The 72089-nt window shown below is 35.9% G+C and overlaps 1 protein-coding gene across 1 annotated transcript; it reads right to left on the minus strand.

Moving 5' to 3' along the window:
* Positions 1 to 3634: 3634 nt before the first annotated feature.
* LOC141685462 (PTI1-like tyrosine-protein kinase 3) lies at positions 3635 to 58940 on the minus strand. Its single transcript, XM_074490561.1, has 6 exons — positions 58655 to 58940; positions 58387 to 58513; positions 57982 to 58255; positions 4086 to 4218; positions 3911 to 3997; positions 3635 to 3823 (listed from the first exon to the last, which is right to left on the minus strand). The coding sequence occupies exons 1-6, from the start codon at positions 58871 to 58873 to the stop codon at positions 3704 to 3706; spliced, it is 960 nt and encodes a 319-aa protein (XP_074346662.1). The 5' UTR covers positions 58874 to 58940; the 3' UTR covers positions 3635 to 3703.
* Positions 58941 to 72089: the final 13149 nt, after the last annotated feature.

Genomic DNA, 72089 nt, shown 5'->3' on the forward strand with positions numbered 1-72089 from the left:
TATTTATTGCAACTTATTAAACAAAATTAATCATATTAGTAAAATAATATCAATAGTTTGTCATTATAATATATGAATAATGTTACTATCACTTTCAGGATTGATACTCGATTGAGTAAAAATTAGAAATAAATTGTTTGTCATTAAATATATAACAACCGGATCACGCGGCCGCGCAATCATGTATTTACAACGTAATGAATAATTATTGATATTTTAAATATTGTAACTTAACAAATAAAATTAAACATAAGAATTAAAAAATGTTCACAAAAACTCATAGAAGTCATAATACTTCTATATTTTATAATATGAAAGACATAAAAGAATTATGTTGACTACAATTTTTACTTCTCCTATGAATGTGCATAATAAAATTATACACTGATTGAAGTAAAAATATCCTAACAAAAGATATTATGAATGAAAAGAAGTGATAAAATCAAATAAATATTTTAAACATATTGATCCACAAGGATTTGATTAAAAATTTACTTTGTTAAAATAAAATTTAGGTGCCAACTGACTCTTATAGGTTACAAAGGAACTCTAATATGTTAAAAATTGACTTACATGGTTGATTAAAGCATAAATGTGGGCTAAAATTGACTCGTGTGATAGTGATACCATGAGGTGATAAAAAAATGTCAAATTGGATGTATGTGATGTTAAAATGTTAATTATACCAATGTACGATGGAAAGTGACTCTTATAAGCAAGGTTATAAAAATTGAAAATCGGACCTAATCGATTCACCTACCGATTTAAGATTAATAGGAAATCGGGTAATAATAGGAAGGATTAATCGGAGTGAAAATCAGATCTATTTTAATATTAAATATTATTTAATATGTTATTATGATTATATTGATTATTTACTAATAAATATATATTTATTATATCATAAATTTTATAATTATTCATATTTTAATGAATTTAATATTTTAATTTTAATAAATTAATATATATAGAGAGAGAGTCTTATGCCAATACAAACTAAATTAAAATACAAACTACAAACTACACCATCACACACACAACTCCACCTGATTCCCTCTATTTTTGATTGAATTTTTCCCGTTAATTGGTGAATTCTTTTTAAAATCTAAGTTCACTGTAATATTCTACATCCTCCAACAATCAATATGAATACCATTTTTGATATATTTCGGCGATAACTCGGTAACTATGCCTACGAGAATCACTAAAATCTACTAGTTCCTGAAATAGTATTGATTTCACCTTAGTGATTCAGTTAAGCTTAAATACTGATTTTTCGTCAAAATATAGCAAATATGCTATGCAAATCGATGAGTGGGAGATGGAGAAAAATATGATAATTTTTTTTTAAATAAAGTTAACCGATTAACGGGAAAAGTCAAATTAAAAACAAAGGGAAAATAATACGTAGTGCCCATGGAAGAGAGAGAAGGAGATTAAATATGTGGCTTTTATTGGTTTGTAGTTTGTATTCTAGTATTGATTTGTATTTGAGCACTTGCATATATGTATATATATATATATATATATCGATAAAGAAAATCGTAGAAGGATAGATTGGATTCCAAAAATCAAATCGGCCAGCCACCTTATAGAGGATTAATCAGTTAAATCGGGGATTTTAAGAACATTGCTTATAAGGCTCTAATATCGTGGAAAATGATTTAAATGGTTAATTGGAGCCAAAATATGGCCTAAAATTATCTTGTATAAAGTTTTTTGTGAAGTCTAACACTGATTATTTATTAAAGGTCCTTTTGTCAAAACCCTAAACCTGGGACCGTGAACATGTCGATGGCCTATTACAACTTTAGGTTGTAGAAAATATCAAGCACTTTGTCAGCTCTTAGTGGGTCTCAATTGCTTTTGAAGGTAAAAATAGTTGTGGGAATAAATATGTGGAATGTAGAACAATTTTCGTCGTAAACTAGTATACCAATACGATAAAACAAGCAAGTTAGATTAGACTGTGAAATAGCTCACACCTTCAGTAAAAATTGAAATTAAACTTCATTTCTGCAGCTTTTAAATTAGTGAGGAGCATCGTAAACTGAAACACATATACAGAAGAGAAAACTTAACATGCACGACCAATAACAGCATGAACCAAGCTCAGTTATTATGTCCTCTGCACTATGTACCAATGCACATTTCACACCAAAACCGGTATGTAAGGATAAAACTATGTTAGCCGGGTACATAAGGATTTTACTTGCATAAAGTTTAGTAGTCATTTATGTTATTGTACTCTCGAATTTAACTATTATACCTAATGAGTTATAAATGACAATTGAACAAAAACAAAATTAAGCCGGTTTACGCTTTTTATGAACATTGTACACAATCTCGTACAATAAGGTGCAACAAAACCAAAGTTAAATGAAAAATTGAATAAATCTTACACATGCCATATATTCAGTATTAAAGTTACATATTCCGTAATTCAAAATTAACTTAATTATGGATGATAACAAGGTAACAAGGTTACACACTGAACCGGTTTTCATCAATAACAAGGTAACCACATAGCTAAGGTACAACACTACCACCACATATTATGAATATTGAACATACTCCGACATCTCGGAACTTTAGAAGTTATACTAGAATATGACCCGTGCCTCGCACGGATTTTCATGCTAGTATTATACTCCTTCCGTTCCAAAATAAGTGTCGCTTTGACTTTTGACATGTATTTTGAGGTGTTAAAAAAAGGTATTTGTATACATATTTTTTTATAAATTTTCTTTTCTAAATAAAAATATAAATGTAAAATTTTAATTCAAGAAAAAAAAATTTTAAAAAAAATATATGCAAATATCTTTTTTTAGTACCTTAAAAAACGTGTCAAAAGTCAAAACAACACTTATTTTGGGACAGAGGTAGTATATACTTAACTAAAGGGATATTGTTGTAATTTTGATATTTATAATTATATTTTAGAGTTAAGTAAAATCAATCTTTCATGTTAATGGAAATGATATGAGTACAAGATTAGTTCCCAAAATAGTTAGAAATGACACACATCAAATATTTATTGACTAAATATAAATGAATCCCTGCATTCACAATAATAACATCAATTAAATTATTTCATATTGCCATCTCACCCATGCCATATTAATTTGTAAAAAAAATTTGTAACAATTTTTGTGGTTCTAGGACTGCGTTAATACATGTTTTTTCTCCGATGTCTCCTTGTTGAGCGCTTTCCGATTGCAGGATTGTCTATTGTACAAAAACTTGAATTCTTTTTTGGATGTGTTTGTAGCTTAAATTTGGCGGATCAAAGTACCAGGAAAATATTACTTTTTTTCAGTTTGATTTAAGCACCCAAGTGCACAGTTTTTTTTTTAGAAAGTAGTGCACGGAAAATTTCACCCCTTGGAAAGAATAAACATAAGTAATACATGACAAGTGCACAGAATATTCCACCCCTTTGATTTACAAGTTCAAACCAGGAAACAAACTATAGACACCAACTCTTCAGGTTTATAACGGACATTCAATATCTGAAACAAGACTTCATGAACAAATAACAAACAAGAGAGCTTACAATAGCATACAGAAACCACATACATATAGCTTAAAATCCTGAAACAAATGAATGTTATGTTATACATAGAAAGTGCATACTAAGAGATAAATGTACCATACTTTGCAAGTAGTTGTACTTCCAACACCCAAGTTGTATTTATTCTCTTTACATCTCTGGAGCTGGGGCAGCAGCCCTGAGAAGCGGTTGGAGAGCCTTCACTACAATGCTCATATTTGACCGAAACTCGGACTCATACTGCACACACAATGCTGCTACAGCTGCCAGCTGCAAAACAAAGACACAATGGGTCACTTGTAACAACTATTCCGAAATACATATAATTTAAGTTGGTGAAAAACATAGGCCACGGACCTTTGCAATAGCTTTTGGAGGATACTCTCCTTTGAGCTTTGGATCCACACATTGTTTAACTTTGTCTTCACTTAATCTTGGAGTTGCCTAAGTGATAAAAATGAAACAGTGGCGAGCTTTTAGCTTTTATCATGTGTGGTTTTGCCCTTAAATCAAGTTAAGAAGAAAGACTCACCCAAGTGACTAGACTCTGTTGGCCACGAGGCATTGTATGGTCGACAGGCTTTCTTCCGGTCAGAAGCTCCAACAGAACCACGCCGAAGCTATACACATCACTTTTTTGGGTCAACTGTCCGGTCATGGCATACCTGTAATTTGCATCATAAGTGTAAGCAAGAGAAGATGTCTACGGTATATATCTGCATCAACATGGCTCATAACTGTTAACCAGGAATCTGATAAACGTAAATTGCGGAAATTACTTGACAAAATGGGAGGATTACTTCAGGTGAAAAGGACAAGATATAACTACCACGTCTATGTAGAGACTAAACTGAAACATGTATGTGTATAAGCATATTACGTGTGTATAATATAGGCTAAACAACACTCATAATATCAAGTGTTAAAGCTCAACCTGAAGTACAGAAGCTGTTTGAGTGTTTTATATATGAAAAGAACTGCACTTCACATTAATAAAATTGATAAATTACATATGACTTAAATAAATAGAACAAAAATAGCAATTATCCTACTCACTCCTACCACGTTTCCATTACTACTGGTTTCATCCCATTACTTCCTGAAAATACTCTAACAACCTATTCTAGCTGCTATTTACAAGGAACAATTTTTTTATATTACCGTTAATATATAATTAAAAAATAAAAAATTGTAGGAAAAAACAACCCTGCTGCTAAACACATCTCATATGCATAGCTAACACCAAATAATCCAACTTTTATAGGTGTGTTATTTTCTCTCAAATTGTGCTAAAAGAACACTACCCTGATTCAATACAACACGAAATTCTTAAAAAATTCCTTGTGCTGATAACTCTGTCTTAACATTTCTTTGTTTGATGATAAAATGTGCCCAATGAAGGCCTAGAGGAAAACATAATGAACACTACTCCGAAAATAAATAACAAAGGGGATCTTAAAATTAGCAGCTATGTCAACTAAACATCTCCTTAAAATTTACTTGTTTGCCTTCTTTGTTGAGTGTCCAGTCTTTCGCTTGTGACGACTAAAATAGCAACTATCCTACTCACTCCTAGCACGTTTCGACTATTACTGGTTTCATCCCATAATTTTCTGAAAATACTCTAAGGCCTAAAGACCTATTATAGCTGCTATTTACAAGGAACAATTTACATCATTCAAGCTTTTATTAAAATTAAGTCCCAACACACATTAACTTTTATTTAACTAAATAAAACAAAACAATTTCAAAACATAAGTTTCAGATTATATTCCAACAATCACCACCTTAATCTGAAACTTGTCATCATGCAATCCTTCCTGCCGTATGGTTTATTCGACTGAGCCCGTATGGCTAATAATCTGAGCCCGTATGGCTATTCAACTGAGACAGTGTGGCTATGGTTTGCCCGTCTGGCACTTTGCTTCTTTGCCCGTACGACATTTCTTATTTTCCCGTCTGGCACGCTTCTTGTTTTCCCATCTGGTTGTTTGCCCATCTGGCTCGACTTATATATCTCGGCAGCCCCGTGCTACACATGTATCCCATGCTACACATGTAGATTTACCACCATCCTTTCAATTACAGTCTTTTTCCCTTTTGGACTCCCACAAGGCATCATATATATCAATTAATCCTGGAGGAACGCCATACCGAGGATTGGCACCATTAATTTGAACATACAACCCAAACAAAGAACCATCCACATTAACAGGTTCCTTCGTTGATAAAATCTCTGGGTAAACACGACAGCGTCCCATAACAGTGTCACCGCCAGGAGGACCGCCTCCACCCGCACTGGCTTCAGCACCTCCGATGGTGGATCAACCTCACCCGCTCTGATACCAAGTGTAGAGACTAAACTGAAACAGGAATGTGTATAAGCATATTACGTGTGTATAACATAGGCTAAACAACACTCATAATATCAAGTGTTAAAACTGAACCTAAAGTATATAAGCTATTTGAGTGTTTTATATATGAAAAGAACTGCACTTCTGTTAGATATATTTGATAATGTCTTGGCTAATATGTTTTATGTTTAGATTTCAGATATTATTTGAACAGAACAAATCAGTACTTAACTGATCAGTACTTATACTGGACGACAGAACTTAAGGGATATCAGTACTTATGTTATCAGGAGATAAGCATCAGGAGATAGATATCAGAACTTAAGTGCTGAAGGACGATCAGATAAGGACAGTAGCTGATTAAAGTTAAGAAGATCAAGATAAACATAAGAAGAGATATGCATGAAGAAGGAATTCCGTGAAGAATGGAATACTTGGAATAGAAGATATCTGATTGATATATATTAGGAAGCAGAATTATATTCCATATCAATTAGCGATTATCTTGTAACTGTGTAGTATATAAACACAGACATAGGGTTTACACTATAAGTGTTATCATAATCGAGAATATTATTTACTATAACCCTAGCAGCTCTCGTGATATTTTGTTCATCACTGAGAGATAACAGTTCCAGATTGTAACAGAGTTTATTGTTTCAATAAAGGTTGTTTTCTGTTACATAAGTTCTTGAAGTTTGATTTGATTGTAATAAACACTGTATTCACCCCCTCTACAGTGAAAGTGTGACCTAACAAGTGGTATCAGAGCCTTCTGTTAACACACATACAGTTAAAGATCCAAACACAATCATGTCTGACACAGAAACTCCAACTAAGCCTACCAAAACTGAGGAATCATCAAAGACATCAACTCAGAGTCGATATGAGACTATCAGAGTTCCCATATTGAGACCATCTGAATATCCCATATGGAAGGTAAGGATGACCATGTTTCTGGAAGCAACAGATCCAGAATACCTTGATAGAATCAAGGAAGGGCCTCACAAACCTACCAAGCTCGCTGTTGTAGTTGCAGGTGAAGCAGCAATGACCGTACCAAAGGAAAAGAGTGATTACACTGCTGAAGATATAGCATCTATTGCTAAGGATGCCAAGGTACGACACTTATTGCATAGTGCCATTGATAATGTAATGTCAAACAGGGTAATCAACTGCAAGACTGCTAAGGAGATATGGGATGCACTGGAGACAAGGTGTCAAGGAACTGAAACAGTTAAGAAGAACAGGAAGACAATACTCACTCAAGAGTATGAACACTTTGACTCTAGGACTAATGAGTCATTGACTGATGTATATGATAGATTTGTCAAACTCTTGAATGACTTGTCGTTGGTAAATAAGGAGTATGATCTTGAAGATACAAACCTTAAATTCCTGTTAGCTCTTCCTGAATGTTGGGATTTGAAGGCAACAACAATAAGAGACAACTACAATCTTGATGAAACAACTCTTGATGAAATCTATGGAATGCTCAAGACTCATGAACTTGAGATGGAACAAAGAAGCAAGAGGAAAGGAGGAAAGTCAAGGACAGTTGCTCTCAAGGCTGAAGAGGAATCCCTCAAACCACCTTCCTCAAAGAAAGACAAGGGTAAAGCTCTTATCATAAAGTCTGATACTGAGTCATCAAGTTCTGAGAGTGATGATGACTCAGATTCTGAAAGCTTGCCTGAAACTGATGCTGATGAGGAGATGATGAAGCTGTGTGCTCTTATGATGAAAGGAATCACAAAGATTGCATACAAGAAGTTCAGGAAGGGAAAGAAGTTTTCCAGAAAAGGCATAAGTTCTGATAAGAAGAATTTCAGAAGATCTGAAGGAAGAGGAGGAAAGTCTGACAGAGGAGATTACGCTAATGTTAAATGTTATAATTGTGGTGAAAAAGGCCACATATCTCCTGATTGCAAGAAGACCAAGAGTGACAAAGGCAAAGCTCTTGTCACAAAGCAGAAAAGCTGGACAGACACCTCAGACTCTGAAAGTGAGGAGAACTATGCATTGATGGCAAATGCTGATAAATCAAGTTCTGAGAGCAGTTCTGAAGCTGCTGAAACAAAGGTACCTCAGACTACTTATGCTTTTCATACTGATGATATTAATGAGTTGAGAAGATATCTTAAAACCATGTTTGTTAGTTATAGAGATCAAACTTTAACATGTGAAAGATTAACTTCTGAAAATCTTGCTTTTAGGAAAAGAAATGATTTCTTAGAAAAAGAGTTAGTCATGTTCCATCAAACTCAGCAGGATAGAGATGATGCTTTTTATGTTAGGGATGAAGTGCTAAAAATGAATGAATCTCTAAAAACTGAGTTAGAAAAGGAGAGAGAGATTATCAGAACTTGGACTAACTCTGGCAAAACAACTCAAAATTTGCTAAGCAGTGGAAACTGGAAAGAGGGCTTAGGTTATGGAGAAAATAAAAATGAAAAAGGAACTGTAGAAATTAAGCCTGTTGATAAGCAAAAGCCGAAGTTAAAATCTGTTAAGTTTGTAACTGAAAAATCTGAAAATGAGAAATCAGAAGTTAAAAAGGAATTAGCTTCTGACAAACTAAAACAGGAAAAGACAGCTGAAGTTAACATTGGCTTAATGACAAAGAAGCAGCTTAAGCATAAGCTGAAAGATGTTAAGAATGCAAACAAGGTAAAATCACCTAGGAAAAACAGGAATGGAAAGGAAGGTGTGAATAAAAGCAATAACTATAAATCTGTTCCTGATGCTCCTAGGAAAGCGTGTCATAACTGTGGAAGTTCTAACCATCTGGCTTCTTTTTGCAGGAAAAATAAGAATATTAACTCCTTATCTTCAAAATCAGGAGTTAAGAGTCAGTCTGTTAGATACAAACCACAAAATCCTTGTTTTCATTGTGGTAGTTTATGGCATTCCATTTATACTTGTAAGGAATATCATAGTTTGTACTATGATTATTATCAAATAAAACCTTTTTTAAAGAAAGTTTCTGTTGTTCCTTCTAGTGTAAGTTCTGATTCAAAGTCTGGTAGTATAAGTTCTGATAAGAAAACTGTTAACATAAAATCTGATGCTAAATCTGCTGCAAATGTTAACAAACCTAAAAAGGCCAAAGGATCCAAGCAAGTCTGGGTCCTTAAAACTAATAATTAGTGGTCTTTTTGATTGCAGGGCAACAGGAAAAATATTTTAGTTCTGGACAGTGGATGTTCAGGACATATGACTGGAAATAAGGCCCTGCTATCAGACTTTGTGGAGAAAGTTGGCCCAAGTGTTTCTTATGGAGATGGCAACATTGGAAAAACTTTGGGATATGGCAATATCAATCTTGGGAATGTCATCATTAAAGATGTAGCTCTGGTCTCTGGACTTAAACACAACTTACTGAGTATAAGTCAAATCTGTGACAGAGGTTATCATGTTGATTTCTTTGCAGAACATTGTGAAATAGTTAGTAAATCTAAAGAAAAAATTGTTCTGAAGGGATTCAGGCGTGGTAACATTTATGAAGCTAAGCTTTCAACAAGTTCTGATGGTTCTGCAATCTGTTTAGTAAGTAGAGCCTCAACTGAAGAAAGCTGGAATTGGCACAAGAAACTCTCTCATTTAAACTTCAACAAGATAAATGAACTGATCAAGAAAGATCTTGTGAGAGGACTGCCAAAATCAGTGTTTGTTCCTGATGGTCTTTGTGACTTATGTCAGAAGGCTAAACAAAGAAAATCTTCGTTCAAGAGCAAGACTGAATCATCAATTCTTGAGCCTTATTATCTACTTCATGTTGATCTATTTGGTCCAGTGAATGTCATGTCTATTGCAAAGAAGAAATATGCGTTGGTCATAGTAGATGAGTTCACCAGATACACATGGGTGTATTTCTTGCACACAAAAAGTGAAACTGCATCTATCCTGATTGATCATGTCAAACATCTGGATAAATTGATCAAAGATTCTGTGAAAATTTTGAGGAGTGATAATGGCACTGAATTCAAGAATCTGATAATGGAAGAGTTCTGCAAAAATCATGGAATAAAGCAGGAATTTTCTGCTCCTGGAACTCCACAGCAAAATGGAGTTGTTGAAAGGAAGAATAGAACTCTCATTGAAGCTGCACGAACAATGCTTGAAGAAGCAAAGCTTCCAACCTATTTCTGGGCTGAAGCTGTGCAGACTGCTTGTTTTACTCAAAATGCAACACTCATTAACAAGCATGGAAAAACACCATATGAGATGGTGAAGAACAAGAAGCCAAATCTCAAATACTTTCATGTATTTGGATGTAAGTGTTTTGTTCTCAAGACTCATCCTGAACAGCTATCCAAGTTTGATCTAAAAGCTGATGAGGGAATCTTTGTTGGATATCCACTTTCTACAAAAGCCTTCAGAGTCTATAATTTGAGAACAAAAGTGGTCATGGAATCTATCAATGTCTCTTTTGATGACAAGAAGATCACTGGACTTGAAGATTGCATTGATCATGATCAGCTGAGATTTGAAAATGAAGATTCATATTCTGATACCTCAAGTCCTGACAGTCTAAGTCCTGATACTGTAAATTCTGATGGATTAAACTCTGATGTTATTGAAACTGTGGTGACTACGTCAAAGGAAGATGCACCAATGCAGGGGGAGCATACTCAAGATATTATCACATCTCAAGAAGCATCAGAACATACATCTGGCTCTTCAAATTCTGATTCGTCAAGTTCTGATAAGCCAAGTACTGACAGTACTGAAAATCTAAATGCTGAAGGATCCAACTCAGAGAGCATAGTTTCAGGGGGAGCATCAGAAAATGAAACCGAAGACAGCATGAATCATGGGGGAGCATCCAGTTCTAGAGAAAATCTTCCATCTGCAAGGAAGTGGACAAAATCATATACACCTGATTTGATAATTGGAAATCCTGAGGCAGGTGTCAGAACTAGAACAGGTACTTCGAATGAATGTCTTTACAATTCTTTTCTCTCTCAGTCTGAGCCAAAGAAAGTGGAAGAAGCTCTTCAAGATGCTGATTGGGTGCAAGCAATGCAGGAAGAGTTGAATGAATTTGAAAGAAACAAAGTCTGGACCTTAGTGCCAAGACCCAAGAATAGATCGGTTGTTGGTACAAAGTGGGTATTCAGAAACAAAACTGACAGTGATGGCATAATTGTAAGGAACAAGGCAAGGCTGGTTGCAAAAGGATATTCTCAACAGGAGGGAATTGACTATGATGAAACATTTGCTCCAGTTGCTAGGTTAGAAGCCATAAGGATATTCATGGCTTATGCTGCTCACAAAAAGTTTACTGTCTTTCAAATGGATGTGAAAAGTGATTTTCTCAATGGAGAATTGGAAGAGGAAGTATATGTTGAACAACCTCCAGGCTTTGTAGATTCCAAACATCCAGATTATGTCTACAGGCTTGATAAAGCACTTTATGGACTTAAGCAAGCTCCTAGAGCATGGTATGAGACTTTAGCTCAGTTTCTTCTGGAAAATGGATTCAACAGAGGAACTATTGACAAAACACTGTTCTATCTCAACCATGGCAAGGACTTACTTTTGATCCAGATTTATGTTGATGATATTATTTTTGGGTCTCCAAATGACAAACTTTGCAAAAAGTTTGCCAACCTAATGCAGTCAAGATATCAGATGAGTATGATGGGAGAACTTAGTTATTTTCTGGGCCTTCAAGTCAAGCAGAGTGAAGAAAGAACTTTTATTTGTCAATCTAAGTACACCAGAAACTTGCTGAAGAAATTTGGAATGCAAGACTGTTCAAGTGCATCCACTCCCATGGCCACTGCAACAAAACTGGATAAGGATACTGGTAATTCAGTAGATATTACTGATTACAGAGGTATGATTGGCTCACTTCTCTATCTAACTGCTAGTAGACCAGATATCATGTTTGCTACCTGTCTTTGTGCAAGATTTCAAGCAGATCCAAGAGAACCTCACTTAACAGCTGTAAAAAGAATCTTTAAGTATCTTAAAGGAACAGCTGATCTAGGATTATGGTATCCTAGAGAATCAGATTTTAAATTAATAGGTTACTCAGATGCAGATTTTACAGGTTGCAAAATTGACAGGAAAAGCACAAGTGGAAGCTGCCAATTTCTTGGAGGCAGGTTGGTTTCTTGGTATAGCAAGAAACAAAAGTCAATTTCCATATCAACTGCAGAAGCAGAGTATATTGCTGCAGGAAGCTGCTGTGCACAGATTCTCTGGATGAAGAATCAGTTACTGGATTATGGGTTAACATATTTTAAAATCCCTATTTACTGTGATAATCAAAGTGCTATTGCTATGACAGGTAATCCAGTTCAACACTCTATGACAAAGCACATCAGCATCAGGTACCATTTCATCAGGGAACATGTGGATGAAGGTACAGTGGAATTGCATTTTGTTCCCACAGATCAACAAGTAGCAGATATGTAATAACCCCAAAAATTTTCAACTTTTTGTAACCCTTGTGAATAGTGTTTTAGCTGAATGAGAAAACTTTTCACGCCACACTATGTAGGGGTTCTGTTATGGATATTCTGGGATATTATTAGTACTCTATGAAGTATATAAGTGTATGTAAATATTGTCAGAATCCAATTCCGAACACTTTGGTTTTTCCCGGAAATCCACAAGATACGGAGAGAATTGAGTATAAGGTAACAGGATAAAAAGGATTTAAATTAAAGGATTATGATAGAGGATCATAAAAAGGAATATAATGTATTGAGAAAGGTTAATGGAACCTAAGTAATAAGATCCCGGGTATGATCCTTCAAACGATAAACGAGAACGAAAGTTAAGCGAACCGTATAACAGATCAGCGGTCATTAGGCAAACGATTAGGAAGTTAATCAAAGGGATTAATGGGAATGATGTCATCCAACCAATAGAAAGAAGACAAGGAAGGAAGGATGACATCATGAGGATGAGGTAAGCATGACATGGGAAGGAAGGAGGTGTGGTTGAATAAGGACCACACAAATTCAAGGGCAAGGTAGTAATTTGCTAAATCAAATACAAATCAAGCCAACCAAGCTAGCAAAATCATTTCATCAAAAATCAAAAACAACCAAGGCATTTGTTCTTCACTTTGCTCTCGGCTTTTACACATTTTCAAGGCATAGAATTTTCAAAATCAAGATCCAAGCATCCTAAATTGGTAAGAAAATTCCCTAATCATCTTTATGCTTAGTTATGGCTATATCATGAGTTTAAGCCATTAATTCTTTCTCTAACTTCTTCATTTAATCAAGGAAGAAGACAATGAATAGTGTTTTCAAGTTTTTAACTTGAACTTTTTCTTGTTTTTCTTGAAGATCCAAGCTTTCCTAAGGCTTCTCAAAGCTTCTTAAGGCTTCCTAGCTCCACCCACCACTTCAAGGAAGGTATACCATTTCCAAACCCTAGGTTCATATATATTATAAGGTGATTTTGAGTAGTGGGTTGATATTGTAGTTGTTGTTATGATTTAGAGTTTGAGATTTGGAATGGTAGTGTAATGGAATGGTAATTTTGTGGTTTTGATTTAAAGAAACTTAAGAATGATTAAAGTTAAGTTTAAGCATAAGTATGAAAGATTAAATTGAATTGGTTGGGGTGGTTATGATGTGATAAGGATGGAGGATGGTTGTATGTTGGATTTGAGGTTGATTTGGGTTGATTGTGGATGGTTTAAAAATTGGAAATCGCGTAAACATAGCCGTCGTAACGTCCGATTTTCTTTGGACTGTTTTTGTGCATAGCATTAGGACCCGAGAACCCCCTGCTAGATTGTGACCACTGCCATGTTTAGATAGCTCATGTTACGAGCTTCGTTTTGATATGTAGTTCGTCCGATTCCGATTTACGGTTTAGGAGAAACGACCGTTTCAAGTAACGGCGTTTCGCGGACGAAACTTTTTCCCTCGCCTTACTTTGGAATGTAGGTTAAAGACCAAAAAGGGTTATTTAATGTGTGAAACATTTATGGTAAGTGTGTTAGGCAGTTGGTAAGTCATTCGCGAAGGAATCGCTTTAAAACTCGTAAAGGTTAAATTATTAAAAATGGTGGAGCCGAGGGTACCCGAGTGACTTAAGCTAATCGGTGAGCGCAAAACTAGCATTAGAGTCTAAGTTAGTTAAAGCATAGATTTACAAGTGATTTTGGTTTAATTCCAACTTACTTGTTGTTTATAGGTTATCAGACTCGTCCCGAGCCTTTCTCACCCCCAAGTCGCTCAGGCAAGTTTTCTATCCGTTATACTGTTGTTGTGATGTATACACTTGTATATGCATTATCTTGCGATAGATGCATGTTGGTTATTTAGCAAATTCTTGCGATATATTGTAGCATGTGATATGGTATATATGCATGCCTGTTTCATATTCTTGAAATATATATCTGTTGGTTCAGTTGATAATACCTATGCTAGAGGATAGCGGTATCTTGCATATACCCTTAGTATAGGGACCCAAAGGTGAAAATATTTTCAAAAACCGGGAGTCGAGGATCCCGAGTAGATTTTATATATATGGATATGGATATTTATATATATATATATATATATTTATATATATATATGGTTATAGTTTTCCAAATTATTAATCGAATAAGGTTTATTCGATAACTTTAAACTTCATTTTATTATTGAATATTATTTCGAATATTATTCGAGGGCTTATGACTCTTTTATTTATTTATTTGAATATTATTTGAATATTCATTCGAGGGCTTATGACTCAGTTTATATTATTTATTGAATATTATTGAATATTCATTTGAGGATCTATGACTCCGATTATTTGCTGAGATATATTCTTTATTTTATTAAAGAATAATGTTCAATAATCAAACTTATTTTCGATTATTCAAATAAAGATAATACTTTCATATAAGTATATCTTTGGTTATTTAATGTTATTTCAAGTATAAGTTTTAATACTTCTACTTCAATTATTTTTATAAAGATTATTCTTTTTGGGAATATTATATTAAATAATAATATTCAGTCATTTTCTAAATATTCTGGGGACTGATTTACTTCATTAAATCAGCCTTACTCCAAACACTCTTTAAAGTGTTTTCGAGTCTTCAAAATGATTTTTAAAAGTCAGAGCGGATCCCAAAACTCATTTTTATATTTAAGATCTTCCTTTTTAAAGGGGATTTAAATACTCGCTCAAAACCTGGGGAATCCGGCTCTGTGGTGTATTTTATATTCGCAACGAGGTTGCAGATTTGGTAAATGAATTGATTACTTGCCCAACGTTCGGGAAGTAAGCCCATCTCATTGAGTCGGCATAAGCGACAGGCCGGGGTACGGTCTAATATTGTGTAAGTGGCTGGGTGGCAGTCCAATAACGCGTGAGGGGTCGGGGTACGGTCGAGCGCGAGGTCCTAATGCGGCCAGGGTGATGACCGGTGAGGAATTCATCCATCTACAGTAGAAAAGGTTACTTATTGGTATCTTTGCCTGATCAGCAAGATATCGGGTTTATGCCAAAATTCTTTTCCTTTCCAAAATTCATTGGATGTTTTGAACTCTGTTCATACTTTACATAACAGAGGTTCCAGGAAATGTTTAAAGGGGTATATATATGTGGATATATATATACCGGGACTAAATAAAGCATCTCATAACTTTTTCATTCAATAATCTTTCAAAGATTGAATCTATTCAAGTCTTAACTTGTGGTCTCATCTATGGGATGTTTTTTTCTTAAAACCTATAATACTTTGAACGGTGGCAGTTCAAGTAGCTTTATATATGATATAAGTGTGGTGAAGTATTGGTAACTTCATTCCTTGTTTTTACTTATATCTAGTAAGTAATTATCTTGCATATGATAGAGATGCTATCAAGTATCCATTTAGATACTTATATTATTGTTATCACTATACATATTATCTTGCGAGCTGTAAGGCTCACTCTTGCTTTATTTCTTCATCACACAACAACAGTTAGGAGAGATGGCCAGACTCCAGCAGACCCAGCGCAAGCGCGTGGGAAGCGCCCCGCGTCTTCCCGATGATGTTGTAGCTGCTATAGCTGCAGAGGTAGATCCATTGTAGTTCAGACCATCTACTTTTGAGAATCAAATTATGTATAATTATAACTTGTGGCAGATAATGGCAATTAACTGTAAATTATCAAGTAATCGTTTTGGGTTGTAATAATTTTAAATTGTGGATTCAAAGACTTGTACTTATTTCAATTTCATCTCTGAGACTATAACGGGTTGTGGTGTGTGTTAGTGTGGGGTCACAGTATGAGGTTATTTATTATTAATTAAGTAAAGTGATATTGTGGAAAGAAAGACCGTGACAACCCGGATCCCCGACCCCGGATCTGGGGGTGTTATAGAAATGGTATCAGAGCTAAGCGTTATAAACCTCAGAGATGATGCGACGATATAATAATAAACTCACAAAGATAATAAGAACTCTTGCCAAGTTCATGGTCGGACTACTTAAAGTAGTGCTGACAGTTAAAACCCTTACGGGAACCCTTATAAGTATCATGATAGTAACTTAGCTCGTTTAATGTGTAGGCGCCTGAGATAGAGGACCCAGAGATGTTCGAGCGTGAGCATGATGAGGCATTGCTAGATGTTGAGGATCAGGAGGAGCCTGAGATGGAGGAGGATGAGGAGGACCCCTCAGAGGAGCCTGAGACGGAGGTCATTGCTGTTTCAGATGAGGAGGACCCCTCAGAGGAGTCAGCGACAGAGGTTATTGCTATTCCAGATGAGGAGGACCCGGTGAGGTCCCAGTAGCTGAGTAGCGTGTTGGATCTATGGTAGTGTATGCTGGTATCCCTTTACCCACACTTCCGGTGGTCAGAGCCCCTACCCCTCCACCACTATCTTGGATTCCTGATGATGACAGCTCAGAGACCCATACTTCCGAGCCTAGGCAGACCGAGGAGGCACCCTCAGCGGCTCCGGATTCACCACCTCTTGACCCTGCCCAGAGGCAGTCTTCGTTAGCTCATGGATATGTTCAGGATGTTTTGAGGACCCGAGTGGCTGTTGCCGAGGCCCGACTGGATGAGGCCAGGAGGGAGTTGGATGCAGAGAGGGCGGGTAGGCGTACCCGAGCTTATGAGACCAGGGCTTCTATACCCCGATCCTTGAGGAGGGAGCTTACGGGGATAGAGCTCACGTCCCGAGCGAGACTCGGATCTCTCCAGGGGGACAGGCATGGTAGGATCTCCAGGCGGCAGGCCGACTATATCTTCCGTCATGCGATGGAAAGGGTTTGGGAGCTGACCCGTTCCGGTGTGTGATTCAGGATTGATGATGGAATAGTCTAGTTGTCTAGTTAGCCGAGGCCTTAGTAAGAGCCAATTTTCCGGGATAGTTAACTTGTATATAGCATCCCTTTTTCTGACTAGACAGATAGACTCTTGTGTATCACTTTTGGGACAGATGACTGTAGCACTGTTGTACTTTTGACCAGATCAAACTATGTATTCTCGCATTATGTATATATTTGTTTCCTTTCAGTTCAGTTCCATAGTGACGGGATCACTGTTTTATTATTATTATTACTGCACTTCGTATTAGAACTTTCTTAAAATAATAGAACTGCGTTATACGTTCTCCCCATTATAAGAGCTGTGCAAGGCACAATGTTGTATATGATTGTGACCTAACGTTGAATTTTCCCAATAATTGTTTTTATTATTATCAGAATCATGCCGCCAAGAAAGATTGGAACTAGGGCGAACCCTGGGTCTGAGGACCAGGGAAGCCATAATCAGGACAATAGAAACCAAGAACACAGTGAAGAGGAAGATGAGGATTATGTGGAACAGGATGACTCCCTGTATGAAGAAGAAGAGGAAACATATGATGTTGAGGGATTTGAGATAGAGGCTGAAGAAGGAGAAACCGAGGTTGAGCAACCAGTACCAAACCCAGGCATGGATCCCATGGGTCAGTTTATGCAACTCCTAAGGCAGAATTTAGAACGTCAACCCAACCCACCCCCTCAAGGAAGTAACAATGCAGTGGCAAACTCTTTCAGGGCTTTTAAGTCCCTTAAGCCCCCTGAGTTCCACGGATCAGCCGACCCAGTTGAGGCAAGGGCATGGTTAAAGGAAATGGAGAAATCTTTTGAGATTTTGAGTATCGATGAGGCACAGAAAACTGTATTTGCTACCTACCTTCTGAAAGGAGAAGCTAACTACTGGTGGGAGGCCAAGAAAAACATGGAGACAGATGCTATAATAACCTGGGAGAGATTTAGTCAGTTGTTTCTGGGAAAGTATTTCCCGAGGTTTATGGAAAACCAGATGGAGCTCAAGTTCTTGGAGCTAAAGCAGAATAACTTGTCTGTAGCAGAGTACGAAGCGAAATTTACTGAGTTATCAAGGTTTGTGCCTGAGTTTGTAAGCACTGAGGAAAAGAAAGCTAGGAGGTTTCAGCAGGGACTGAAACCATGGATTCAGAATAGGGTGGCAATCCTTGAGCTTACGGACTATGCCACTCTGGTGCAAAAGGCAACGATTGTAGAAGTTGGAAGTGAACAGATGCAGAAGGAAAGAGAGGAGAAAGGAATAAAGAGGAAAAGTATGAGCATGGGTGGAGGTTCCGCAGGAAGGAGCTTCCCAACTAGATTTAATCAAGGAGCAGTGTCCCTACCAGGAAGGAACACTGGGTTTAAGCGACCAATGAGTGTGAGTGTGAGCCAGGGCGGTCAGAAGTCAAGAACGTCCTATTCCAACCAATCTCGACCCCCATTGCCAGCCTGTAAGATATGTGGAAGGAATCACACTGGGGAGTGTAAAGGAAGGCCAGTAACCTGTTTTAAGTGCGGTCGGGAGGGCCACTATGCAAATAAGTGCCCATCATTAACCCCTGCCGTCGTTCCAACCACCAATTGTCATCAGTGTGGACGCTCGGGTCATTAGAAGAAGGAATGCCCAATGAACAAACCAGCAGCTTCGGGAGCAAGCAGGGCTGCTTCTAATAAGCCACCTACTGCGAGGACTTTCAACATGACAGTCCAGGATGCTATGAAAGATTCAGATGTGATAGCAGGTACCCTTTCTCTAAATTCAGCCAGTGCAAATGTTTTATTTGATTCGGGAGCAACTAAATCTTTTATATCAAAGGACTTTGCGCGTAAGTTAAGACTTAAGGCTAAACCCTTGTTAGAACCCTTACAAGTAGAAATAGCCAATCATGAAATTATTCCTGTTAACCAGATTCACCCCGCCTGTGAGATAGGCATAGGGGAGCAATCTTTCAGTGTTGATCTGATTCCTTTTAAATTAGGGGAGTTTGATGTAATTTTGGGAATGGACTGGCTATCTAGCAACGATGCTCAGATAGACTGTAAAGGGAAGAAAGTTAAGTTAAATATCCCCGGGAAGAAAGAGGTTATATTTAGAGGAAAGAGGCAGACGCAGAAATTTTTGACCATGGCTCAGGCCAAAAGGATGCTACGAAAAGGAAGTGAGGCCTACCTAGCCTATGTGGTGGACACACAGAAGGAGGTGCCCAACTTACAAGATATTCCAGTAGTCAACGAATTTGAAGATGTATTCCCCCAAGACCTTCCGGGATTACCACCCGATAGAGTGATTGAATTTGCTATTGAGTTGGCCCCAGGGACGGCGCCAGTTTCAAAAGCACCTTACCGGTTAGCCCCGTTAGAAATGAAGGAATTAGCTATCCAATTGCAGGAACTCTTGGATAAGGGTATGATAAGACCCAGTGTGTCTCCGTGGGGAGCACCAGTTTTATTTGTTAAAAAGAAAGATGGGAGCATGAGGTTGTGCATAGACTATCGAGAGTTGAACAAGCTAACCATAAAGAACAGGTACCCATTACCTAGAATAGACGATCTGTTCGACCAGCTAAAGGATGCTGTTTATTTTTCCAAGATCGATCTGAGAACTGGATATCACCAACTAAAGATTAAACCTGAAGATATTTCCAAGACAGCGTTCCGTACCAGGTATGGGCATTATGAGTTCTTGGTAATGTCCTTTGGACTAACCAACGCCCCAGCGGCTTTCATGGATTTAATGAATAGAGTATTTAAGAAGTACTTGGACAAGTGTGTGATAGTTTTTATCGATGATATTTTGATCTACTCAAGGACTGAGGCAGAACATGCAGAGCATTTGAGGATAGCTCTAGGGATACTCAGAGAGGAGCAGTTATATGCCAAATTCTCGAAGTGTGAATTCTGGCGGAATGAAGTACAGCTTTTAGGACATGTGATCAATAAAGAAGGAGTATTGGTCGACCCCTCCAAGATAGAGGCGGTCTCAAATTGGGAAAGGCCAACCACACCCACAGAGGTGAGGAGTTTCATAGGATTGGCCGGCTACTATCGTAGATTTGTACAGGACTTTGCGAAGATCGCAGCCCCTTTGACACGACTTACTCGTAAGACAGAGAAGTTTGAATGGACGGAGAAATGCGAGAACAGTTTTCAGGAATTAAAGAAAAGGTTGATAACGGCTCCGGTATTGGCATTGCCGGATGGAAAAGGAGATTTTGTGATATATAGTGACGCGTCGCACAAAGGATTAGGGTGTGTGCTTATGCAGCACGGTAAAGTTATTGCGTATGCGTCGAGACAATTGAAGGAATACGAGGTTAGATATCCTACTCATGACCTTGAGCTCGCAGCAATAGTATTTGCTTTAAAAATTTGGAGGCACTACTTATATGGAGAGAAGTGCGAGATTTTCACAGACCATAAGAGCCTCAAGTACATATTTACGCAGAAAGAGCTCAACATGCGCCAGAGGAGATGGTTAGAACTAATCAAGGACTACGATTGTGAGATTCTCTATCATCCAGGGAAAGCCAATGTGGTGGCTGATGCCCTTAGTAGAAAGGAAAGACTCAGAATGATAACGACTTCGGAAGAGTTGATAAGGGATTTTGAGAAAATGGAAATAGAAGTAAAGGTAACCGGAACCGGAACTGAAAAGCTTTTTGAGATCTCAATGCAGCCAGAGTTATTGGAAAAGATCAGATTGTGCCAGGAGAAAATAATGAATGAAGGCAGAGAGTCAATGACTGGAGAGGAGATCCATACTGAGAAAGATGATAAAGGGATAATGAGGTACTCCTACCGAATTTGGGTTCCGAATGTTCAAGAACTTAAAGATGAGATTTTGGATGAAAGCCATAGTTCAAGGTATTCCATTCACCCGGGAAGTACCAAGATGTATAGGGATTTGAAGGAATATTACTGGTGGCCCAACATGAAGAGGGACGTAGCAGAATGGGTAAACAAGTGTTTGACTTGCCAAAGAGTAAAGGCAGAGCACCAGAGACCCAGTGGGCTTTTGCGACCCCTGGAGATTCCCGAATGGAAATGGGAACAGATAGCGATGGATTTTGTTGTAGGCTTGCCAAGGACGAAAGCCAATCACGACGCCATTTGGGTAATTATAGACCGACTGACAAAGTCAGCTCATTTCATTCCTATCAACGAGAGATACACAGTCAATAGACTGGTGGACATTTACCTTAAGGAAATAGTAACGCGACATGGAGTCCCAGCGTCCATTGTCTCAGACCGAGACCCAAGGTTCAACTCCAGATTTTGGAGGAGCTTTCAGGAATGTGCGGGGACCAAGTTAAATATGAGTACCGCGTACCATCCCCAAACGGATGGACAGAGTGAAAGGACCATCCAGACACTAGAGGATATGTTGAGAGTCTGTGCAATAGACCTTAAAGGAAGTTGGGATGATCACCTGCCGTTGATCGAGTTTTCTTATAACAATAGCTTTCATGCTAGCATCGGAATGCCGCCTTATGAGGCCTTGTACGGAAGAAGGTGTCGATCTCCCTTATACTGGGATGAAGTAGGAGAGCGGAAGATGCTCGGACCCGAAGTGGTCCAAAGGACCAAAGATATAGTGGATCTTATCAGAGGGCGACTTGTAGCAGCCCAAGACAGACAGAAGAAATATGCAGACCTAGCCCGAAAGGACAAGGAATATGAAGTAGGGGACTTAGTACTGTTGAAAGTATCCCCTTGGAAGGGATTAATGAGGTTCGGAAAGAAAGGAAAACTAAGCCCAAGATACATTGGACCTTTCGAGATATTAAGACGGATTGGAAAGTTAGCTTACGAGCTAGCCCTACCCCCTAATTTGCAACAAGTTCATAATGTGTTCCATGTGTCAATGCTAAGGAGGTATCATCGGGATGCCAGGCACATAGTGGAGTACGAGCAGGTGGATATGCAGCCAGATCTAACTTACGTGGAGAAGCCAGTAAGGATTATGGATAAGAAGGAGCAGGTGCTTCGGAACAAAGTGATCAAGCTAGTCAGAGTACTATGGCAGAATTATAATGTGGAAGAATCAACTTGGGAACTAGAGAGCACAATGCTAGAAAAGTACCCCCATTTGTTTTCTGTTTGATTCCGGGACGGAATCCTTTTAAGGAGGGGAGACTGTAATAACCCCAAAATTTTTCAACTTTTTGTAACCCTTGTGAATAGTGTTTTAGCTGAATGAGAAAACTTTTCACGCCACACTATGTAGGGGTTCTGTTATGGATATTCTGGGATATTATTAGTACTCTATGAAGTATATAAGTGTATGTAAATATCGTCAGAATCCAATTCCGAACACTTTGGTTTTTCCCGGAAATCCACAAGATACGGAGAGAATTGAGTATAAGGTAACAGGATAAAAAGGATTTAAATTAAAGGATTATGATAGAGGATCATAAAAAGGAATATAATGTATTGAGAAAGGTTAAGGGAACCTAAGTAATAAGATCCCGGGTATGATCCTTCAAACGATAAACGAGAACGAAAGTTAAGCGAACCGTATAACAGATCAGCGGTCATTAGGCAAACGATTAGGAAGTTAATCAAAGGGATTAATGGGAATGATGTCATCCAACCAATAGAAAGAAGACAAGGAAGGAAGGATGACATCATGAGGATGAGGTAAGCATGACATGGGAAGGAAGGAGGTGTGGTTGAATAAGGACCACACAAATTCAAGGGCAAGGTAGTAATTTGCTAAATCAAATACAAATCAAGCCAACCAAGCTAGCAAAATCATTTCATCAAAAATCAAAAACAACCAAGGCATTTGTTCTTCACTTTGCTCTCGGCTTTTACACATTTTCAAGGCATAGAATTTTCAAAATCAAGATCCAAGCATCCTAAATTGGTAAGAAAATTCCCTAATCATCTTTATGCTTAGTTATGGCTATATCATGAGTTTAAGCCATTAATTATTTCTCTAACTTCTTCATTTAATCAAGGAAGAAGACAATGAATAGTGTTTTCAAGTTTTTAACTTGAACTTTTTCTTGTTTTTCTTGAAGATCCAAGCTTTCCTAAGGCTTCTCAAAGCTCCTTAAGGCTTCCTAGCTCCACCCACCACTTCAAGGAAGGTATACCATTTCCAAACCCTAGGTTCATATATATTATAAGGTGATTTTGAGTAGTGGGTTGATATTGTAGTTGTTGTTATGATTTAGAGTTTGAGATTTGGAATGGTAGTGTAATGGAATGGTAATTTTGTGGTTTTGATTTAAAGAAACTTAAGAATGATTAAAGTTAAGTTTAAGCATAAGTATGAAAGATTAAATTGAATTGGTTGGGGTGGTTATGATGTGATAAGGATGGAGGATGGTTGTATGTTGGATTTGAGGTTGATTTGGGTTGATTGTGGATGGTTTAAAAATTGGAAATCGCGTAAACATAGTCGTCGTAACGTCCGATTTTCTTTGGACTGTTTTTGTGCATAGCATTAGGACCCGAGAACCCCCTGCTAGATTGTGACCACTGCCATGTTTAGATAGCTCATGTTACGAGCTTCGTTTTGATATGTAGTTCGTCCGATTCCGATTTACGGTTTAGGAGAAACGACCGTTTCAAGTAACGGCGTTTCGCGGACGAAACTTTTTCCCTCGCCTTACTTTGGAATGTAGGTTAAAGACCAAAAAGGGTTATTTAATGTGTGAAACATTTATGGTAAGTGTGTTAGGAAGTTGGTAAGTCATTCGCGAAGGAATCGCTTTAAAACTCGTAAAGGTTAAATTATTAAAAATGGTGGAGCCGAGGGTACCCGAGTGACTTAAGCTAATCGGTGAGCGCAAAACTAGCATTAGAGTCTAAGTTAGTTAAAGCATAGATTTACAAGTGATTTTGGTTTAATTCCAACTTACTTGTTGTTTATAGGTTATCAGACTCGTCCCGAGCCTTTCTCACCCCCAAGTCGCTCAGGCAAGTTTTCTATCCGTTATAGTGTTGTTGTGATGTATACACTTGTATATGCATTATCTTGCGATAGATGCATGTTGGTTATTTAGCAAATTCTTGCGATATATTGTAGCATGTGATATGGTATATATGCATGCCTGTTTCATATTCTTGAAATATATATCTGTTGGTTCAGTTGATAATACCTATGCTAGAGGATAGCGGTATCTTGCATATACCCTTAGTATAGGGACCCAAAGGTGAAAATATTTTCAAAAACCGGGAGTCGAGGATCCCGAGTAGATTTTATATATATGGATATGGATATTTATATATATATATATATATTTATATATATGTATGGTTATAGTTTTCCAAATTATTAATCGAATAAGGTTTATTCGATAACTTTAAACTTCATTTTATTATTGAATATTATTTCGAATATTATTCGAGGGCTTATGACTCTTTTATTTATTTATTTGAATATTATTTGAATATTCATTCGAGGGCTTATGACTCAGTTTATATTATTTATTGAATATTATTGAATATTCATTTGAGGATCTATGACTCCGATTATTTGCTGAGATATATTCTTTATTTTATTAAAGAATAATGTTCAATAATCAAACTTATTTTCGATTATTCAAATAAAGATAATACTTTCATATAAGTATATCTTTGGTTATTTAATGTTATTTCAAGTATAAGTTTTAATACTTCTACTTCAATTATTTTTATAAAGATTATTCTTTATGGGAATATTATATTAAATAATAATATTCAGTCATTTTCTAAATATTCTGGGGACTGATTTACTTCATTAAATCAGCCTTACTCCAAACACTCTTTAAAGTGTTTTCGAGTCTTCAAAATGATTTTTAAAAGTCAGAGCGGATCCCAAAACTCATTTTTATATTTAAGATCTTCCTTTTTAAAGGGGATTTAAATACTCGCTCAAAACCTAGGGAATCCGGCTCTGTGGTGTATTTTATATTCGCAACGAGGTTGCAGATTTGGTAAATGAATTGATTACTTGCCCAACGTTCGGGAAGTAAGCCCATCTCATTGAGTCGGCATAAGCGACAGGCCGGGGTACGGTCTAATATTGTGTAAGTGGCTGGGTGGCAGTCCATCAACGCGTGAGGGGCCGGGGTACGGTCGAGCGCGAGGTCCTAATGCGGCCAGGGTGATGACCGATGAGGAATTCATCCATCTACAGTAGAAAAGGTTACTTATTGGTATCTTTGCCTGATCAGCAAGATATCGGGTTTATGCCAAAATTCTTTTCCTTTCCAAAATTCATTGGATGTTTCGAACTCTGTTCATACTTTACATAACAGAGGTTCCAGGAAATGTTTAAAGGGGTATATATATGTGGATATATATATACCGGGACTAAATAAAGCATCTCATAACTTTTTCATTCAATAATCTTTCAAAGATTGAATCTATTCAAGTCTTAACTTATGGTCTCATCTATGGGATGTTTTTTTCTTAAAACCTATAATACTTTGAACGGTGGCAGTTCAAGTAGCTTTATATATGATATAAGTGTGGTGAAGTATTGGTAACTTCATTCCTTGTTTTTACTTATATCTAGTAAGTAATTATCTTGCATATGATAGAGATGCTATCAAGTATCCATTTAGATACTTATATTATTGTTATCACTATACATGTTATCTTGCGAGCTGTAAGGCTCACTCTTGCTTTATTTCTTCATCACACAACAACAGTTAGGAGAGATGGCCAGACTCCAGCAGACCCAGCGCAAGCGCGTGGGAAGCGCCCCGCGTCTTCCCGATGATGTTGTAGCTGCTATAGCTGCAGAGGTAGATCCATTGTAGTTCAGACCATCTACTTTTGAGAATCAAATTATGTATAATTATAACTTGTGGCAGATAATGGCAATTAACTGTAAATTATCAAGTAATCGTTTTGGGTTGTAATAATTTTAAATTGTGGATTCAAAGACTTGTACTTATTTCAATTTCATCTCTGAGACTATAACGGGTTGTGGTGTGTGTTAGTGTGGGGTCACAGTATGAGGTTATTTATTATTAATTAAGTAAAGTGATATTGTGGAAAGAAAGACCGTGACAACCCGGATCCCCGACCCCGGATCTGGGGGTGTTACAAGATATCTTCACAAAACCACTGTGTGAAGCTACCTTTTCAAAATTGGTAAATGAACTTGGAATGATTTCAGGTTCTTTCTCTAAATCTGCTTAAACTTGTTCTATGTTATCAGACTTTATGATCAGTATTTACAGAATTAATCTCTTTGTATATTCTGTGCATTAATTGATAAATGTCTTTAAGTACTGACTGTTGTCTGATATATGTGTCTAAACTCTGATAAGTGATATGTCTGTTTCAGTAACTATTCAATCCTATGAGGATAATTGTGCTAGATACTGACCTACTAGTCTTCAATAAACAAATGATCCCATGAAAGAAGTAATTATTTCTGTGGAAATCTTATGACACAAGCAAATTCTGATACTTGAGCTTAGTTTAGTTTACTTTATTCATCTTACTACTAAGTCCCAAATTAGAATAATGCTATTCATCTGTTTAAGTTCTGATTCTAGTAAAACTGCTGAATGTACTAAGTGCTGATAAACCTCACTTATCAAAAGAAGAAGAACAAGAATCGAAGAATAATATCAGGTACTCCTTTGAGATCTAGAGTAAAAATGTGAATGGGACGACCCAAGTGCATTGCTGGTATTAAGTAAATATGCATTAGAAAAGCAAAATATTTTCTTGGTGACTTTTCACACTCTATGATTACTGGAGAAATACTCTGATAATAGCATAAATTCTGATAAGCAGTCGTGACTCACTTACACTGAGAAGCCACTGTAAAATAGAATTTCAAAAGATGCATAAAATTAGCACAAAAACAGTTGAGGTGGACTCATGCATGAACTCATTTATCAGTAGGTTTCAGGATAATGACAGCTCTTTAGCAAAATTTTAATTATGACTTATTTCTAAGATGTACTGAAGTAGATCAGACTTTACTCTTTGTCTGTTATTTAGCTTAATGCACACACTAATCACTCCATCTGAATGATGAAAATTTCTGTGGTGGTCTATGTTATTTTAGATAAACAGTCATTGTGTCATTTTTGCACAAATTCTGAGGACAAGTTCTAGTTACACGTTCTGATGATTAAGTTCTGACGTTCATAACTAAGAACTTGTATGAGTATTTACTAAGATGAGCATTCCTTTTTCGAGTTAAGAAATTATGTTCTGATGACTGTTAAGTTCTGGTATAGGTCTAAGTTCTGATTTCTCAGTCTAATCCTTTACTTGGCTTATCTTTGAATGAAATTTGGTAACAGTCTCAGATTAATTTCGAAATGTTGAAGTGGAAGATTAATAGTCTATGGTTAAAACATAATGGCACTCGTCCTTGAACAGTTCACTCTTGTTACATGTGCACATTCCTTTTCCAATGACTGTTATTTTTTTTCAAAGTCTAGGGAGACGAGGTAGAATTAATTCTACCTGTCAGCATTAAATATCTTTGCGTCTCTTGGCATTCTTTTGCCTATATACACAGCCACTTCACATTAGTCTTTCCATCACATTCTTCTCACACACTTATCCTCCTTCTTCTGTCAAAAACACAATGGTTCGATACAACATGTTTTTGAACACACAAACCTTCACAATGGAGCTCAGTTGTGCCGAGTGGTAGCAGGAGTGGCATATAACAGCCATTCCTGAGGAGATCTGGGACTCTGTCCCACAGGAGGTGCTGGCTCACCTTCTATTCTTCGAGATGGATTACCATCGCCATCTGGAGCGCCTGTAGGAGGAAAGGCGGGAAGCTATCCGTCAGCAAGAGCGAATCATTCGACTTACTATCTTGTTTGTCGAAGATAGGAAGAGGAAGATGACTTAATCTCGTCTTCTTCCTGTTCTTCTTCATCCTCAGCTTTGTCAGGCTTCTTAGCTAGGACTAAGGCTGTTGACGTTAGGATTAGAAGCTTAGGGAAAATCTTGTATTGATGTAATTTCTATTTCATATATGTATTGACTTGATATATTAATGAAAACTGTTTTTACTTCAAGATTTTGTTTCTGAGTTATTTTGTGTTGTTAAATCCTGCTTGATATTCTGATGACCATTTAAATTTTGTCTTTATTTAAGTTCTGATTCTTTGTCAGCACTTATTCATCGAAATTATCTCGGTCATTTTTAACATGATTCATTTTCAGAATATTAATGTTGCAGTGAAAAATAATTCAATCAGTGCTAACGGTTTTAATTTTGAATTAAAACTGTGTCTCTTGATAACTGAAATGGTTTTTCCTTGAAACAAGGCAACTGGGTAAGTAATCATTCCTGTTTTCTCGAGCCCAGTAACTATCCGTTATTACTGCATGTCTGACAGGTGTCCAACGGTAACATTTTTTTTTCAGAGTATAAGAACAACAGAGAGAAGATTTCTTTAATCTTTTATTTTCTTTATACTTTATCTCTCTTCTTACTTTTACTCTCTTTCTCATTCTTTCTCACGTTGGTTTTTCATACAGACATTATCTCAAACACCTAACAGGCATACTTGAATTTCAATATTTTTTCACATGGCACCAAAGGATTTAATCATTGATGGAGCAAAGTTTGTTTCAAACAACTATGCTGCAATTCTTGAACATGCTGAAGCTCCATCTGAATTGCATTTTGTGCAAGATCTTCTTGCACATAGTGAGGTTGGGTACGCCTTAACTCAGCCTGAATTATTTTCAAGTCAACAAGTTCTGCGGTTCTGGAGGACTGGAGTTTTTGATGATGGTGGTAAACGAGGAACTCCCAGTATTATCTTCCAAGTGGGTGATTCATCCTATGTAGTCACTCCTGGTACAGTACGAAGAGCATTACATCTTCCAGAAGATTGTACCTTCTCTATACCAGAGGAATCAGAACTTCGGGGGTTAATGACTGATTTAGGATATGAAAAGAGTCTGACGAAACTTGGACAGTTGAAACGGGCTAATATCAGAAGAGAATGGAGTTTCTTCTTCGATTGCATCACCAAGGCTTTTGGCAACAAGTGTTCAAATTTTGATGCCATCCCAATTCTGAGTCAGCACATCGGGTATGTTATTATCCATCAAACTCATTTTGATTTTGCAACTGGAATAATTGGTTTTATTGGGGATAGGATGACAGAGGATCGAGATGTTGTTTATTTTGCTAGATTCTGTCAACTTATTTATACGTATTGTACTGCTGAACCCCAGTTAGTCAGCACTCAAACCCCACCTTTTAAGGTTGCAAAAAGGTACTTTAACGACCTGATAAATGCTGACACAAAGAAATCAATGGTGAGACCATTACAGATTCCTCAGTCTGTGAAACAGATTCTGGTAAATGCTGATCCTGCTACTTACAAATCTGTTTACTCAAATGTTCAACCAACTCACCATAACCAAAATCCATCAACCTCAGTACCTACCTCTCATTCTACTCAACCTACCCTCAGAACTTATCTCAAATCCTATCTCTCCACTTCACAGACTGCTCAACCTTCTTCTTCAGCACCTACTGTGAAGCCTACATCCTCTAAACCAAAGAGAACAAAGACTGTTTCTCACACATCTCAGAAGAAGAGGAGGATCACCTTGAGAGATGACTCAGATTCTGAGGAACCGATTCCTTCTTCAGAACCTGTGGTAAATGAAGCTGAGAAGGCAACTTCTCAGACGGATTCTGCAATTGGGGGTTCTAGGCTTCTCAAGAGGCTTAGACGTATGACGGTTCCTGAAACTCCCAAGGAATCCAAATCAACAAGGAAGTACAAGAAACAGAGGGCACAAAGGCCAGTTTCAGATGATGAGGAGGAAGCAGCTAAGGAAGGGGATCAGGAATCTCTGATCTCACAAGATAAGGAATTTGCTCCAGTCACTTCTTCTCCATCAACTCCATCTCAGGAACCTGTATCTGACAAGGCTAATTCACCTTCTATGTCTCTTGTTGATCCAGGCACAAGTGCTGAAATTGATATTCAGAACCTGGTTGTGCCTGAAATACTTTTCTTAGAAGCTCCAACAGCACATAATCCTTCCACAACACCTGTTACTGATGCTGTTCAAACTCCTGAGTTATCACTAACACCTTCTCTGCATCAAGATGCTGATGATCAGATTTTAGGTGAGCATCAGGATATGGCTGTTGATCAGAACTTAGTATCAGATCAGCAATTAGAGGATGTTGAAGTCTCCATTGCTACTCACACAGTTGTCTTATCAGAAGATACTGATTCTCTAAGTTCTGATGCTGCAAATGTTGGAGATACTGGTGAGGCTGCTACAACTGTAGATGCTGATGAAGCAGGTCCTTCAGGACATACTCCTCCACTGACTCTTCCTAAGTCTGAACTAGTAAAGGAGTTTGTTATCAGGGATGCACCAGTACCTTGGAGTGAAACTCCTGCAGGTCAGGAGTGGACTAAGGAATGGAACTCAGTTTCATGTGTTCCAAATGCTTTACATCTTGCTGAGCACTTGACTAAAGCTGATGAAATGTTACATTCTGATGATTTTAAAACCCAGCTTAGAGTCACTGCATTGAGTACTAAACATCTACAAGGTCTTCATTCCAACACTCATGCAGAGCTACACAAGATTCAGGAGAACTTTATCAAACAGGAACAAGTTTGGAAAATTGATAAGAAAAAGTTCTTCCAACCTACCATTGACAGGGTTGCTTATATTGAGAAAACTCAAGAGAAGCAACAAGCTCAGATTGATCAAATTCTGACAAATCAAGCTTCTCAGCAATCGCAACTTACTGAAATCCAGACCTCAGTGGAACTACTTATCTCTCTTTTATTACCTGCTGATGCCAAAAAGGGGGAGAAGGTAATTAAGTCCAAATGCAAAACCAACAAGTCACTGCAAGGAAAGGATGATGGAAAAGATGACCAAGGAAACTCTGGAATGGGTAGTGGTCATAGTCTAGGTAGAATGTTTACATCAAGACAAGCTAGTCACAGAACAAGTTCTGATACTGGGAAAAGAATAAGTTCTGCTGCTGGTAAAAGGATAAGTTCTGATGAACTTCTAGATCTTGATGAGGAAATGTCAAGACAGTTATTTCTTCAAGAAAATCCAGGGATGGACTTGGAAAGTTTAAAGGAAGAAGAAGCCAGACTTAAATCAGAGAAAGTCACATCTAAATCTGAAGCTTCTGGTAAAAAGTTACTTCCAAAACCTAAAGGCATTGTGATCAAAGAAAGGATACATACTGAAGAAACTTTGGCTAGATCACAACCACAGATAGATCCAAGATCCAAGGGTAAATAAAAGGTTGGTGAACCTATCAAGCCTTATGTACCTCCTGAGGAAGAAGAAATTACTGATGGAAAAGATGATCTTGCTCTGACTTCAAGAAAAGTTCTTAAAACAACCTCTGACATGGCTCAAGTTGTTCAGAGTCAAGAAATTGTAAGTTCTGATATTCAGAAGAAGCAAGTAACCTCTGACAGTGCTCAAGTTAACTTGATATCAGAAAATAAATCTAAAACACCCTACCAGGCTTCACTAAAGCAAAACAGACTCAATCTTTGAAGACTACTCCAAGTGGTTTTGAAGCAAGAGTAGTTACTGGAAAGGAAGCTAGAGATAAAACTGGATTGGGAAGTGCTGATGAAAGAAGAGTACACAACACTACCGATGATCCAACTTCCTTGAGTGAACCAGGTATTGGAGCAACTCCTGAAAGATTGAATCAATTGGAATCTGTACAGATGGTTTACCATACCTACTTGAAAGAATACATCATGTTGTATTTCATGACAGATGGTAGGGTTTATCATATAAGACAAAATGCCATTCCTTTGAAGTATTTTGAAGAATTGGAGCATGTACTTTTCTTACTTCAAGTGGATAACAGAATAACAGAGACTGCTGCAAACTACTTAAAAGAACAGATTCAGAGACAGAAAAGGCTTTATTCTGTTAAGTCTGACAGCAGATATGTTCCAAAGTATAGAAATCACAATGGTGATATTGTTGATATGAAGCCTAATACTGCACAGATCAGAACATATCTTGGTATTAAGGGGCTTGAATTCAATCTAGAGTCTAACAAAGCTTATGTCATAAGACTAGATCGGGAGTTGAGAAAAGCAAAGATTAATGATCTCAGAGCTGCAATATTTCAAACTGGTGAAGATACTGCAGAGCTTAAAGATGTCAAACGGAGAATGATTGATGAACTCAGATATGCTGAGAAATGTTTGTTGAAGAATTATCTCAGAACAACTCCTGACATCAGAGAGATCAGAAAATAATGAAGCCAAGTCAAAGATCTACAACTACTTAAATTCTGATGTGTATACAGACTAAAGTTGTTATCAGAAGTTGAATTGGTAAAAGTTTTAAGGACTGTAAGTTGTAGTTATCTTGTCTATTTCTCATGCATTTGTACTTAATGTTTTTGACATCATCAAATATCTGTTAAACTTGTATATTTTGCTAATTTACAAGTTGGGGGAGATTGTTAGATATATTTGATAATGTCATGGCTAATATGTTTTATGTTTAGATTTCAGATCTTATTTGAACAGAACAAATCAGTACTTAACTGATCAGTACTTATACTGGACGACAGAACTTAAGGGATATCAGTACTTATGTTATCAGGAGATAAGCATCAGGAGATAGATATCAGAACTTAAGTGCTGAAGGACGATCAGATAAGGACAGTAGCTGATTAAAGTTAAGAAGATCAAGATAAACATAAGAAGAGATATGCATGAAGAAGGAATTCCGTGAAGAATGGAATACTTGGAATAGAAGATATCTGATTGATATATATTAGGAAGCATAATTATATTCCATATCAATTAGCGATTATCTTGTAACTGTGTAGTATATAAACACAGACATAGGGTTTACACTATAAGTGTTATCATAATCGAGAATATTATTTACTATAACCCTAGCAGCTCTCGTGATATTTTGTTCATCACTGAGAGATAACAGTTCCAGATTGTAACAGAGTTTATTGTTTCAATAAAGGTTGTTTTCTGTTACATAAGTTCTTGAAGTTTGATTTGATTGTAATAAACACTGTATTCACCCCCTCTACAGTGAAAGTGTGACCTAACAACTTCACATTAATAAAATTGATAGATTACATATGACTTATATAGAACAAAACCCAGAGAGGTGGTTGCATAAAAATAGCAACTATCATACTCACTCCTAGCACGTGTCCACTACTACTGGTTTCATCCCATAACTTCCTGAAAATACTTTAACGCCTAATGACCTATTATAACTGCTATTTTCAAGGAACAACCTACATCATTCAAGCTTGTATTGAAATCAAGTCCCAACACACATTAACTTTTATTTAACTAAATAAAACAAAACAATTTCAAAACATAAGTTTCAGATTATATTCCAATAGCCTACCAGATGTATTTGGTATTTTATCTAAAAGTCCATAATGACCACTACCGCATCCATCTATCATATATCTGTCTTTGACCAGATGTATCATATATCTTTGTCTTTACAAAGAAGAATAGGCCAGGGCTATTCACGAACCGAGTTTTGATCGAACAGAGCCGAGTTTTATTTTTTTAACGAACCGAGCCGAGCCGGGCTTTCTTATCGAACAAAAATTATGTTTGAACTCGAGCTCGTTAACTAACGAGCCGAACATGAGTTTGTTCGTGAACACAAATGAGCCGAGCCGAGCCAAGTCAGAAAACAATCAGATCAACCGCTATTTGACTTCAAAATAACTTATCAAATATTTTTTTTCTAAACTCTGGTTATATTACTAAAATATATATATCTTGACATCCATACGGTTGGATGGATGAAAAATATTTTAAAAAAAATTGAAACACCAATTCATAAGGATATATTATATTTTTTTCGAGTATTAACGAGCGAGTTCAAGCCGAGCGAGCTCGAGTCGAACAACTCAAAACTCGGTTCGAGCTCGTTTTGCTTAGCGAACACATTTGTATGTTCGAACTCGAGTTCGTTAACTAGCTCGAGTTTGTTCACGAACAACTCTGTTCATTAACAGTCCTAGAATAGGGTATTTGTAGTTTCTTGTAGATTTTATATTGTAGGGTAGGCGTGTAACAAATCGCTCAACCGCATTCTACGGCTCAACCACTCGCAACTGAATCGTATTTTGCGGATAATCGTGAAACCCTGGTTAGTCGTTGATTTAAATTTTAAAAACCGTTCATTCGGGGTTTGGATGCGGTTTTAAATTCTTGAAAAACGCAAGACTGCAACCGCAACCGCAAAAGCAACTCGCAACGTACATTTATAATGAAATATATTTCCAAAAATGTAGTTGTTATCATAAAAATTAATAAGTATACACATTTATTAACTAATCTTATATTAATATTAAGACTCCGTTTATAAGATTAACAATCATTATAAGATATGATTGTATACAATCTCAGATATAACAATCTTTTACTCAAAAGAAGACAAGTTCTGAAGCTGCTCAAACTCAAAATCTAATAGCAATTACTGAAACTCAAAATCTGATATTAAGTTCTGATGAGCAAAATCTGATGACAAAGGCTGATGTTTCTGATACAAGGTGGAAGTCAAGATTCTTAAAGGTTTATGCAAACTCTGAAGCTCAAGGGAAATCAGACTACTGTCTACTACAAGGATCCCAAGATTCAGACACTTGATGAGGAAATTGCTAGAAGATTGTTTCTAAAGCATAATCCAGGAATGGATTTGGAAAATCTCAAGGACGAAGAAGCTAGATTTAAAGCCGAAAAGAAAAATCTAAATCCAAAAGCTTCTGTTGCATCCAAGGCCTAAGGTAAAAGGTATTGTGATCAAGGAAAAGTCACATACTGAGGCATCAAAGCCCAAAACAAGATCACAATTACCAAGCCACTGGAGATGAAAATTCCTCAAATTCTGATAAAGCCAGTGTGCAAAATGGTTCAAGTTACTGATGATATTCTTACTGAAGATGATGATGTTCAAACTCTGAAGAAAAGGAAGATTTCTGAAGAATCAAAGACAACCTCTGACAAGGCTCAATTTGTTCAGAGTCAAGAACAACAAGCTATAACAGAAACAACAAGTTATGATAAATTCATCAAGTCAATCTCTGACAGTGCTCAAGTTGATTTAGACAAGATGGAAGTAGCTGATAAAAAGAAACTTCTGTGGAAAAATGTTAAACCATCAGATCCAAAGAAAAGCCAATTGCTGTCTACTTTCATGACTATTGGGTTAAATGCTAGAGAACCAAGAGGCATGGCTGAACTAGGTTCTGATGAAGCAAAGATTAAAACAGAAGTTGAAGTTGCTACTAGAGATCCATTTCTATTGAATGACAGACCTCTTAAAGATGTTACACAGAAATACCTTGATAAGGTTATCTCTGTTCAAGTGGTACTGGATGCTCATGACAAGCACAATGTTAAGGAAAATCTGATTCTATTTCTTGAAGATGGAAGGATATATCAGAAGTCAGAATCAGATGTGCTAAACAAATCATTGAAAGAACTTCAATTCTTTCATTACCTTTTAGAGGTAACGTCTGATATTACCAGGAGATGGTCAAACTTCATATTGAAGACCATCAGAGATAAAGCAAGAATTTCTGGTTCAAGAGTTACATAATTCATTCCTAGTATTGTTGAAGATGATGGAAGTAAAAATCCAACGAAGAAGAATTCTGCTAAGCTTGAAATGTTGCTGAATGAGAAATGTATGTGCTACACTGAAGATTCTTTTCATCCTAGGGTAATAAGACTGAATGATGGTTTAGAAAGAAACTGTTAGGTCCCAATATGTTTTTAGAAGGGGGGTTGAATATAAACAATACTGTTTAATCGAATAAAATGCGGAATAAAAATTGAAACAAAATTCAAGTTAAATAAAACTTTTATTAAACTTGAAATGTGTTACAACAACGGTATCTGTTACAAGGAATTAATCTCAAATTAATTATCACAAATTTAGAATAAATTCGACATGAACTTTTTCTATTTTTGTAATAATTAGAATCAAATGCTAAAAGCGATTTGAGATTAAGTTCTAGGGATTTTGATCCGCTAGATAGTTACACAAGAACAACAAAAGAATTTCTAGTGGATTGGATTTAACAATAACTGCTAGAAATAAATGCTCTGAGAATTTTACAATAATTTTTCAGCTTCTGTTTGTTTTGTGTTCTTCAGTGGTTGGCTGTGTATTCAATTGTGTTGACAAAATGATCTGCTTTTGTTTGTTTAAGTAAACAGATCACTCGAATTGAATCAGCATGACATTCGGCAAGACAATCCAAAATGAACTAGCATGACAATCCAAAATGAACTAGTAAGACAATCCAAAATGAACTAGCAAGAAAATCCTTTGAACTGGTAGAACTTTCGGTAGGACAATTACTTGACTTGGAAAGACTATCGGTAGGACAATAGAATGACTTGGTAGAACTATCCAGAAAGACTTGGTAGGACTTTTGTTTTGCTGATTTTCTTTTTGAATATAAATCCAAAATCATTTCTGAAAAATGCATAATATTAATTCAGAATTAATTAACCAATTAATTCAATTAATCAATAAATTAATCTTTGCAGATTTAATTTATTTTCTTAATTAATTTAAATGACTTAATTAATTAATAGAGAATTAATACTACTCTTGAACAGCAACCACTCTTCTGACAATCTTCTGAAAATCACTGAATCCATTTCACCACTTGAATGTTGACACTCGATGTACTGTCTGGTTCATGAATGACTAACTTCTGTGATGTTTCTCCAAGTCTTGATTTTCTTCAGATTAAATTCCTATAATTAATTGATACCCTGACGAGATCTCTGTCACTTGGTTAAATCTACAATCTTGATTTATATCACTGAGGCTTGATCAATTACTTGAGCTTCTTCCAGTGAATCTTCAAGTCTGTAGATGAACAATGTTTCTTAACCCTTTGATATATGTTACTTAGTGAGATCTCTCCAACGATAGATCCACTATTTACTTATTACATTCTTATTTGAGTTGAGTTAAATCCTCGAATAAACAAATAGGCTTAACATATGCCTTTCAGTCTCCCCCTATTTGTTTGTTAGACAACAACAACAAATACCTAGAGGATAACTCAACTTACAAATAAGAAAAAGATATAAACAGTAATGCAAAGTAAATAGAAGAAAAGTTCTGGATTATATTTAACATTTTCCAGATTCCAAAAGAAATTTATAAGTGAATACAAGATAGATGTTCCTCTAGCCTGAACATATAACTACATTAGTCTATCTTGATTCATAAAGCTCTAATCATATTACATTGAGTTTTGAGCTAATTGACTTCAGTTGTCTTCTCTTCTGACTTCACCTTCTTCTAAATCTTGAAGCAACTCCTTGTCAAAGACACGATCCTTTTCTGACGTGAAGCTTGCTGGTCTGACTGGTTGAACTCCAACTGACTTCAGCTTATTCTTGAACTGATTGTACCTTTTAATATTCTTTTCACAATAAGCTTGAATCAAATCAGCAGCTTGAGTCTTCAACATGGATGAGTATCCAGCAGTTCTTAAATGATGTTCCATCCAGACCAGATGCTTAGCTGAGTAGTCTTTAAGAGATTGTGCATCTAGCAGACAGATTTGAAGACAATCAGACTTAAAGAATCTCACCTGATGAGGATTGTTGACCACTTGAGGACTAGCCCTGCTGGCAAACTCTTTAAGCCTTTCTCGAAGAACTTCATTCAATTCTGAGCTTTTTTTTACTTTGTTGAGAAGAACCCGAATCTCTGACAAAGAACGATTCTCAAACAGATGAAGTGACACCTTGAAAGATCCTTCACTCTGACAATATACAAAAATGCTCATCTCATTTAGGGATCTGTCAAAAGCAGCTGTGATCCTTGAGACTTCAGTCTTTATAGCATTCATGTACATGTCATTGTTAGGATTTGAGATTTCCAGCTTATCAAGAAGATGTAGGAACTGCCTATCATTGTTAGTGCTCAGTTGAGGCATATCAAGTACTTTCCTAGCCTCATCCCATTTTTCACCAATCTTCAGTCTTACATCTCTTCTCCTTTCTTTGGCTTTAATGTCATGAAGACGTTGCTTTTCAAGAGTTTCTGTTCGTTCAATGCTTTTTCTCATGTCAATGATCTGGGATACCTTTTTGAGTTCAGCTTCTTTTCTTTTCAAGTCTGATTGCTGTTGCTAAAACTCTTTCTCAAAGATAGGATCGACTGTAGCTTCCTCTTCCCATTCTCCAAAATCACTTTCCTCTTCAGCTTCATATAAACCATATTTATCTTCCAAGACTGGTTCAGTGGGAATGTCAAAAATATTAAAGTCATCATGTTCTCCACTGTAGTAGACATCATCAGCCTTTCCTTTGTCTCCAGCAGAGGTATCTTTTTCTTATCCCTTTCCACTACTCCCTTTCTTCTCCCCCTTAGTTGAGGGATCCGCTACTGACTTTCCTTTAGAACCTCCATGACCTCCATCACCTCCAGAGCCTGAGCCTCCACCAGACGGCCCTTCAAAGTAAGTTATTTGTTCTTCATTAGGGCAGTGAGAATTCTTGATCATGAAATACAAGTGTTTCATCCCTTCATTGAGATATTCCATGCCCGTTTCTATCTTTAGAAATCTGGAGGAGTCCAGTGAATGATTCATTTCAACCAGGTCTTCAAGAGAAGTCATTCTTGTATGTAGAGAGCAGAAGTTAGAAATGTCATCAGCTGATAAAGTTGGAGTTTCCTAAATGGAATTGAGCTTTGGTATGACAGTGGTCTTGAGATCTGAGATATCATTCCTGATGAGTGCTAGCTGATTGTTGACAGGGGTGGAAGAAGAAGACCGTTCAACCACTTGTGCTTTGAATGATTTAGCTTCAGCTTTGCTTTTAGCAAGTTCTTCTTTTAAAGCAGCAATTTGAGCTAACAGGTTTTCAGTGTTTGTGTCTGTGTGTGCTCTCACCTGAATTTCACTCGTGTTTGGTTCACTCACCTCACGTGCTTGTGTTTCTCTCAATATAATTGCTCGTGAGGAGTCTTGCTGTTGCTGTTCTTCTGTACCTGTAATTAAAATCACCCTAGCCTCTTCAAGAGAGGTCAGTGGTGGTGCAATGGAAATTCGCGAGTCCCGATCCTCAGTCAAACCTATCATTTCATGTGAAATAGATGTCTGAATTGCTTCAGGGATAGATTGACCGAGTTGCCCTCCACTTTCTCCAGATAAATCTGCGAGTGGAGAATCCCGTGAGGGAGCCAGAGGTGTTGGATCTGGGAGGGGAGAAAATGACTCTATTAAAGGTGGCTGAGACTGTGGCGCCCTCCAAACCCGGGTCAGAAGTTTGGGGTCCACACATACACCTTATTTATAACCTGCTTATAACAATAATAAAGATAATAATAATATATGCAGTGACCCTACTTACCAACCACCACGGACCGCAACAGGTTAAAGTATGCACACAAGCCAAACACACTAATATATTATAAACCGTTCAAATCCCAACTATTTCAAACTCAAACTGAGTATTAAACATTATTACAAACTTTTACAAACTTAAATTATTCCAAAAGAAGCCTACTAGCTCAGCTTTCTCAACCTGAACCCCTAGCTCTCGCGCTGGACTGGGGATCCTCTTTACCAACTGGTTCATTTTTAACTGGAAAGAATATAAACAACATCGCACAAATGAGCTAACTAGCTCAGCAAGTCACAATGACAAAACTGAGAATAATGATCATCAGATGTATATGATTATGATATCAAGTGAATAATGGATTATGATTTAGAATTGGATATTATACTTTTAATTTAAAAACCAAGGTTAGGCTGCTGATCAGTCACGCACTAACCCCGAGCAAGGCACACAGCATTGCTCTAACTACTGGATCCAAGGCACACATTGGCCTAACTTGACCATTATATGGTCTGACCACGAATCTGGTCCACAATTTTATAAAAACAATCCAATTCTAACATAATAACAGAATATGCAATAAGAAACAATAATCGAAATCATTAACAACAATAAATGTTTAACAATGAAAGGGTTTCAATCCTTGTAAGGATCAACAAGGTACTTTCAAAGCTTGAATGTTGGGTAATGAAAGAATTGGATAACAAAGGAAACAACGTTTCAGGGTTTCAAGGATTTGGTCTTTCAAAGCATAAGATATCATGGATTGAGTATATAGTAATCCAGTTCAGTGTCTGGTATTTAGTTTGTATGTATTTGTGGAGTAGTATCGTAGATTTGTGGTTCGTGTTTGGGTATATAATAATCAATAGCTTAGAAAGAATATGGTTCATGGCTCAAGAACAATAACTGAAATCAGGATTTAGGTTTCCGTGCTTCAAAGCACTTGCAATGTCAACAAGACTATCAAGAATTACAATATCTCGAGAAAGTTCAGAACACTTGCCTGGTATTAGCTTACTACTCTGCACTCGCTTCCAATCACAACCGTCTTACTCTTCAACTATCTGTTTTCCTTTCCTACATCTTTCCTCTTCTGCTCACATATCATAAGCATCTATCAATCATCAACTCACAAGATTCTATTCAACACATACTTCTATCTACCCTTCGTTTTACCCAAATCCGATTAACGGATTGAAATCTATGCAATAACGAAGTAAACACCGAATATATAGACCGATAGTCAAACAACGGGTCACGTATAACACATAATACATCACGTAATCAATGACATATCATTTATAAAGAAGTCTCCGGTCATAAATGTGCTTTCGGGTATTTAAAATAATTTTTAAAACATTTTTCGGAATTAAAACGGGTCGTTGGATCAATTTCGGAATAATAAACAGGATTCGGTTGGCCAATTCTGGCTCCGAAATAATTTTAGAATAATTATCGAGCCTTGGAAATAATTTAGAATAATATTTTAAAGCTCGAAACTATTTTTCAGAATTTTTAAATCATTTTTAAATAATTAAATATAATTAAATAACTAATTAAAATCAATTAATAATTAATTAAATCAATTAATCAATTAATTTTCGAATTAATTGACTAATTAATCAATTAAAAATTAACTGAAATTAATTAACTAATTAATTCAGATTTATTTGTGAATTAAAAATAATTTTCGGAATTAAAATAATAATTTTTAGAATTTTCAGAAATTAAAAACGAATTTTTATAATAAAAATAATTAGGAAATATGATTTTTAAACATTTTTAAAACAGGAATCCAATTTTTGCAAAGTCTGGAAACTTCAGGGACCTAACTGTATCGTCCCCAAAAGTCCAGGGACCAAACTGTAAATTTTACATCCCGTCGCCGGAAAACACAGGGGTGGCCGGAGAACACGATTCCGGCCTCCTCACCTTGCCACAAGCTCCAGATCACATCTACAGGTTACCAGGAACACAACCATGCAATCAAAACAACCTAACAATCCCTGAGTTGGCCGGAATTTGGCCGTGAAATTTTCCAGTTTCCGGCGAACATCGGAAAACTTCAAAACACAACTCCCTTCTCTACAGACCTCGTTGGTTCATGAAACTTATACGACTAGATTGCAAATTTCACAGAGAACACAACCCACTATAACACAACATCAATCTATCACAGAATAAGAAACCCCCAAATTTCAATTAAGAACATTCATACGGGTTATAAACCCTAATTTTAAAATTCGAAAATTAAACTCAAATTTGAACATGTTATTGAACTCCAAATCAGACGTATGACATATGAAAATCATCAGGAGAACAAGCTCTACAACATGCAATCATCAAATCATACAAACAATCATCCGAACAAAAATTCATATTTTTAATAAAATAAATTCGAAAATAAATAAATTTTTAGAAAAATAACCTTGATTTCTGCAGTGAAACAAAGCTCAGAATCCGATAGAACACCTCAAATCCTTTGTTTTGGTTACTCAAGCTTTGAAAACAGAGATCGGTAACGCCTTCGTTTTGCTGTTTGATTCTTAGAACAGTTTATGTAATTAGGGTTTTTCTCTGAAAATTATATAATTAATTATCTGCAAATGATTTTGATACGAAATAAAATACGGTAAAAGGCTATTTATAATTACGAAAAATTAGTATCCCGTTGGATCATTCCGGATATAAAATGGTACGTTTATTTATAAAAACTGATCCAAACGGTATCGGTTTTCGGGACAATTATCCAGATCAGTACAATTTGTACTGCGGTCTTGGTCTCAGCGCCTGGTTACACGTATTACGAAGTGATAATTGGGATAGTTTAATAAAAAGCTCCCGTTTATCGAAAATACGGGTTTTATTAATTTACCGAAGTGAATATTGTATCGAAAATGTTGCGCCGGGACCCGCGCAGGACAAACCGTACGCCGGATCAAAAAGTCGAAACATGGAAAATGCTCGGAATATTACAATTAGGTTAGGAAGGAGTTCTCGGAAGAGTTTCGGGTTCCAAAAACGTAACAACGGTTGACGTCGGTTGGTTCCGTTTTTATAAAATAGATTTTAATTACCCGGAAAAAGATTTTAGAATTTTCTTATGATTCTTATAAATCCATAAATCAACATAAAAATGATTAGGAAGATATGACAATTATCTATATTTTATTTTGGACATATAAAAATTTAAATACTCAATTAATATTATTTTTGAATATTCAAGTACAGATAACACTTAACAATTAACTCACAGAATAGATACTGAGCACACATAATAATTATTTAATATCAAAAATAATTACACGATATATCCTGGATATTACAGCTGAGAGTCAGATTTTCCCTCAGAAGCATGTGACTGCTCTTCTGCCGTAACTATGGCAGGCACTGTAACCGACTCTATGTGCAATCCTCGCTCTGTGTCCTGAGTAACATCTGTGGGTATGTATGGTTCCATTGTGAGTAATGGAATTGTGCTTGACTCAGTACAGGATGCCATGGCCCTATGGCGAATTTCAATAGATTCATCCTGTTGAGAGGATGTTTCTAGTAACTGTTCAGTGGCCATTTCAAAGTCCATGTCCTGTTGGGAGGACAAGGATGGGCTTTCAGATGCCTCAGTAAATGTTCTTCTTTTCTTCGGAGGAGGCAGAGCTGAGGGTTCATTCACATCCACCAATACACTACTTCCTATTACCCTTCTGGGTAACATTTTAGATAGTGGGGGAGAGGTTGAGATAGGTTGTGACTCTGTGTTTGGCTCTATGACCTGGGATTGAAGCTGTGGTTCTACAACTTCATGGTCAGTCCTATCAACCACTGGGGGTCTTTCAATAGATGTAGGAATGGAGTGAGAGTGAGGAATTACTACCTGTAATGGAAGAGCATCTGATGTTGGAGGAGCCTGGGTGGCTTGAACCACTGGAGGTTGAGCTTGCTGTTCATGACCGGGAAGATTGAAAATAGGTAAGGAAATATAAGTGGCTATGAAAGCAGATACAAGTACTGGAACTTGCATGAATTTGAAAGTTGTGTCTTGGCGGGTGTAAATCTTTTTGCTTACAGGAGGGGGTTCGGTTACTGCGAAGTTAGCAAAAAGGGCTTTGTGCTCAGGTGTGAGAAGATGATCTGCTATAAGCATGAGAAAATGAGCATAGTAACACGAGACCCTACGATTTGTAGAATGATCACGTAAAGCAGTAGTGAGACGTCTCAAGAGAATGGGTAAAAGTAGTTTTCCAAAATTGATCCTTTGATTGAAAACAACCGCAAGACCAATATACTGCAGAGTGGAAGTGATGTTGTGAAAGTTGGATTTAGTGCAGTTGGCAAACACTTTAGAAAGAGTATCGAAGAAAATGTCCCATTCAGACACCAAATTGGATTTTGAAAGTTTGGTTAAATTGATCACCCCCTGATAGTGAATAGCATGGAAAAAGTTTGAAATATCATTTTCAGAGGGCAGATTACAGAAATTGTCCATAGGAAAATTTAAAGCTTGATTGACGATTGTTTCATCAACCACATACTGTGTGTTTGCCACGGTGAATGAAAATGATTTAAAATCATTGGCCACAGTAGAGGTTGTGCAAATCAGTCTTAGCAGATCAACATTTAAAATCACATTTGATTTAATAGCAGAGCTAACAATCGAATGGTCATTTAAAAATCTAATCCATGGCTTAAATTTTTCTACATCACATTTATCTGGATTAAAATAACCAACAAGATTATGCGAAACAATTTGGAAATTGAGAGCCATTTAAAAATAATAATAAGACACACACTTTCAGAATTTTAAGAATAATATTAAGAAAATTCGAATTAATTAAATTAATTTAATAATTCAAATTAAATTAATTATGATCGAAAAATTTAGACAGAAATGTATCTCGTTAAAATTATTAACTCACAAACGCGGATTTAAAAAGCCAAAAGACACAAAACAGAAATTAAAATAAAAAATAAAAAAACTGATTTTGGGGAAAAATCGAATTGAAGTAAAAGAAAAGAAAAAAAAATGGGCAGCACTTCTGTAAGTATATACTTGTATGTATATATCACAGGAGTGAAGTTTTAATTTGCTGAGTAAAAACTCGAGCAAGGAAGATAATGGATGAAGATTTGATCTGGTTCGAATATGAGAGATAGAGAGAGAAGAGAGAAAAATAACTGAAGACTGTTGAAATTTTTAACAAAAACAAAAAACTGATTGAATGACTTAACAAAACAACAAAAAAACTTATAAGTAGACAACCAGTATGACAATTCGGGATAGTCTTACCGATTGTCATACCGATAGTCATACAAGGCAATTTTGAAAAACTAAAAAACAAAACAAATAATAATACATAACTGGTATGACAATCTGATAGTCATACCGATTGTCATACCAGTACAAAATAAAACATAATATATCTGATATTAATTTTTTTACTGGCATGACAATCAATAGTCATACCGATTGTCTTGCCAGTTATAAAATTAAACTGATTTAAAAATAAACAGTATTAGCACTAGAATGACTTTCTGCAAGACAATTTCAATTGTCTTGCCCATAGTCATTCTAGTTATAAAATAAATTAAGTATTTAAATATCCTGAATAATTAACATAAAAACTGTTAAAAACACACATAAAAAACACAGAATATAGAAAATATTACAATTACAGAAAACTGAAATGAATCTGGCAGAAAATATTTACATAATTAAAATAATTAAAATATTTCAGAGATAATAATATTTTCAGTCCAAAAATAGATTTCATTTGAATTTTAACAAATAAAATTCATAGAAAAATATTTTTAGAGAAAATAAAATATTCTGAGACATTAAAATTAACAAGTTGAGTAAATAAATAAGATAAGATAATAAAAATTTCATAGAAATAAGCAGGAAATTTTGGAAAATGATAAAATAAATTTGCAAATGAATTTTTCATTTATGAAAAATTCATTTGTAAATTCACTCAAGAACAGATTTCAGATATTCACAAGTTTAATCACTAAAGCTATTCAACATACCCAATTTACCAACTAATTTGGTAAATGTGGATTCATCAAGGGGTTTAGTGAAAATATGTGCTATTTGTTCTTCTGTTGGAACAAAAAATAGTTCAACATTACCATTCATGACGTGCTCTCTAATAAAATGATACCTGATGTCGATGTGCTTTGTCCTCGAGTGCTGCACAGGGTTGTTGGTGATGGCTATTGCACTTGTATTGTCACATAAAATAGGAGTTTTGTTCAATACAGAGCCATAGTCTCGTAGCTGGTTCCTAATCCACAAGATCTGAGCACAGCAGCTTCCAGCAGCAATATATTCAGCCTCGGCCGTTGAGTTGAAAACTGTTTGCTGTTTCTTGCTGTACCATGAGACTAGCCTGCTACCTAGGAATTGACAACTCCCTGAGGTGCTTTTCCTATCAACAACACTTCCTGCGTAATCTGAATCTGTATATCCAACAAGGTTAAAACCAGATTCTTTAAGGTACCAAATACCTAGATTTGGTGTTCCCTTAAGATATCTTAAGATTCGTTTAACAGCAATGAGATGAATATCTCTAGGATCCGCTTGGAACCTTGCACATAAGCATGTAGCATACATAATATCTGGTCTACTTGCAGTAAGATAGAGTAATGAGCCAATCATACCTCTGTAGCTTGTGACATCTACCTTAATGGAGTTTTCACATGGTCCAAGCTTGACAGCTATAGTTGACGGAGTCCTTGCTGATGCAAAATCCTCTAGATTTTACTTTTTGAGGAGTTCTTTGAGATACTTGGATTGACAAATAAAAGTTCCATCTAACCTTTGATTTACTTGTAATCCAAGAAAGAACTTCAGCTCTCCCATCATGCTCATTTCAAATTTGCTGTGCATTAACTTAGCAAATCTCTTGCAGAGATTATCATTAGTAGACCCAAATATTATATCATCCACATAGACTTGGACTAATATAGTATCATTCTTATGCTTTTTAGAAAAGAGAGTTTTGTCTATGACACCTCTAATAAAGCTATTTTCAATAAGAAATTCAGAGAGAGTGTCATACCATTTTCTCGGAGACTGTTTGAGTCCATAGATAGCCTTGAAAAGAAAGAAGACAAAATCCAAATGATCTGGATCTTCAAAATCAGGAGGTTGCTCTACATATACCTCTTCATCCAGCTTTCCATTCAGAAAGGCGCTATTGACATCCATTTGATAAACTTTAAAGTTTGAGAATGCTGCGAATGCTAGAAATATCCTGATGGCCTCAAGTCTAGCCACTAGAGCATAGGTTTCATCATAATTAATGCTTCAGCTTGAGAATACCCTTTTACTACCAGTCTTGCCTTGTTTCTTGTAACCACACCATCTTCATCTAGTTTATTCCAGAATACCCACCTAGTACCAACAACTTTCTTGTGTGTAGGTCTAGGTACCAGTTTCCAGACTTATTGACTTTCAAACTGATTGAGTTCATCTTGCATAGCAATCACCCAATCTGGATCAGTCAGTGCTTCCTCAATCTTCTTAGGTTCCATCTCAGAAAGAAATCCTGAGAACAGACACTCATTTTGAGTAGCACGTCTAGTTCTGACTCCAACATCTGGATCACCAATAATCAACTCAAAAGGATGAGCTTTATTCCAGACAGTCTGTCTTGGAAGATTTGATCTTGATAATTCGCCTTGAAATTCATTTGGGATGTTGTGTCCTACTAGATGATCCTTCAGCATCTCCCCCTGAGTTGTTGCCATGTTGACTTGAAGATTCTCCGTCAGTAGCAGTGGTATCTCCATTGTTGCCAAAGTTTCCATCACTATTACCTTGAGTATCATCATGATTAATAGGTTCTTCACCAACAACAACCTCAGGTTCTTGACCATGTTCTGATTCTGAATCTGACATATCATCAAACTTCAGTTTCTCAGAAGGATCTTCAGTTTGGATACTAGGGAGTTTAGTGTCATCAAATGTAACATTGACACTTTCCGTTACTTTGTGTTGATCAATGATATACACTCTGTATGATCTTCTTCCATATCCAACAAAAATACCCTCATATGCCTTTGCCTCGAATTTACCACGACGATCATCTCCATTCTTGAGCACGAAGCATCTGGCACCAAATACATGAAAGTATTTGATAGAAGGTTTCTGTTCATTCAAAATCTCATAAGGAGTTTTCATGAAGTCTTTGTTGATTAGAGTTCGATTCTGAGTATAACATGCAGTATTGACAGCTTTAGCCCAAAAGTACATTGGAAGACCTGATTCACTTAACATCGTTCTTGCAGCTTCAATCAATGTACGATTCTTCCTTTCTACCACTCCATTTTGCTGAGGGGTTCTAGGAGCTGAAAATTGTCTGGTAATCCCTTTGTCTGTACAGAATCCATTGAGAAGTGAATTCTTGAATTCTGTTCCATTATCTGACCTTATTGCTCTAACAGGGACATTAGAATCTAACTCAATCATCTTGATATGATCAATCACAACTTGTGGTGTTTCATCCTTAGAGTGAAAAAATAAAACCCACATATACTTGGAATAGTCATCAACTATCACAAGACAGTAACACTTCTTTGACATTGAAAGGACATTAACTGGTCCAAATAAATCCATGTGCAATAATTGCAGAACACCAGTTATGGAAGATGTGTTAGTGCCTCTGTGACTTGCTTTCTTTGACTTTCCTTTCTGGCAAGCCTCACATAGTCCTTCTGGGGAGAATTCCAGCTGAGGCAGACCTCTGACCAATTCTCTTTTGACAAGAGAATTCATTGTTTTGAAATTGAGATGAGAAAGTCTCTTGTGCCATAGCCAACTCTCATCTGACGATGCCTTTGCATAGAAACAATTGACTTCGGGATTGCTTCCAGAGTTCATGTCAGCTACGAACAGATTTCCTTTCCGGATTCCCATCAAAGAGGGTTTTTCACTTTTCTTGTGCAGAATCTGACACTTAAGCTTGTCGAATAAAACATTGTAGCCGTTGTCACAGAACTGACTAATGCTAAGCAGATTGTGTTCAAGTCCTTGCACAACATACACATTTTCAATGATAACATTTCCAGCTAGCAAACAGCCATATCCCTCCGTTAAACCTTTGCTGTTATCTCCAAAGGTAACCACTGGGCCAGCTTTCTCAACCACATTTGATAGCAGGGCTCTATCTCCGGTCATATGTCTTGACGATCCGCTGTCAAGAATCCACACTACCGGTTGTACCTATTTAATGCCCTGCAATACAAATGGATTAGACCTTCTTCGGAATCCAAGCTTGGCTGGGTCCAGCATACTTGTAAAATTGGCCTTTTTCAGGCAAAACAACATTATTAATTTTAATATTCTCAACTTTCTCAATGACTGGACATTTGACCTTGTGAACAGCCTTGACAAATTTCTGTTTAGGCTTAGGCACAAATGTCTCATTTCTAGCTTTAGGAGGACTAGCAGTCTTAGACCTATCATGCTTTCTATTATTCACATGCTGACGAGGAGTAGTCTTATCATTAGAAACATGCTTACCATTAAAATAAGCATACATCAGATTAAAAGCACAAGACATACAATCAGGAACACCACATGCTTTATGAGAGGGATTAACAATAGGCAACTTATGCATGGTAGACATGGCATTTGTGTTATCCAACTCATGTGTGTCTGAGTTAGTCTCAGTTGCTTTCACAACCTTGACTGGAACTTTTGACACACTTGACTTGGAGACAACATTCTCATTAGCATTATCTTCAGCACGGATTTCTTCTTGAATAATAAATGAGGTCTCATCAAATGGTTCAACAATTGATTCTTTATAGAGGGGTTCATCAACACCCTTAAGCACATGTGGTACTTCCCTGCCTTTAGCACAGACATGAGGAGGGGAGTTTATGCCTAATTTTCCAATAGCAGCATTGTAATCATAACCTATTCCAGATGTTTGATTAACAGCTTGCTTATTGTAAAACTCTTTGGACTTCGAACAAGAATTAAAGTAAGCTTTAACCTTAGCCTCAAGACTGGTGATCTTGTCTTTGAGAATAGTTTCAAGTTGTCTATAACAGTCAACTCTATTCTCTAGAAAAGATACTTGTTCTTTTAATTTATCTTGATTAATGTGCACAAGTCTTAATTCATTGACCTCTTTCTCAAGGTCTATGATTTGTTGATTTAACAATTCATTATCACGACGAGCACAATCTAAGGAACCTCCTAGATGATAAACTAATTCAGCATCAGTAAATTTTACCTCTTTTCTTGACGATGAGGTGTTTGCATCACTAGCCATGAGAGCAAGATTCCCAACTTCTTCATCTTCACTGTCAGTATCATCCCAGCTTCTTCCCTTTGCCAGGTAAGCCCTTTCAGATTTACTCTTCTGATTAGAATCGTAAGAGTTCTTCCTAACTTGTTTTGGCTTCCTGCATTCTGTGGCAAATTGTCCCAACTCATTGCAGTTGAAGCATCGAATGGTGCTTCGATCAACCATCCCTGTTTTATACCCACCACTGCTGGTGTTAGAGGATGAAGATCCACCTTTCTAGAATCTGTTGTAGTTGGACTTGTACTTGAACTTGGGATTCCTTTTGAATCTGACATTTGAGAATCTCTTGACAATCAGGGCCATTGACTCATCCTCCAATTGCTCCAGTTCTTCCAAGGAATAAAAATCATCTCCTGATTCATTTGTAGTAGGAGGATCAAATTCTGCTACTATCACATTTTCTTCAACCTTGGAAGACTGTACCATTCTTTCTGACTGTTGAGATTGTTGATGTTGTTGATCTTCAGCTACTAGAGCAGTAGACGTGTTGACCACTCTTCCTTTCCCGTAAACTTCCTTTTGCTGAATCTGCTCCAACTCATAAGTCTTTAACACACCATAGAGCCTTTCCAAAGAAATCTCACTCAGATCTCTTGCTTCTCTTATGGCAGTAATTCTATGTTCGAGATGAGTTGGCAGTGTTAAAAGGAACTTTTTGTTGACCTCCCTGATGGAATAGTATTTACCATTAATGTTCAGGTTGTTGATCAATGCATTGTACCTCTCAAACACTTCAGTGATTCCTTCTCCTGGATTGGATTTAAAGTATCCATACTCAGAGGTTAGGATTTCTAACTTGTTCTCCCTAACTTCCTCTGTGCCTTCATTAATAACCTCAATAGTTTCCCAGATATGTTTGGAATCTTTACAATTCATCACATGTCTATTCATCCAGGGATCAAGGGAATCTACTAAAATTAATTGAAGGCTAGCATCCAGGGAGGCTTCTTCTTTTTCAGCAGGAGAAAAATCCTCAGGATCTTTCATATAAGTTCTTGCTTTGGTAATCACCACATCATTTTCTATTACCTCTGGTTCAATAACCATCGGAATTTTAGGACCCTTATTTAACACTTCCAGGTATTTGGAATTTGCAACTTGTAAAAACAATAGCATCTTCTTCTTCCACATAACATAATTTTCCTTATCGAATAGTGGAATTTTAACGGTTCCAACTTTTTGTGTAGTCATTATGAATTTTTGAGTGAATAAAAAATTCAAGGAGTGAAAGAAACACAAAAGTCTAGGATCTTGATTTGTACGTTAATTAGAACGCTCTGATACCAATTGTTAGGTCCCAATATGTTTGTAGAAGGGGGGTTGAATACAAACTATACCGTTTAATCGAATAAAATGCGGAATAAAAATTGAAACAAAATTCAAGTTAAATAAAACTTTTATTAAACTTGAAATGTGTTACAACAACGGTATCTGTTACAAGGAATTAATCTCAAATTAATTATCACAAATTTAGAATAAATTCGACATGAACTTTTTCTATTTTTGTAATAATTAGAATCAAATGCTAAAAGCGATTTGAGATTAAGTTCTAGGGATTTTGATCCGCTAGATACTTACACAAGAACAACAAAAGAATTTCTAGTGGATTGGATTTAACAATAACTGCTAGAAATAAATGCTCTGAGAATTTTACAATAAATTTTCTGCTTCTGTTTGTTTTGTGTTCTTCAGTGGCTGGCTGTGTATTCAATTGTGTTGACAAAATGATCTGTTCTGTTTGTTTAAGTAAACAGATCACTCGAATTGAATCAGCATGACATTCGGCAAGACAATCCAAAATGAACTAGCAAGACAATCCAAAATGAACTAGCAAGACAATTCTTTGAACTGGTAGAACTTTCGGTAGGACAATTACTTGACTTGGAAAGACTATCGGTAGGACAATAGAATGACTTGGAAGAACTATCCAGAAAGACTTGGTAGGACTTTCGGTATGACAATCCAATTGTCATACTAGTTCAAATCTGTTTTGCTGATTTTCTTTTTGAATATAAATTCAAAATCATTTCTGAAAAATGCATAATATTAATTCAGAATTAATTAACCAATTAATTCAATTAATCAATAAATTAATCTTTGCAGATTTAATTTTTTTTTTTAATTAATTTAAATGACTTAATTAATTAATAGAGAATTAATACTACTCTTGAACAACAACCACTCTTCTGACAATCTTCTGAAAATCACTGAATCCATTTCACCACTTGAATGTTGACACTTGATGTACTGTCTGGTTCATGAATGACTAACTTCTGTGATGTTTCTCCAAGTCTTGATTTTATTCAGATTAAATTCCTGTAATTAATTGATACCCTGACGAGATCTCTGTCACTTGGTTAAATTTACAATCTGGATTTATATCACTGAGGCTTGATCAATTACTTGAGCTTCTTCCAGTGAATCTTCAAGTCTGTAGATGAACAATGTTTCTTAACCCTTTGACAGATGTTACTTTGTGAGATCTCTCCGACGATAGATCCACTATTTACTTATTACATTCTTATTTGAGTTGAGTTAAATCCTCGAATAAACAAATAGGCTTAACATATGCCTTTCAGAAACCATATCTCTGCTTTAAGGACTGCAATCTATCAGATTGGAAGTCAGAATGAAGAGATGAAACAAGTCAAGACTATAATGTCTCAAGTCTTGAGGATTAAAGAAGAAAAGCTGATATCAAGCTTTTTCAAGAATCATTATGGATTCAGATTGACTCAATGAGATTGGTAAAATCTACAAGGACTGTAAGTTGTAGTTAGTTATCTAGTTAAACTCTCATTAATATTTGTACTTAAATGTTTTTGACATCATCAAATCTATTAACTTGTATATTTTGCATAATTTACAAGTTGGGGGAGATTGTTAGATATATTTGAGATATTATGTCTAATATGATTCATGTTTAGTTTTCAGATCTTAACAAACAGGACATATCAGGACTTATTGAAATCAGGACTTACTGAAAGTCAGAACTTAATATCAGAACTTAAGGTCATATCAGAATTTAAGTGCGGGAAGACTTTCATATAAGGAAGGAAGCTGATTTACAGTAAAAGATCGAGACCGAAACAAAAGAAGATATGCATGGAAAGAGTTAGAAGACTGAAAGACTTGTAGAAGATATCTGATTGATATATTTTAGTAGACAGAATTATATTCCATATCAATTAGAAGTTATCTTATAACTGTGTACTATATAAACACAGACTTAGGGTTTATACTATATGTGTTATCATTATCGAGAAGATTATACATTGTAACCTAACAGCTCTTAGTGATATTTGTTCATCACTGAAAGAGAACAATAGTTCTTATTGTAATAGAGTTTATTCAATATTCTTGATCTTTGTTACATACTTGTGTTAAATCGATTTGATTGTATTAACACTGTATTCAACCCCTATCTACAATGTTGTGTGACCTAACAAGATATATAACTAAAATAAATGAAAATTGTAATAAACATGTAATTTTATTTTTATCCTTTTCCTTTTTCTTTTCTCTTACCTTCATATTTTTTTATATTTTTAATATCCTTACTCCACACGAAGTATTAATTTATATTTTATTAATATTTCCAATTTTTTTTGGAAATTATTAATTATTTTAAAATAAGTGGTTGAACCACAAACCGATCCGCAATAACTGCAAATTCGCAACTAGAATTGACGCGTGCGGTTGCGGATGACAATTTTTTAAAACCACTTCACGGTTTGATTTAATTTTTATTCCAAAATCGATTCGATCCAAACCGCGTATACCGCTATTATATGGTTCGTTAACAACAATAACAATCATAATAGATGAGAATTGTCTGATATGTAGCAAATAAATATTCGTTCCTTTAATATCTTAAGAAAAAAAGACAAAAATATCGATTACTCTCACTAAGTAACGACATTACCCATTTGGCCATTCTGTTGATCAGATACGCCATTCCTCACATGGTTATGTTATGGTTTTTCTAATGTGTATCCAAGTACACATAATAAACACTAACTCCCATAAATTTGGTGCATTTTATTTGGTCATCTAATCATAAATATTGATGACCCCCGCGCATTTATAACAACTCCACCAATAAAAATACATCAAGCTCATAAAATTTAGTGCTTATTGTGTGCCCTTGGACACAAATTAAAAAGACCGTTCTAAAAAAATGTGATTTTCTTAATATATTTTTGGGAAACAGATTTTACGAAAAAGCAATTGAGAAACCCCTGTCTAGAATAGGTATTAAAAGCATCTCGAACCCATTAAACTATTTTTTTTATATTTAAAATAGTGTAAAAATTATACTATTCTCAAATACAACTTCAACTTGTTAACAATAAAATTTACACAATTTGTGTACCACATAAAATATTTTATTACCAAAATACAAAAATAAAATTAAAAATAAAAAAGTGGTAGGATACAAATGAGATAAATTAGTTTTGCGAATATATAAAAATTCTAAAAAATTTAGTTTGAAACCAAATTTGATATAAATTTTGGTGTAACTGTAAAATAACGTAATTTTTAAAATATGGTTGGAGAGAGTTTCACATCAAAATTATGTAAAGTGAGTATTTAAAGTGGGGTGGTATAAGGACACCGGATCCTCGTCTCAAATACCCAAATGAGAACAAGCGTAATTTAACGAAAAAGGTGTATCTTGGGACACCTATTTCTCAAAAGGGCATCTTAGGATACCCGGTTGAGGAACGCTTATCTTGTTGGTAATTTCCATTTTTCACATATGTTACTGTGGTCAACAATTGAGTGATAATTTTGTCCTTCATTCACATCTTAATTAATTTCCAGAATTCTAGAAATCCGTCAATAGCATAACATAAATACTAATATTTATGTAATTAATTCTATTGGTACAAATAATATAATATGGTTCGAACCCCGTCCATGATATAATATTATTTTATTATCTTCTATAATTTATTTTCTTACTAATAATGTAACATCCCGATATTTTATAATTATTTTTAGTTGAATTATTTGATTTAATTATTTTTTAATGTCAATGTGTTGTAATTAAATTAGTTTGTATAAGTTTATTTTTATATTTATAATCAGAATATTATTTTAAGAGTATTAGTTTTAAAAAAATAGTAAGGCTTTATTAAAAAAGAGTGAGGCTTTTAATAAAAAAAAGGGAGAAATAAGGAAGAGTTAGGGTTTGCTAAAAAAATAAGGGTTTCCGTTACTTTGATCGGAGAAGAGAGGAGAGAGGGAGAGAGAAAGAAAAAGATAAAATAGATTGAGATAGAGATGAACATCAAGAACTTTTTGGAGGGTTTTGAATTTGGCGTTTGTGAAATTGGGGTTCTTGTGATTTGTGGTTCTGAAATCGTTATTAGCATTCTCGGTTACTAAGATCTCGAGGTACGGATATCTTTCTTGTATTCTTTATTTTCGAATTCGTATATGTATATTGCATATTCTGAATCTTGTTAAATTCACATCCGATTCGTTGTTCATCATATGATGATGATTTTATTCTTGTTGGAAAGCTAATTTGATTATCTTCGTTTTTTGTTCTTTGTATTTTCTGAAATTCTGCTTGTAAATATGTCAAAATCTGTTTGTGTAATCTATTACTGAAATTTCTGTTTGTTCGGCCTAACTTCATAAATTCATTATAAATTGAATATTTGTTCAAATATTATGAGAAATACCATTCTGAAAAGATCTTTTCGATATCTACAATTTGTGTTTACATTCTGCTGCTAAATTCTGCGATTTTGATGTCTTAAACATCAAAATACAATTGTAATCAGGGGCTAATTCTGTTTTGCAGTCCACATTTATTTGTTTTCTGAATTCGTTACTTGTTCATTTTTGACAAGCCTTACTATTCTGGAAAGGTCTCGGAATTTCCTACGACTTTCGTGTTTCGTACTTTTTCAGTTGACTTCATCTTTATGCAGTAATTTGACATTCTTTGAAACTGATCAGATTTGAGCTTATCAATAATTAGTGGATTGTTATGTTATTTTGTTTCGTGATGTTGGGTTATAGTTTTTTGAAGTTATTTGGTAAATCTATATATAATTTTGGAGATTTAAGATATTTGAGTAAGTGATCTTTGAGTATTTATTTTGAGTTATTTATGTTAATTGTATGACTTGGGAGTTTGTAAGTCATCCGTCGCGAGTGGATAATCTCGTGCTTGGCACCTCCTATGCGGTGTACTTAAATCGTATGGGTGTGTCGCCGAAATTGTGAGACACGTATAGTCATGGCTAGTATGTGTATGATTTGGCCTTTTGGGTAACACGTGCTTATTATCGTGCAAACCCCTGTAAGATATTGGGTAGCATTTGCTTTGTGCTGTGCAAGCCTCTGTAAGTTTTGATGACTACATATTTCTGGATTACCGAAAATGTAGGACATCCTGTAAGTGTAAGATTATCTCCCATATTCGTATGTAAGCTCTTTTATGTATTATTTTGTAAGTGTGAGACTATGTGTAAATATATGTGTAAGGGTATGATTTCATTTTATCATTATTCCTTCGATTATATTATTTGTGATTATTATGTAAAATTGATAAGGATATGTGTAAGAGTATGATAAGTTTTGGGTGGTAAGCATTTAGTTTTGTTTTGTGAGTTGAGTATTCATTTTTTAATATTGTCTCATTCACTATTATTATTGTGCTTCATTCAAATATTCAGTTGTGTTCGTAGTCTCGTCATCTTTTAATCTTTGTTCAGTTATGCTTTATTTTATATCCGTATATGAAACCTTCGCTCATTGCCGGTCCTTTGTTCTCTTTGTTTTCCTCCGGCAGGTATTCTCTCTTTTAGGTGGGTTATTTAAGGGGAAGAGTGCGAGTTCTCAGACTTTGAGGAGTTTTGTATTTTCTTTTTGTTCTCTTTGTTTTCCTCCGGCAGGTATTCTCTCTTTTAGGTGGGTTATTTAAGGGGAAGAGTGCGAGTTCTCAGACTTTGAGGAGTTTTATATTTTCTTAGATTTTCTTTAGAGTTTGTTGGTTTGGTTGTAATTTGGTTGTATTTTATTTCAAGAATTGAAAGTTTTATCGGATTTTAATGGATTTTGGATTTAAATAAGTATTATCTTGAGAAATTTTATTAGTTGGGTGGTTAAAAATAATAAATTATTTAATAAAATATAAAAAATTAAATAAAAGGGATATTCTCTATGATATCATTGTTGAACTGGTTCTTCCCGCTGTTATTATTAATTTATTGGCTTCTACTCGTGATAATCTTGTATATTTAGTTTTACACTTCGGATACCCGTTGTCAGATATAATAGAATTGATTTCGGTTTGAAAACAAGTTGTATATCTTGAATTATTTACGAAAAATAAATAAAACAGATTTTTAAATCATGTAAAATGGAGTCAATACAAGTGAATATTAGTGGTCAAGTTTAGTTACAAAGTTCAAATATATCTAACTTATTCAAACTCCGTTTTACATAATTTAAAGGTCAATTTCATGTATTTTTTTCCAAAGATTTAAAATATAAAATTTATTTTTCAATCCAAAATCAATGTTATTACATTTTATTCCCAAAATAAAATAACTATAATAAGCTAGCAAGTATAAGTGACTAGTTGACAATATTTTCCAAATTAGTAGCAAACGAGAAGATGCGGTATCTAGGATCCTTGATATAAGTGGTTATTGGAAATACTTATCAATAACTGTTTATCAATCCGACTTATAAGTTGAATTTAAAACTTATAAGTTGAATGTTAATAATGACGTATTTTTTCTCAACTATTTTGATTTTTAATTTTTTTATTAGTTTTAGTTTTAAAATTTATCTTTTTAAATGTTAAGTTAATTTAAAAGTCATGAATTAAGATAATAATATTTAAAAAAATATTTATTTTAATTCATTTAAGTTAAAAAAAATCTGACTTAAAAATAAAATTAACCAAACACTTAAATAACTTATAAATATTATATACTTATCACTTTTAAACCAGTTATTAATTTTAAATTATAAGTCACTTATTTTAAAAAATAACTTCTTTTAGTTCATGCTAACCTGTGTGACTAATAAAATAAGATATAAAGAGGCATAAAACTAAAAAGGATGTAGTTAGGGGCATTACTCAGGTGCGTGATAACCGAAAGTTCCAAGAACTCTTGTAGAATGAAGGCGAGCAGCCATGTCAGGTGCCTGATTTGAAAGATTGAAATCTGCAATCTTGGCTTTAAAGTCATTAAATAAAAGCACATTACTAGATCTGATATCTCTGTGTATTATGGAGGGTTGAACCTTCTCGTGCAAGTACTCCAGCCCCCTTGCTGCATCAATAGCTATCCGTACACGTTGCATCCAGTCAAGAACAGGACCTGGCTGTGCTCCTTGCACTCCCTTCCTGCCTGTAAACATAGAATTTTAATGATAAATCTCCTATACCAACATTTAATAGGAATAACAGCAGGAAATTAATGTAGTAGTCTAATTGATTCCAAAATCTAACTGTCTGGAGCCATGTTGGTTTAATTGGTACCATGAAGAATGTCATGTAGTGATCCCATCGTGGCAAACTCATAAGATAGCACACGGTTATGTCTTTCAACGCAATAACCCGTCAACTCAACGAAATTATCATGCTTCAGCTTGGAAACCATGGCAATCTAGGGAACAAAAACCAGCAAGTTAGATACTTTAGAATAGCATATATATGTAAACCATCACAATTGTACAGACAGTCAAATACACAAACAAAAATCTTTAAGAAAGAAGTAATAAAATATGGTTAAAAATGTAGTAAATACCTGAATCAGAAACTCATTATCGGACTCAGGCTCGGGGGGCGCGGCATCAAGCTTTTTCACAGCCACCGATTGTCCATTAGTTAAGCTTGCGAAATACACTCTTCCATAGGACCCTTCACCAATCAATGGGTTCGAACCAAAATTATCAGTTTTCTCCTTGTAACTCTTCCAAAGAAAGTGTTGGTACTTCAATGGTTGACACTGCCTTCTGCACTTCATATTTGACAGGACATGGTTCCTTCCAACTCTTTTGGTGCCCTTATGAATTAAGATAGATTAAAAGCAGTCTATTATGTTGGTATTAGTCAGAGGCAGATTCAGCCTAGGACAGGCGGGGACTATAGTACCCACTGAGATTTTTAAAAGAATTTACCTTTTTTTGCACATACAATATATCCAAAAATATATTTTAGCCCTCGCTAGTTTGGAGAAAAAAAAGTAAGATATTCAAAATGTCCTACAACTTAGTTAAAAAAATATTGAATTTTATAATTATTTTTTATTTTTTTCTCTTTTTTTCCTAAGCTTCTTTAACTACATAATAATTTTTTTCTAATTTCTATTATTTTTTATTTGATTGTATTTATTTATAAATGTTTTAGCTTTTTACATGATCTAGCTCGGTTAATGTTGGTGTCATATGGTTATTATAATTAATTATTTTTACACCTTAATTTTTCTCTTTGACCTCAGGAAAAAATGTTCACTTAGTTATTTTTTAGATAGCCACCTTAATCAAATTTTTTGGGTCCTCCCCATATGTTAGTGAGCACTGAGAAGCAGAAAGATATACCAAATCAGACAGTTAAATCCCAAGAACAACTATGCCAAAAGTGTAATATACGTCAATTTGGATATTTAATAATAATAATAATAATAATAATAATAATAATAATAATAATGTGATTTAAAAAAAAGAGAATAATAATTCTAATAGTCTTAGGAAAGTAGTAAAAGTCCTATATATCCAAGTAGTTATTTTATAGTCGAAACTCATTGAACAATATAATAAAAACCTAAAGCTAAATGGCCGCGAAGAGACGAGAGGAGGAATAGAATCGAAACAGAGGACTCCATTTTGCCATAAGTTTGCCATAAAGGTACTTACATAAACGTTTAATAGTTAATTAGAATAGTAATCACTGGGCTACCAAGTTATTTTTTTTAATCTAATAATTTTTCATATTTTTCGTGTATGTTATCAGAATTAAGCACTCTGTTCAAGTCACCATACATGCATAAATAATAACTAATGTGTCTTTTGTGCTTTTTTGCTTTATGGTTACTTAGATTGTGTATCTATATTGCTTACTTCGGACGTGGTTCTTAAATAAAATAATATTATTTTATTCTTCTTTTGGAGATCTTTTATCCTGTTTTGGTTTCAAGATTTATAGTATTAGAATAATTTTACATATATGCCATTATTTAATTACATATTTGATTTCTTTTACTCGTTCAAGATTATATTTAATAATTTATATGTTATAACTTGATATAATAATTTAGTTATATTCTGTTATAAACATAAATTATGTTTTTGATTATAAATTAGAATGTTATATGGCTACTTTAATTTGATGGATCAAATTTTGTAGTACAATTTATTTGGATATCATTATCATGTTACGTTAATATTATACATATATATATATTTATATATATATCTATGTTTATATCTAAAAATACATTGATAGCCATGTGTGTGGCTAAGTTTAGCTTTTGTTTTTGTCTTGTTAATGTCACTGGATGAGTATGGTCGCCAAGTTTTGTGCATGCCAGTAGCATAACAAAGAAAAAGTATTAGTAATGTTTTGGCAGAGCACGACTAGTTTAAATATAAGAATATGGTTTGCATCAAGTTAATGGCATAATATGTTTATCATGGTGAGACTAATGAAATACTAATAATAAAACAATTTTTTTATTTAGATCGTGGGCAAGTAAATTAGCAAATCATTTGCAAATTAGGCGTTAGTAGCTTTAGTTGCGATATTCGAGGTATGAATTATGTCCCCTATTTATTCCGCGCTCCTCTTCTTAGAAATTTAATATATCCGCTTTGTTGAATTTCATATTTTATTCGCTTCATTAAAATTGTTTGGATATTTTGACTTATGAAAATTGTTTTAAAAATTGATTTGGAAAATTATAAATATATGTTTATGCTATTTTCAAAATTACTTATGACACCCTCTGTTTTGAAAATTTGAATTATTTGTCTCAAGTGATTTTAAATTTTGCGATAATATTTTTATTTTGAACCCTTAGTGTGATTTAGGTTATACCAAGTTAACCAGTTGTAGGGGTACTACAACCATGTCATTCCGGCACCAGTGACATGACACTTCTGTGACAGTGTGATTAGTCAGTTAGCTCTTGGGAGGAGCTTTTGCGCATTTGATATTTGTTCAGGATACGTGGGTGCACCTGGAGTTTGATTTGTGATTTGATTTAATGTAACATTGTATATGCCATGCACGTTATTCATTCTGTTACACACATTAGGTACTCTATGATGTGTGTATTTGTATTTGTTCTGTTCTGGTCTCGGTATGAAATATCCTTACCCCTTTGTTGCTTCAGCCGTACTTGTTTTTAAAATTATTGCTTTATTATAAACTGTGAAATATTTATATCTGATTTTCTGTTTTTATAAACTGTATTCCAAATCTGTATTGGGCATTTAGCTCATGCCGTATTTTTTTCTGGCAGTTGATTAGGGGAATTTGGGAGTGTGCGATGAGGAGTTACTCTTATTTCACTAATTAGGATATTGGACTTCAATCATTTTTCAGAGTTATTTTTTTCTTTAGAGATTTTGACATTTATATTATTGGTTCGAACTGTTTGGAGATTTAATATTATTTTGAAGGTTTTAGACTGTTTAAATTTTGTTTAGGAATATATTAATACTCTATTTGCAGGTTTATAGATTTTAAGTAATATCTCCTTTTATTATTAAAAGGGGGTATTACAGAGATGACATTAGAGCATAGGTTCTTTTTTGTAGAAAACCTACTTAGGCTGACTTGTAAGTTTGGGTAGAAGATAGGAGGGGTGTTCTATTTAATTTCGTTTCATTCTGCTCTTTATCATTTCATTCCGCTTCATCATTTTGAAATCTGTTTGTAACTGATTCATCATATTTATTCTCATAATCTTCATTCGTTCCCTATCTTATATTGTAGATGCCTCCTAAACGTGATCCTTTTCATATTGACCCCGCTCAGCTTAATGAGATGATAGGGCAAACAGTGGCTCAGGCTGTACATCAGGCTTTGGAAAACCAAGGAAATCAGAATGGTGAGGGAAATCAGAATGGACAAGAAAATCAGAATGGCGAGGGAAATCAGAATGGACAAGGAAATCAGAATGGCCATTGGAATCAGAATCAGAACGGTCAGGGCCATTAGTTGGGGTCGTTTGTATGGTTGAAGAGGTTTGTGAAGCAGAAACCATACTCTTTTAGTGCAACACCGACTCCCATTGATGCTGAAAATTGGATTGTTCATCTCAAGAAGATTTTTGATGAAGTGGATTGTGATGAAATTCAGAAGGTCAGGTTAGCTGTGTATAAGTTGGAGGGGGATACTCAGAGGTTGTGGAGAGGAGTGAAAGCTACTAGAGGGGAGCAGTATGCATAGGTTTTAGAATGGCAAGTATTCAAGGAAGTTTTCTATGAGCAGTACTTCACTAATGCTGATAGGGAGGCTTATTTAAGGGACTCTCATTCTATTGTGCAAAACCATGATGAGAGCATTACTGATTATATGGCGAGATTTATAAGGTTGGCTGGATTTGCTGGGACAGTTGCAGGGACTGCTGCACAACAGGCTGATAAATTTAAATGGGGGTTGAAGTCTTATCTGAGGGGTTCCATAATTTCTTTTAAATTTGATAATGTGGCAGACGTGGCTGATGCAGCAAAGGATGTTGAGAAGGAGTGCATAGATTTCAGGACTTCCAGGTCTAACAGTGGTAATAAGAGGGCTAAGAATGATCAGGGTTTTGTACAAGGTAGACAGTGGCACGGAGGTCAGAGTGGTGATCAGGGACAGTGGCGCAGACATAATCAGAATAGGGGTGATCAGTCATTCCATGGACGGAATCAGTATGTTGGTCAGAACCAGAATCAGCAGTTTCAGTGACAGAAGAAGCCTAGGTAGTGACAGAATCGTCAACAGGGGAAGAGTCGTTACTCAGTGTATGGGGGAAACCCCAATATGATTCAAGTGGTTCCTTGTGCTACATGTGGTGGACATCATCCAGGTAGAGCTTGTTACAGAGAGATTGGGGCTTGTTTCTTGTATGATAGCATGTCCCATAAGGCAAAAGATTGTACAGTATCCCGCAACACTGGTGGAGGAGGAGCAGGCGGTGGTAGTGGTAGTCATCAGAATCCTACAGCCAGAGTGTTTGTATTGACAGAAAATTAGGCAGCAGCTAATTCAAGTACTATTTCAGGAACACTTCTTATTGGTAGACGTGAGGCTTATGTGTTATTTGATACTGGTTCGACCCATTCTGTTGTGTCTTTATCATTTATTCGTTATCTTGGCATTGCACATTCATTATTATATCCTCATATGTCTATTGCTACCCTGATGGGGAATTTTGTTATTATATCTGATGTATATCGAGAGTGTCTGATAGTTGTGGGAGATATAAATTATAAGGTTAACTTGCTTCCAATGGAGATGCATGACTTTGACATTATCTTGGGCATGGATTGGTTGAGTGAACATAGCGCCACAATTGATTGTTAAGGAAAACGGTGATCTTTCGGGATGCAGATAAACCAAAATTTGTATATCAAGGGTCTCAGCCGAGGGGGGGGGGGTTAAGTTAATTTCTGCTCTAAAGGCGAGTAAATTATTATCCAAAGGTTGTGATGGCTACCTTGCTTTTGTGAAGTATACATTAAAGGATGAGCCTTGCATCGAGGATTATCCAGTTGTGAAAGAGTATGCAGATGTGTTTCCTGATGAGCTATCAGGTTTGCCACCACATAGAGAGGTGGAGTTTACTATTGAACTTGTTCCAGGTGCTGAGCCTATTTCTAAGGCGCCCTACCGAATGGCGCCACTTGAGTTGCAGGAATTGAAAGATCGGTTGCAAGAGTTGTTGGATAGGGGATTTATCAGGCCAAGTGTGTTTTCATGGAGCGCTCCTGTGTTGTTTGTGAAGAAGATGGATGGTTCCATGAGATTGTGCATTGACTATAGGGAGTTGAATAAGATGCCTATAAGAGACAGGTATCCTCTGCCACACATTGATGACTTGTTTGATCAGTTACAAGGGGCGAAGTACTTCTCAAAGATAGATTTGAGATCTGGTTACCATCAAGTACGAGTAAGAGAAGAGGATATTCCGAAGACTGCATTTCACACTCGTTATGGTCATTATGAGTTTCTCGTGATGTCCTTTGGCTTGACGAATGCGCCAGCGGTATTTATTGATTTGATGAATCGGGTCTTTCATGACTATCTGGATAAATTTGTTATAACGACTCGTACATTTCGGTAATATTTAAATGTATATTTATTAAATAATTAAATAAATAAATTATGTGTATGGGTTCTGTCAGTTGGATATTAATTTTTGTTAATATTTTATTAATTACGTGTGATTATTGGTGTTCGAGGATCCTTTGTATAATTAGTTGTGACATTGTGTTATTTGTTTATTAGTTCAAGGTGTCTTTATTCAAAATTATTTCCATAAATATTTTGATTGTCTCTAAAATTATTTTATCGCTTTATAATTTTATTTATTATTATTTTTAGGAATTTGTAAAATTTAGAAATCAATAATTCACTAATTATTTAGTCCTGAATGATTTTCTGATTGTATTTTATTGTAAATTCAGCATTAAATTCAGAAATGTTTCAAAAATTATGAAATTTGTACTTTATTAAGTTTGAAATATTTCGGGAATTTTAAAATTGTTTTGGAGATTTTTAGGATTTATTTGTCCCGTGCGTTATTTCATTTATTTGTAAAATAATGATCTAGTGCACGTTTTAAAAATGATTTAAAAATTTTGTTCAGTTAGTTGTTAGTTATTGTGACAATTCTAAAGTTATTTTCATAAAATTTTAGAATTATTTTACTCGTAATTTGCTCGTCAAGGTACCAGTTTCGTGTATTTGCGGGCTTTCAAGCAAGTGTTGCAGATGATAAATAATATTAATACATAATATAAACAAAACCCCCAACCCTGTTTCTCTTACGAGCCCTAATTGCATCTCTCAGGTCAATCTCTCTATGCCCTCTCTCTCAAATCTTAATCTATCTCGCTCCCCCTTCAATTATCTCTCTCCCTTCTCATTTTCTTTCTCTTCTTTCCCTCCGTTTCTGTTCTCCCCTATTTTTCCCATTTTCTGGTTGTGCCTCCGCGATTCTTCTGGTCGCCGCCTTCATTTTTGGTCATCTGATTCCGGTTGGTTTCAGTAGATGTTGAGTCTGTGTTCACTTGTTAATATGTGATTGGGTGCGTGTGTGTTCCGTGTGTGCATACGGTCTTGTGTGTGTATCTTTGTGTGTTGTGGTGGAATCGTTGCCGTTTTTATTGTTTTTTTACTTCCCGGCCGCCGCCGTGCGTTTTCCGGCGTGGTGGTCAGCGTGCGTGTGATGCACGCGCCCGTGTTCCTGTTGCGTGTATATGTGTTGCCCTGCGTTGCCCTGCTGTGTCTTGGCTAATTCGAATTGATTTTTTTAATTAATTATTATTTTCTGCAGAAATTACTCGAGTAGCATTCGTGATATAAAATATATTTTTCGTGCGGAAAATATTTTGAAAAATCGATGAAATTTATGTTGGAAACCCGAAATTAATCGGGTACCCGTAAATTTTATCGCCATCGGCGATGAGTTTCGGCGAGCCGACGGTGAACTATGATGAATATTTCTGAGTCCTACACCTTAAAATATAAAATACGGTTTAAAATACAAATTACGAATAAAATTATAAAATACGATTAAAACTTAAAAACAAGACTAATAATTAATAATTGTATTTAATTGGTATTTGAGAATTTTGGACTGATAATGATGACTGAAATCGGTGGTTGGTTTTAAATTGCGATTGATTGTGGTTGTGATTATTTTGACGTCGGGATGTTCAACGGATTAGCCGATAATCAAAGGAGGTGCTCCCCGATTTCCGGGAAAATTTAATTACGGAAATACGAGGCCATACCCAATGGCTATCGGAACGTCGATCGGTTATATGTAACTATTTTGTACAAAACCTGATTATGTGTTGCGATAGAATACTTTGCGAAACCGATAACCCTAATTTCGTAAAAGGACAAATATACCTATTTTATGAAAATGAACACCGAACTGGCCTTTGAAGACGTCAACCCTAATTGCTACGTGTATTCCTATATTGAGAATGTTACGAGTCGGGTTTGTTAACGTATGGGTAGATTGTTAGAGAGGATAGTCAAGCATATTCGGACGTCTAATTTAGGGTATTTCGGTTCTTGTAGGTTCCAGTCGAAATCGTTAGCATCCCGGACAGTACAAAGCCAGTCAGAAATTGTTGTTAAAGAATATTAAGGCAAGTACCCCTGACCATATCTTCATGGTTTAGCATATATAAATATAATGTTATTTTATCCTCGTAGTGGAACAGAACGATTTAAGTTACGTATTCCCTGGTTTTCAAATTGTTTGTTAACTTTTGTTTTGGGAGAAAATTAACTTCTGAAAATGTTTATCTTTAAATTTTGAATAAAATAAAAATATTTTGGAAAGTGTGATGTGATATAATTGTTTTGACAAGAGATAGGTAAGTGATTTGGAAAACTGGATAAAAATGATCAGATAATTGGATGAGTGTGCGCAGGAGGCCCGTAATGGCCTGGAAGTTAGCGTAAGAGGCGAAATGGTTGCGCACCCTATTATAACCACTAGCCCAGCGTGACAGGGACCTAGCTAGTCTCTGAGTTTCAGAACAAGTTTTCATAGGATAGCCAGGCTAGAGTTATCCTATGGAGATAGCCTGATCAGCTGTCTCACCAGGGATCATCCAATACTTTTATATCTGAGCAATTGATTTTGAGGTTCCCGGAGAGGAACAAGTTTTAAAGGTCCTGTGATGGGACAAGTTTTATGGTTCCCGTAACGAAACAAATAGTTTTGTGGGTCCTGCGATGGGATGGATGATTTGAAAATGAAAGTAGCATGCTAAAATTTAACTCTGGTATTTACACAAAACAGTTAATAAAATGTTTTAGAGAGCATGCTAGCTATTAAGATCCAGTTTTCAATAGTTCACCAGTTTTCATCTGTTTACGCTTGTTTTACTTGTTTTCTACTAACAAGTTGTGATTTCTATTCCTACAATTTTTTATTATAAACTGTTTTAGTTAGTATTCATATAGTGGTACAGCTGAGCGGTTGATCGCTCACTCTTGCAAATATGTTTGTATATTTTCGCATTGCAGATGCCTAGGAGATGTTGCTGTCTTGCTAAGGGCCAGTTTCCAATTCCTCCTGTGCCGAGTTCTTTTGAGTGTGTCGTCTCCGACCAACTGTGGTTTGTGAGTTGCTGTAAAATAATAGTCATGGCAGGTTGCTTTCAATAAGTTGGTTTGTAATAAGTGTGTAACCTAAATTATACTTGAACTTGGAAAAGAACTTGTGGAAGAGTTGTCTACATTGAAATAAAGTAAGTTAGTTGTATTATAGTTGTAGTTTCATTTTGTTAGTGACGTCAACTCCTGACCCGGGGTTGAGGCCATCACAGGTTTGTATCAGAGCTACAGGTTTGAGTCCCTGATTTAGGTTATGAATAGTGTCGGAAAGGTGTAGAGTTGGTGTATAGGGTGTGAATCAGCAACTCACATCTAGAGGAGCAAATTTAAGAGTCTTGTCGAGCGTTCAAAGGTGTAACCCTGGCATATTTTGAGGATTTTGGAACTGCCCTGATCTTTAGTGTGTTTCCCTGGTATATGTGTCATTGGTAATGGCCAATAGGCATTCGTAGATAGTCTTTCCGCGAGAACGAGTCTGACCATGTGAATTTAGTTAGTAGGTTGCTATATTAGTTGGTGGTTGTTATAGGTATTGTTGCATGTTGCTAGTGTCGTGCTATTATTATTGTTGTTATTTTATTATGCAATTGTTGCTGATTTTGTTAAATCTAGCCACTCATTACAGTCGGACCCCAACTCAATGAGGGTGGGAATTTTTATTGCGGCAGCATTCTCTTGGCACATGAAAATGTTGCTACCCGGGGGCAATTCTTTTAAACTAAAATCATTTGCTATGTTTCAGGAGAATGCCGCCTAAGAAGAATATCCCATCCAATTCCTCTAGCAGAGCTTCTGAAGGGGACCCAGTTATGGGTGAGTTGCTAGATTTGCTGCGCCAACATTCTAATCAAATGGCCCAGCAGCAAGAACAATTTCAGCAGCAGTAGCAATTTCTACAACAACAGCAACAACAGCAGCAATTCATACAGCAGTAGCAGCAACATATTCAACAGCAACAGCTGCAGCTTCAGCAACAACCTCAACAAAGAGAAGTGAACCAAACTGTGAGTTTTAAATCTTTTCAGTCGGTAAAGCCCCCAGAGTTTAAGGGCGAGGTGGACCCAGTTGCTGCCAGAATTTGGCTAAAGGAAATAGAGAAAGCTTTCACCCTCATGCAAGTAAGTGATAATCTTAGATCAGACTCTGCGAGCTATTTTCTCAAGGGTGAAGCGAATTATTGGTGGGAATCCACCCGTGCCATGGAAGGAGAAGGCCTTGTCTCTTGGGCCAGGTTTACAGAGTTGTTCTTGGAAAAATATTTTCCGGACTATTTGCAGAACTAGTTGGAGGTTGATTTTTTGGAATTAAAGCAGGATGAAAAGAGTGTGGCTGAGTATGAGGCCAAGTTTACAGAATTGGACCGATTGGTGCCTGTGTATGTGAGTACTGAAGCTCAAGAAGCGAAGAGGTTCCATCAGGGACTGAAGCCAGAAATTCGAAGTGGGGTTGTAGCCTTACAACTCTAGACATATCCCTCTGTAGTTCAGGCCGCTCTGGTAATTGAAAGTGATCAGAAGTTTCCTGCCAAAGAAAAGGGTGATAAGAAGCGGAAATCTGAAAGCATCACTGCTGAAACAAATTCAGGAGGATCCAGTCAGAGGTTTCAGAAGAGGCTTGGCCAGAACAGAAATAAAAGATTTAGAAGACAGAATTTTCCTCAGGCTAGGCCTGCTGCCACCTCAGTTGCCTCCACTCCGGCTCAGTCATCAAACTCCGTAATGGATTGTAAGGTATGTGGGAAGAGACATAGTGGCCCGTGTAAGAGGGATGTTCAATGCTTCAAATGTCATCAAAAGGGTCATTACGCATCGGAATGCAATACAGAGAAACTCGCCGTTACCTGTTACAACTGTGGGAAGGTGGGAATTGTTGCTCGAAATTGTAAGATAGCTACTCAAGGTACTGCATCTCAAGGTCCGGCATCTAGCACAGCTAAAGCCAGAACTTTCAAAATGACGAAAAGGTCCAATGCTCATGACTCGGATGTAGTGGCAGGTATGCTCTCTCTCAACTCCGTACCTGTTAAAGTTTTAGTTGATTCGGGAGCATCTAAGTCTTTTGTATCAAAGGATTGTGTGGTTAAAATGGACTTAATGTTAGAAGATTTGGCTGAACCTTTGACTATAGAAGTAGCGAATCAGGATAGAGTTTCGGTAAGTCAGTTCTGTCCTAAGTGTCAATTGGAAATCCACAGATATTCTTTTTCGGCTAATCTAATACCCTTCGAGCTAGGAGAGTTCGACATAATTTTAGGGATGGATTGGTTGTCCCAGTATAAGGCAAACATCGACTATAAGAAGAAGAAAATTGTGATGGTTATCGAGGATAATATTAAGGTGACTTATCGAGGACAAAGGCAAGAAAAGAAATTTATCTCGATATTACAGACAAAGAAACTGTTAAGACAAGGATGTGAAGCTAACTTAGCACATATGGTAGACGTGGAGAAAGGAGTACCTGATTTAGATAAGATTCCAATAGTAAGGGAATTTCCAGATGTTTTCCCAGATGAGTTGCCCGGATTGCCACCAGATCGTGAGATTGAGTTTTCCATTGATTTAGTTCCCGGAGCAGAACTAGTTTCGAAGGCTCCTTATCGCATGGCTCTAGTGGAAATGAAAGAGCTAGCTAAGCAACTCCAGGAATTATTGGACAAAGGCGTGATTAGGCCAAGTGTATCTCCGTGGGGTGCTCCAGTACTATTCGTAAAGAAGAAGGATGGGAGTATGAGATTGTGTATCGATTATCGGGAGTTAAACAAGTTGACCATTAAAAATAAATATCCCCTACCAAGGATATATGATCTGTTTGACCAACTTAAAGGAGCGTGCTGTTTCTCAAAGATTGACTTGAGATCGGGCTACCATCAGTTAAAGATTAAGCCTGAAGACATACTAAAGACTGCATTCAGAACCCGATATGGACATTATGAGTTCTTAGTGATGTCGTTTGGATTGACCAATGCACCAGCTGCCTTCATGGATTTAATGAATCCGGTGTATAAAGAATACTTGGATAAGTTTGTGATTGTATTTATTGATGACATCCTCATTTATTCGAAGACTAGAAAAGATCATGTTAATCATCTGAGGATTGCCTTGCAAAGGCTAAGAGAGAAGCAGTTGTACGCAAAGTTTTTGAAGTACGAATTTTGGTTGGATGAAGTTAAATTCTTAGGTCATGTAGTAGGAAAAGATGGAATTAAAGTGGATCCCGTAAAGATTAAGGCTGTATCCAAGTGGGAACAACCAAGGACCCCAACAGAAGTTAAAAATTTTCTCAAGTTAGCAGGTTATTATCAAAGATTTGTAAAGGATTTTGCCAAGATTGCGACTCCATTGACCAAACTGACCAAGAAGAATGAGAAGTTTATTTGGACAAAAAAATGTGAGGAAAGCTTCCAAGAGTTGAAGAGGAGATTAGTAACAGCTCCAGTACTAGCATTGCCAGATGAGACAGGAAACTTCGTAATCTATAGTGACGCTTCCTTGAAAGTTTTGGGTTGTGTATTAATGCAACATGATAAAGTCATTGCCTACGCTTCCAGACAATTAAAACCTCATGAGCAAAAGTATCCAGTACATAATATGGAGTTAGTAGCAATCGTGTTCGCGTTGAAGCTATGGAGACATTACTTATACAGAGAAAAATGCGAGATTTACACGGATCATAAAAGTTTAAAGTATATATTCACCCAGAAGGATCTAAACATGCGACAATGGAGATGGCTAGAACTGATTAATGATTATGATTATTCCATTAATTACCACCCAGGCAAGGGCAATGTAGTGGCAGATGCCCTAACCAGGAAAGAAATGTTGAATGCGATCAAAGTTTCCGAATTACTCGTTAAAGAATTGGAGAAGCTGGAAATTGATGTTCGAGTGCCAGATGAAAATATAGGACAATTGTATGAGATCACTTTTCAGCCAGAATTGATGGACAAGATTAGGAAGTGTCAGGAAGAAATGATGGATCATGGATTAGATAGTTTAACTAGAGAAGAACTTTGCACACAAAAGGATAGCAAGGGTATGTATAGGTTTTCCTCGAGGATATGGATTCCCAATGTGACTGAACTGAGGAATGAGATAATGCGGGAAGCTCATAATTCAAAGTTTTCCATTCACCTGGGAAGCACTAAGATGTACCAAGATTTGAAGACGAACTTTTGGTGGTCGGGAATGAAAAAGGAAATTGCAAATTGGGTTCATAAATGCCATGTATGCCATACAGTGAAGGCGGAACATCAAAGACCAAGTGGAATGTTGCAACCTTTGGAGATTCTACAGTGGAAATGGGAGGAAATCGCGATGGATTTTGTAGTAGGACTACCAAAGACGAAATCGAACCATGATGCAATTTGGGTAATTATTGATAGATTGACCAAGTCTGCACATTTTCTTCCGATCAATGAAACGTATTCTTTGGACATGCTAGTTAAATTGTATTTGGATGAAATTGTGACCAAGCATGGAGTCCCTGTTTCAATCGTGTCTGATCGAGATCCAAGATTTAATTCCAGATTTTGGACGAAATTCCAGGAACGTTTAGGGACTAAATTGAAAATGAGTACCGCCTACCATCCCAAGACAGATGGCCAAAGTGAAAGAACCATTCAGACGATATAAGATATGTTAAGGGTTTGTGCTTTGGATTTTAAAGGAAATTGGGATGAGCACTTGCCACTGATCGAATTTTCTTATAGTAATAGTTATCATGCCAGTATAGAAATGCCGCCCTACGAAGCTCTGTATGGGCGTAAGTGTAGGTCCCCTCTCTCTATTGGGATGAAGTAGGAGAAAAGAAATTATTAGGCCCTGAATTGGTTCAACAGACCAAGGATGCAGTTGTATTGATTCAAAAAAGATTAGAAGCAGTTCAAG

The sequence above is a fragment of the Apium graveolens genome, chromosome 9 (genome assembly GCF_009905375.1).
Source record: "Apium graveolens cultivar Ventura chromosome 9, ASM990537v1, whole genome shotgun sequence".
Classification (NCBI taxonomy): domain Eukaryota; kingdom Viridiplantae; phylum Streptophyta; class Magnoliopsida; order Apiales; family Apiaceae; genus Apium; species Apium graveolens.

Bases quoted from the DNA above. Each gene is read 5' to 3' on its own strand.
- LOC141685462 (XM_074490561.1), bottom strand. From the start codon at position 58,873: ATGAAGTGCAGAAGGCAGTGTCAACCATTGAAGTACCAACACTTTCTT. The intron at 58,256-58,386 runs GTACCAATTAAA...CTATGTTTACAG, and splicing joins ACTACATGACATTCTTCATG to GCAGGAAGGGAGTGCAAGGA. The intron at 3,998-4,085 runs GTGAGTCTTTCT...TTTATCACTTAG, and splicing joins AACAGAGTCTAGTCACTTGG to GCAACTCCAAGATTAAGTGA.